General features: G+C 35.1%; 1 long non-coding RNA gene across 1 annotated transcript; it reads left to right on the top strand.

The window, feature by feature from the left end:
• Positions 1-26987: 26987 nt before the first annotated feature.
• On the top strand, positions 26988-50385 carry LOC123393046. The gene is made up of 3 exons (XR_006607747.1): positions 26988-27177; positions 48069-48223; positions 50255-50385. It is a non-coding gene; the product is annotated as an uncharacterized LOC123393046 (long non-coding RNA).
• The last annotated feature ends 16641 nt before the right edge of the window (positions 50386-67026 follow it).

Raw genomic sequence — 67026 nt, 5'->3', positions numbered from 1 at the left:
AAGAAAATCACAGGAAAAAAAGCCATGAGTTCTGTGCTTTGCTTTCTCCCTCCTCTGGGAATTCTGCTATGCTCTCCTTGGGTATTGAAACCGCCACTCCTTGGTAGGTGTTGAACTTGGTCTCCGCTGGGATTTCTTGTTGATCTTGCTGGGGGAGGGGCCTGTTGTAGGTGATTCTCAAGTGTCTTTTGCCCAGGCATAAAGAATATACTGCCCTTAACAGGGGGCGGGTGAGTAGTAATCTGTTCGGGTTTTTGCTTTCAGGAGCTTTTGTTCTTGAGCGTAGTATCCGTTAGAGTTGTAGATGTTTCTGGAGTGAAGGGCGAATCCAAAAATGGCGGCCTCCTTGGGGCTCCGGCCCGGAGGAGGAGCCGAGAAGCCAGCGCCCAACTCCTCAGTGCGCCCTCAGAGAACAGCGCCCAGTTACTCCCGTCTGCCTGACCTCCCGGCCGCGCGTCCGAGCTCACCGAGCCTGCGACCCGGTTCAAGGTAAACACCGAGATGGGAGCTTACTGTCGGCTTCTGTCTCTGTACCGGCTTTTCCCGTTCCAATACCCGCAAGCTCTGCGACACTCAGACACCCCCGAAACTTCTGTGACCCTGCGGGACCTAAGGCCACGCTGACCCCGCGTGGGCTTCGCCCCGGTTTAGCCTCTGGAGCGATGGTGTCCCTCAGCGGAACAGACTTTTAAAAGTCCTGATTTTGTGCGCGGTTTGCTCCGCCGCCTTGCCGGGGAACGCCGGCCCCTCCCCCCGGGGTCTATCTTCCCGTTGCTTTGGATTCGCTTCTCCGCTGGTCCTACCCTTCAGAAAGTGGTTGTTTTTTCTGTTTCCAGAATTGCTGCTGTTCTTCTCTTCGATCTGCAGATGGATTTTCAGGTGTTTGCAATCTTTAGATAAGCTATCTAGCTGATCTCCGGCTAGCTGAAGTAGTCTCAGCCTGCTAAACCTACTCTCCGCCATCTTGACTCTGTCCCCTAATTTGAATAATTCCTTATGTGGAATATTTGCATTTCCTTTTGCCAGTGCCCTTAGGTGAATGAAATAAGCTAGATTCTCAATTTTAGTTTTTTTGTGCCATTACAGTCTTGAATTCAGTCATTACACATATGGTGAGAATTTGCGATTATGAGTTATAATAGGAACATCTTTTTATCCCTATTCAAAGTTTAGTGTTCAAAGTGAAGGAAAGTTTGGGGGCACCTGGATGGCTCAGTCTGTTAAGCATCCAGCTCTTGATTTCAGCTCAGGTCATGGATCATCCGGGTCATGGGCTCATCCCAAGTTGGGCTCTGTGCTGAATGTGGAGTCTGCTTGAGATTACTTTCTCTCCCCATCTACCTCTGCCCCTTCTCCCCCACATCTTTCTCTCCCTCTAATCAATAAATCTTTTAAAAAAAGACAGCCAAGCTTCCTTCTTTTATGAGACATTCATTTCTTAGCTGTCCTAATAGTGAAGAGGAAAAACATTAGAGAAAATCATCAGAGATTAATATATTAGAGAAAATCATTAATACAGTGTGATTTTGGCACACAATACTAAACAAAGAGATACATGAATCACAATGACAGTCTTGTATGTGTGGAATTTGATATAGTGCACAAATAGTATTACACTTAATAGGGAAATGCTTTTCCACTTTATCTACTGAATAACTAGACCCTGGAAAAGACCTTGATCCATTGAAAGAAATAACATGACATGACTATGTTACTCCATATAGAAATACTAATTTCTAACTGATTAAGTTCTGAATGTGAAAAATACCCATTTAATTTTTTAAGAAAAATATATAGAATATGATCTTTAAGACTGATTGAAAAAACTTTATTAAATAAGATAAAAAACACAAACTAAAAAAGTTAAAAATGATACATTTGACTACATTGTCATTTAGATAATCTAACCAAAAATCAAAACAAATAACCAAATAGAAGTCTTTTAATCCAAGCACATCACACTTAATGTGAAAAAGGAAGCCACAGATTAATCAAAAACCTTAATAACCCATATATATGTAATATAATATTACATAATATATATGTGAGTACAGAAAGACACACAATGGATACATGAGGCAGGATATGAGCAAAGTAAGTACTACACAGTAAAGGACACCCAACTGGCCAATGAACATATTAAAAAAGTGTACATATTGGGGCACCAGGTGGCTCAGTGGGGTAAGCCTCTGCCTTCGGCTCAGGTGATGATCTCAGGGTCCTGGGATCGAGCCCACATCGAGCTCTCTGCTCAGCAGGGATCCTGCTTCCCCCTTTCTCTCTGCCTGCCTCTCTGCCTACTTGTGATCTCTGTCTCTCTCTCAAATAAATAAATAAAATCTTTTAAAATGTACATATTGGGGCACCTGGGTGGCTCAGTGGTTTGAGCCTCTGCCTTCGGCTCGGGTCATGATTTCGGGATCCTGGAATTGAGCCCCACATCGGGCTCTCTGCTCGGCGGGGAGCCTGCTTCCCCTTCTCTCTCTGCCTGCCTTCTGCCTACTTGTGATCTCTATCAAATAAATAAATAAAAATCTAAAAAAAATGTACATATTGATGGTAATGAAGGGAATGCAAATTAATTTCATAATATGAAACCATTTAATATCAACCCGATAGCAAAATTTAATTCTTTAAAATGACTACATTTTTTGTAGGATTTAGAACAGTAAGAATCTCATTAATCACTGTTTAAAAAGATAGATGAACATCATTTTTAACTATGAAGAAAACTTTGCCACTGCATAGACAAGTTCACCTACATTAAGTCTTGATGACCCAACTTTTAGAGAAACCCTTAATGTACATGCAAAAAAGACATGTACAAAAACATTTATCGAAATGCTGTTTATTACTGAACAAAAATTAGAATACAATTGTCCACCAATATATAAAATGGATAGGGGGGGCCACCTGGTGGCTCAGTCAGTGAAGCATGCAACTTAGGGTCATGAGTAAAGCTGTACATTGGGCATAGAGCCTACTTCACTAAACAATAATAATAATAAATCATATTTGGTATCTTCATAGCATGGGATACTATATTGTTGTTAAGGTAACTGTATTAGGAAATATATACACAGTAGTCTCCTTACCTGTCGTTTTATTTCCTTGATTACAGTTACCTGCAGTCAAACCATGGTCCCAAAGCAGATAACCCACCTTCTGAAAATATAGCCCAATGTCATGTCGCTTGCCTATGTCATCCACCCCGATTCATCCCATCACATAGGCATTATATAATTTCATATCATCACTGAAAGAAGGGTCAGCACAGTACTGTACTTTGGGAGAGAGACCACATTCTCATATCTTTTATTACACTACTTTGTCACAGTTGTTCTATTTTATTAATTACTATTGTTCATCAGTACTGTCCCCAACTTTAAGGCTTTATGGTAGGTATCATACATAGGGAAAAAAACACAGTTTATACAGAGTCCGGTACTATTGTGACTTCAGGCATCCACTGAAGATCTTAAAAACGCATCTCCCGTGGATAAGGGGGAACTACTGTACCAACGACTATTAATCTCAAAAACAATGTAGAGTGTGAAAAGATGCTGTAGACATATAATATAATTTATGTAGATTTTTAAAATAATGCAAACTAAGCTTATTGTTGAGAAGTACACAAAATGTGATGACAATATCAAGTGCCTCTTAGGTGATCGATTATCGTTAGAAGTGAAAGAAAAAAGTGATGAAAGATTTCTCAGATGCATGTCTAAGGCTTAATTTTTAAAGAAATGATTAGAAGATAAAAAATTAAGATTTGATATAATTAGGTTATAGGTAAGTATAGTTATTATATTATTTCTCCTTCCCTCTTCTTTTTGCATCATTAAAATATTTTCCAAATACTTGAAGTGGGTAAAAAAGGAAACAATGTCTATGAGTCTCTTTATTCTTTGTAAAAATTATGTGCTTTTCAATGGAATGGAACATTTCCTTGGGGGTCATCTGTTGTTGAGCATTATTCTGTTCACTCAAGTGTTTAATTATATTCATCAGTAATATATCCTGATGTTATAACATTCTATGTGTTTACAATATGTATAAAATGTGGTTTGTGTTTCCTTCTCCAAATGAGGAAATAAGACGTGCACTAGTAATTCTTCTGCTATTAATTGTAGTAATGGCAACGCTAGCAGGACTGGGGCTATTAATGAACAAGAAAAGCCAAGAAGATAAAGATTGATATTCCTCTCCCTTTCAGGACATGGTGTAAACCCCCCCGGGGGCCTGTGCTGGGTCTTCATGGAGACTGCAGTGCTTCAGTTATTCCATTGGAATGTAATATTTATGTCTCTATGGCTTTGATATATATTTGACACACATGTGAGTGTGTTTCTGTTTAATGTTGTGTTTTATTTTTTCCCCACCAAATCAAATCTTTTCTGCAAGTAAGCAGGGCATAAATTCTAAATTAACAGCAACTGCTCCCGTGTTAGGCTTCCTGATGCACAGCCATGTGAGGATCAAGGCCATATGCCTTATTAGAAATGAGGCACACCCACAGGGCCACGGAATTCAGAAAACCATGTGTAACTGCATTAGGTTAACTCATTTACAACAGGGAAAAAAATGGATTGAGGTTTAGTGTATGTAAGTTTTATATTTCTCGAATGACTTAAGCTTCCAACTATTTTTCTCATTTAATAATTAGTAGTGTTAAGGGCCGCCGGATTCTTCTCCGCACCTGCTTGACTGTTCAAATGCAGAATTTTTCATCGTACAGCCACTGTGGCTGACTAGATACCTCACAGCAGTGTTCAGAAACCCCTCGAAGAAGACCGCAGTGGTGTTTCTAAGATCTGAGCTTGATTTGCAAGTTAGATATAAATGTATATGCTGGTAGAAGGTTTATGAAGTCAACCTCTGTTTGAGACCAATTTCCCAGGACAAATCTATAACACATTCTCAGATTTTACTTGATATTTTTGAAACAAAAGACATCTTTAATGGAATTTGTTTATCCCCGTGCTTGTTCCCACCACTTACCAATCCAAATTCTACATTTCCTTTGCTTTCCCTGAAAGGTAATTATACTTTAATAACTGCATACCTTTTTTTAAAAAAAAATACCATCTCATTTATCAGTTTTAAGCTTGTTTCTGTATCTTCAAAGGGACAGATTCAACCGCTACAATAATTCTGTGACATGAGCATCAGCATTCCCAGGAGCTGTGCCAATGTACACACAAGCTCAAGAATTCTCCCTGAATATCCTACTTCAAGTAACTCAAGCTGGGAACCCCAGCAGTGTCTCTCGTTCCTCCCTGTCTCTTACAACTGTGTAATCAGGCTTCAACTCCCATCCATGCTGGTTCTTTTATCTCCGCATCTTTCTACATCTGTGCTTTTCTTTCCATTCCCACAGCTTCTACCCCCAGGGTAGATCTTCTTAACTGTTTTCTTCTGACTATTGTAATAACTTGCGGATAGTCTCTCACCTTTAATTTGAACACTCTCCCTGACTCCCACTGCTGATGTTAAGATTAACTTCTCCAGCACTTTCATTCTTTTTCCCTTAAAAAATCAAGCCTCAGCACCTTAGCATAGAATTGATATTTCCACTAAATCATGAATTATCAGTTTGAAGATCCTTTTTATATTATGTTAAATATTAAGGAGCCAACTTAATGGAAATATATGAATCATCTTCTATTCTTTATTTTAATTTTCAACTTAAATCTTTGATTTATGAACTCATATATTTACCAAACACATCTATAGATTTTCTCATTAAGAAAATTGAATATATATATAGCATCTATAGGATCTATAAATAGGATCTATTAATAGCATTTAAAGTACAGTTTATGTGAGAGGAAAACAAGAAATTAAGTGTACTCAATTTAAATAATTTTAAAAATCAAAACTGTAATTCACCAAATTGTACACTGGAAAACCAGAATATGGGGGCACCTGGGTGGCTCAGTGGGTTAAAGCCTCTGCCTTCGCCTCAGGTTATGATCCCAGGATCCTGCTTCCTCCTCTTTCTCTGCCTGCCTCTCTGCCTACTTGTGATCTGTCTATCAAATAAATAAGTAAAATTAAAAAAAAAAAAAAGAAAACCAGAATATAGCTGCAGAACAAATTCTGTACTTCAGGGTTGCCTACCTTTTCTGGACAACATATTGTGCAGATAATATCAGATATGAGAAAATTCTTCTTATGGTAATGAATGGTAAACTTTATTTTCCAACTGCTTTATTAATGGAGGTAACTATGCAGAATCCCAGTAATACTTTCAACATTCTTAGCTTATTCTGTTCCTAATAAGGATAAGAATATTCTAATATATTTTTAAGAATTTCTTTTCTTTCATAAAGATAACTAAACACTACTTTGTCTCTCTTTTGCAGTATCTTTTGGCAAAATAAATATGGTCTCAAAAGAGTGGACATATTTTCATGCCATGGACATATTTTCATGCCACTGACTAATATGATTGGAAGAGATGCAATTTAATTTTTTGTTAGTATTCTACACAATTATTATTATTTTTTAAAAAATAGCTTCTTCTGGGGGAGAGCAACGTGGTGATTGGAAAAATTGTCAACCTAAATTTAGGGATCTCAATGCAATCAGCCTACTTTAGAGAAACTACTGGTTTTACTGGGGGAGCTGTATGGATCATGTGGTTTCCTCCTCTGAACATTTTAGCCAAAATTATAGTCTTTTTCATGCCTCATTCATAAACACTAAAATTTCTCTCCTGTTGCCAGTGTTTACTTATATGCTAGTGTTAATTTTAGTGGTGGTGCTATTTTACTCTAACGACAGAAGCTACTATGAATTATTTCAAATTCAACTTAATGTGACTTGGAATGGAGGAATTTCACTGAAAGAATTTTCTTTCTTTCTTTTCTCTCCCTTTTCCTTCCTTCCTTCCTTCCTCCCTCTCCCACTCCCTGCCTCTTTCCCTCCCTTTTTCTTTCTTTCTTTCTTTCCTTCCCCACCTCGCCCCCCAATATTCCATTAACACAGTGTTCCTTGAAAATTGCAATAGTTTGTCAAGGTAGATTTTTTCTGTAGCATTCATAAACATTATCATTTTTTTCTTTCCACTGAACTAATCATATATTCACAGGTACAAAACAGTGGTGTATATATATATATATATATATATATATATATATATGGATGTCTAAAGGAACTTCACACTTGTATTGAACACAGCTTACTCACAGGCATCAAAGTGACCATGATCGTGGACCACATATTATAATTCTCTTTGACAAGAGAAGCTTATAGAGGAATTTAAAATCTGAATGAACCCTCACTGCTGCATAGATGACTAGCACATTGTGTGGTCTCCTTATCAACAATAAATGAGCAAATGAGAACTAGACGCCCTCATTGCCCTACACCCTCTGTCAGTAGCGAGCAGGCCATTTGGTATTAATACATCAGTCAGCACATCACTGCTTTGGGGAAGTGATTTGTGATGGTTGAGAAAGATTCTAAAGGAAAACAAAAGTATCTCTCACTCTGCTCCTGAAAGAAATTAAATCTACTTCCATCATTTACATTTCGTACACAAGGGTAGTATCGACTTTGTTTGACCTTTTACCTCCAAGGCTTATTGTAATAATTTTGAGACGTTCTAGTTAATAATTATTTTTGAACGAACTAATACATTGAGAACAAATTTGGAAGCAAATAATAGATCTTCAAAGCAAAGCGCTGTCATCTATGTTCAGTGGGTTATATACAATGTATATAAATGGTTTGCAGGGTAATTTACTGCTTTATTTCCATTGGTATTCAATGAAAGACCACACCCCTCCCACCCCCACCAAAATCTTTATATAATTTAAGTAAAAGCAGAGTAAATAAAACATTTTGACAAGTGTTCTAGCTCTCCATTCCAACTGGATATCTACCCAAAGATTCCTCCTATTAGAAAAAGATTGGAACAAAATTACTGTTTTACTTTTACTCTGGGGCAAGAAGAAAAGATTACTGCAAAGTGCTTCATTCCATGTGGGAGAAAATAATTCCATCTTGTTTATGAGTGTGTGAGAAATAGCTTAATTTCCCTTATCTGTGATTTACTAGGATGAAGAGAAAACGTATCACAGATAATAAATGTAGCAAATTATGCAACACAATTTGTCATTGTCTGTTTCTTGTTTCAGTTCTTTAGTTCATCTTTTCCTTGAAATGATCTATAATATTCTTCCAAGCTAGATTTGATTATATAATGCCTACTTCTGTGTTAAAATTTTGGATGGGCTTTAACTAATGTAGGAGGCCTTCTATTACACAACGGTTCAACAATAAAACTCTGCATATCTTTATGCTTATACTTACTTTAGTGTGTTATAAATACAACTGTCTAACTGAGCAGGTTGAATTATTGGGATTATCATCATAAAATTATTTTAATTTTCTTATACTTGTTGCTAACTGTACTCTATCAAACGTTTCTTTCTCTGAGTTGTATTTTATTACAAACTCATGTTTTTCCATTCCGATTTCATAAGATAATATACTCAAGAATTTAAGCCATCCCTCCCCCACACACATATCTTTTTTTTAAAGATTTTATTTATGTATTTGAGAAAGAGAGAGAGAGAATGTGGGAGCAGGGAGGGTAAGGGAGGGATGGGGAGAGAGGAAGAAAAAATCTAAAACAGACTCTGCACTGAGCATGAAGCCGGATGTAGAGCTTGATCCCAGGACATGACCTGAGCCGAAACTAAGAGCTGCCACTTAACCAACTGAGCCACCCAGGCACCTGTGAATGTATTTCTTAACCAGAATATGAGAAATTAACTTTCCTTCTGCATCCTCATTTATACTTTATAGGTGATTCCTTGGGGACCTCCTCCCTTTCTTTAGAAAGGGGAACCAGTTGAGCCCTATGCACCTAATTGATAGGATGGTGAAGAAAGGCAAGAGAATAACCTTTCTTATAGAATGATATATTTACACAAAGGGACCCCAAAGCTCCCTCTCCATTCACATGCCTCTCTAGGTAGAGACCTCCAAACTAGCACACCACTCTTCCTCCACTTAAAGACTCTCATGGCTAGCATGAGGTCTCCTATATAATTCAAGGGAAAACTATCTATACTCATATTCTCTGCACTATTTAAAAACAAAGTCAAAACCAAACCAAACCAAAAACTTCTGGGGGCAGGTAGATTTCAATTAGTATCTAATACCACTGTTCACCTGCTACAGAATCATGCCCTTCATGGTCATGGTAGCCACCCTAGAGTGTAAGCCACTAGAGTTAGGGCCTCTGGCCTTTTCATCTTTCTATCTCCAAGTAAACTGTAATATTATGGATTATAACAAATTATTCTTGATTAAATTACTGAGTGAAGTTGATTCTCTGTTAAATTAACAATTTCTTGAAATATATTACAGTAATAACCTGGAGATGCCAGTGTTTTACTCTGTGAGATAGTATACTAAGTGCTTTACAGTTACTATTTTGAGACCTCAAGATACTCTGCAGAGAAGTTATGATTGTCATTAATTTATTATCAGATTGAGGCTCAGAAAACACAAGTCTCCATAGGTCTCCCATAGAGGCAGAGTAAATATTCACACTTGAACACATTTGATTCCCCAGTTTATGCCATGTCTATTAAAACATAAAGGCCTTCAATGAAGTGCCTAGATAACATTTGTTTTTAGTAAATAACCCATCGACATGGTGTGTATATGCACATATAAGCACACAATTATATTACACATATCATGCTCATTATATACATATGCACATCTATAATATACATGTTGTAAACATGATAAACATTATGTGATTGTGATATGTTATACCTAAGCATGTATAAATTATATATGTCTTCTGTTTTATTTTCTTATATAAGGAAAATAAAATTTTCTGAAAGTGACCCTAGGGTCCCACTCCGGGTTGCCAAGTTGTTGAGCTACCTGAGATGCTCTCCTCTCAATGAGAGCTGACATAGTCAGGCTCAGCTTCTCAAGAAACTGAAATTTTTTTCTTTCTGGCAGGGTTGAAAACAATACTATTCAGGCCCAAATGCTGCAAGAGCTGGGCAACTGACATTCCCAATAGTCTCCTGCAAATAGCTGACAGCAAACATCCAAGTTTACTGTCAGCTTATTTATTCTTCCATTGACAAAGATAATTTCTTATACTTTTTCATATAAGATGGGGAACTCATGGAAAGCATGGTGTCTTCACTGAAACGTCTTGTTTAACAGATGCCCCGATATGATGAGAAACGGGAGATACGCATATTTCTTTCCTGCTTTCCCTGGCTTTGAGAGAATTCCTTTTCCAAGAGAACACTTATAGCTTAATGGATGTTGTCAGCAACATCATGAACCCTGGTGTATGACTTGGTGAAAATAAGGAAATGATTTCAAACAATGGAGAAACAAAACAACTGTGAACTCCGATTTAACCAAGATTTTCATATGATAAACCCTGGAAGCAGTATCTTAACCCCCTTCCCCCTCCTTTTTTTTTTTTTTTTTTTAATTAATCTTGTCTTTCAAAGAAAGGCTAAAATCCTGGCTTACGTTCCTCTAGGTTTCCCATCATCCTTAAAAGGTGGAAATCATAAGAAGGAAGAGAAAAGGGGGGAGGGGAACAAAAGAGAAGGGAAAAATAACTGAAAGAACTTCTGGAGTTCCAATAAATGTGGCTCACTACTGTTGTCAATGAGAGTTCAGTGGCCATTAATGTCAGCATTCCAAAAGAAAAATTGCTCCCACTTTATCTATCAAATCAATATCTACACAGGACAGGGAAAGCATCATAGATTGTAATCAGCAAGCTGCTCAATAAATTGTCTGAGATTCTTAAGCCACATTAATCAGATCCTTGTTTTAACTGATATTAATGCAATATGTTCACAAATTATATTGCATGCCTTTGTTTTCTTCAGGGATATTTTAGAAGATTTCCCTCACCACCAAATTATGGTAATTATATGGAGGAGGGGGACAAGGGTAGGAGATAATATTTACATACTTCCTAAGTCATGTTTTAAGGTTTATATAAAATTTCATAAGGTATCAATTGAGCAAGTATATTAATGCTGAGGGTGAAAAGTGATTTCATATTACTTTCACGAAAATGATGCAATATGGTTGTGTCATACTGGATACACCATTTTTTTTTCCTTATTGATTCTGGTTCTGCTATTGACTCTCAGTAGATGTTTCCTACGTCTCAATTATTGGATGCCTTTAAAATAGTTACAAGAAAAAATGTACTTTTATTCACCTATATTTATTTATAAAAGTTACTGTTTTTCCAGAATACGTTGGTGGAAGCTTCATTGGCTGTGAAACTTGTATTAACTGAACCATCTTGGTATCCTGCTTGTTGAGGTGGATTAATTTGAAGCCATTCCCTTCCATATACCTTGTATAAGTGTGAAGTCTGAATTTCCCCAAAGTGAAATGTCTTTGCTCACATAATGCATTTCCTGAGTGTATTTTCTTTTCTGCAGACACTTCTTTGCTAGGGGCAGTTATATTCCTGCTGAGTATGGCTATAGTAGATATAGGGAGAACAAATAAGAAATGCTCTGCCTTCTGGAAATACTTTGTTAATACTGGACAAGGAGATAAGATACAAACAAAAAAATGTGATATGGGATGTCTCAAGACAATAGGGCGTTGCATGGAGAAACTGGCTTTGCAGACAGGGTTATGATATGGGTATTTTAGAGCTACGTGGATCATCATTTTGAACAGTTTCTTTGACGTCCAAGGACACCAAAAATCATCATCATCATCATCATCATCATCATCATCATCATCTCTCCAAAGATTCTATGCGCTGGACTTTCCTTGATTCTTCTAAGTTGCCCCAGAGCACTAGTGGCTCCGACCACTAATGAAGAAGCAGCAGATGGTAAAAACAAACTGCTGGTGGGCACTTGGCTAGGTGAAAGGGTGAGTAAGATAGATGTCTTCTTCCTCATGAAGTTTAGAGTGTTCTAGGGAAAACAAGCAATTGAACTAACATGAAAATAAAATAATAAATTATAAGTAATGAAGATCTCATCTACCTGTTTCTAAAGAAAGAGAAGTTTTTTGTTTGCTGGGCCAAGTGATTGGGAAAGTGGTAACTGGTATCAGATTTTGGTGCTTACATTTTCTTTTTCTTTTTTTTTTCTTTTTTTTTTTTTTTTTTTTTTTAGGGGGAGGGGCAGAGGGAGAGAAAGAGAAAATCTTTTTTTTTTTTTTTTAATTTTTAATTTTTTATAAACATATATTTTTATCCCCAGGGGTACAGGTCTGTGAATCACCAGGTTTACACACTTCACAGCACTCACCAAAGCACATACCCTCCCCAATGTCCATAATCCCACCCCCTTCTCCCAAACCCCCTCCCCCCGGCAACCCTCAGTTTGTTTTGTGAGATTAAGAGTCACTTATGGTTTGTCTCCCTCCCAATCCCATCTTGTTTCATTTATTCTTCTTCTACCCACTTAAGCCCCCATGTTGCATCACCACTTCCTCATATCAGGAAGATCATATGATAGTTGTCTTTCTCTGCTTGACTTATTTCGCTAAGCATGATACGCTCTAGTTCCATCCACGTTGTTGCAAATGGCAAGATTTCATTTCTTTTGATGGCCGCATAGTATTCCATTGTGTATATATACCACATCTTCTTGATCCATTCATCTGTTGATGGACATCTAGGTTCTTTCCATAGTTTGGCTATTGTGGACATTGCTGCTATAAACATTCGGGTGCATGTGTCCCTTTGGATCACTACATTTGTATCTTTAGGGTAAATACCCAATAGTGCAATTGCTGGGTCATAGGGCAGTTCTATTTTCAACATTTTGAGGAACCTCCATGCTGTTTTCCAGAGTGGCTGCACCAGCTTGCATTCCCACCAACAGTGTAGGAGGGTTCCCCTTTCTCTGCATCCTCGCCAGCATCTGTCATTGCCTGACTTGTTGATTTTAGCCATTCTGACTGGTGTGAGGTGATATCTCATTGTGGTTTTGATTTGTATTTCCCTGATGCAGAGTGATATGGAGCACTTTTTCATGTGTCTGTTGGCCATCTGGATGTCTTCTTTGCAGAAATGTCTGTTCATGTCCTCTGCCCATTTCTTGATTGGATTATTTGTTCTTTGAGTGTTGAGTTTGCTAAGTTCTTTATAGATTCTGGACACTAGTCCTTTATCTGATATGTCGTTTGCAAATATCTTCTCCCATTCTGTCAGTTGTCTTTTGATTTTATTAACTGTTTCCTTTGCTGTGCAAAAGCTTTTGATCTTGATGAAATCCCAGTAGTTCATTTTTTCCCTTGCTTCCCTTGCCTTTGGCGTTGTTCCTAGGAAGATGTTGCTGCGGCAGAGGTCGAAGAGGTTGCTGCCCGTGTTCTCCTCAAGGATTTTGATGGATTCCTTTCTCACATTGAGGTCCTTCATCCATTTTGAGTCTATTTTTGTGTGTGGTGTAAGGAAATGGTCCAATTTCATTTTTCTGCATGTGGCTGTCCAATATTCCCAGCACCATTTATTGAAGAGGCTGTCTTTTTTCCATTGGACATTCTTTCCTGCTTTGTCGAAGATTAGTTGACCATAGATTTGAGGGTCTATTTCTGGGCTCTCTATTCTGTTCCATTGATCTATGTGTCTGTTTTTGTGCCAGTACCATGCTGTCTTGATGATGACAGCTTTGTAATAGAGCTTGAAGTCCGGAATTGTGATGCCACCAACGTTGGCTTTCTTTTTCAATATCCCTTTGGCTATTCGAGGTCTTTTCTGGTTCCATATAAATTTTACAATTATTTGTTCCATTTCTTTGAAAAAGATGGATGGTACTTTGATAGGAATTGCATTAAATGTGTAGATTGCTTTAGGTAGCATAGACATTTTCACAATATTTATTCTTCCAATCCAGGAGCATGGAACATTTTCCCATTTCTTTGTGTCTTCCTCACTTTCTTTCATGAGTACTTTATAGTTTTCTGAGTATAGATTCTGTGTCTCTTTGGTTAGGTTTATTCCTAGGTATCTTATGGTTTTGGATGCAATTGTAAATGGGACTGACTCCTTAATATCTCTTTCTTCTGTCTTGCTGTTGGTGTAGAGAAATGCAACTGATTTCTGTGCATTGATTTTATATCCTGACACTTTACTGAATTCCTGTATAAGTTCTAGCAGTTTTGGAGTGGAGTCTTTTGGGTTTTCCACATATAGTATCATATCATCTGCGAAGAGTGATAATTTGACTTCTTCTTTGCCGATTTGGATGCCTTTAATTTCCTTTTGTTGTCTGATTGCTGAGGCTAGGACCTCTAGTACTATGTTGAATAGCAGTGGTGATAATGGACATCCCTGCCGTGTTCCTGACCTTAGCGGGAAAGCTTTCAGTTTTTCTCCATTGAGAATGATATTTGCGGTGGGTTTTTCATAGATGGCTTTGATGATATTGAGGTATGTGCCCTCTATCCCTACACTTTGAAGAGTTTTGATCAGGAAGGGATGTTGTACTTTGTCAAATGCTTTTTCAGCATCTATTGAGAGTATCATATGGTTCTTGTTCTTTCTTTTATTGATGTGTTGTATCACATTGACTGATTTGCGGATGTTGAACCAACCTTGCAGCCCTGGAATAAATCCCACTTGGTCGTGGTGAATAATCTTTTTAATGTACTGTTGAATCCTATTGGCTAGTATTTTGTTGAGTATTTTCGCATCTGTGTTCATCAAGGATATCGGTCTATAGCTCTCTTTTTTGGTGGGATCCTTGTCTGGTTTTGGGATCAAGGTGATGCTGGCCTCATAAAATGAGTTTGGAAGTTTTCCTTCCATTTCTATTTTTTGGAACAGTTTCAGGAGAATAGGAATTAGTTCTTCTTTAAATGTTTGGTAGAATTCCCCCGGGAAGCCGTCTGGCCCTGGGCATTTGTTTGTTTGGAGATTTTTAATGACTGTTTCAATCTCCTTACTGGTTATGGGTCTGTTCAGGCTTTCTATTTCTTCCTGGTTCAGTTGTGGTAGTTTATATGTTTCTAGGAATGCATCCATTTCTTCCAGATTGTCAAATTTATTGCCGTAGAGTTGCTCATAGTATGTTCTTATAATAGTTTGTATTTCTTTGGTGTTAGTTGTGATCTCTCCTCTTTCATTCATGATTTTATTTATTTGGGTCCTTTCTCTTTTCTTTTTGATAAGTCGGGCCAGGGGTTTATCAATTTTATTAATTCTTTCAAAGAACCAGCTCCTAGTTTCGTTGATTTGTTCTATTGTTTTTTGGTTTCTATTTCATTGATTTCTGCTCTGATCTTTATTATTTCTCTTCTCCTGCTGGGCTTAGGGTTTCTTTCTTGTTCTTTCTCCAGCTCCTTTAGGTGTAGGGTTAGGTTGTGTACCTGAGACCTTTCTTGTTTCTTGAGAAAGGCTTGTACCGCTATATATTTTCCTCTCAGGACTGCCTTTGTTGTGTCCCACAGATTTTGAACCGTTGTATTTTCATTATCATTTGTTTCCGTGATTTTTTTCAATTCTTCTTTAATTTCCCGGTTGACCCATTCATTCTTTAGAAGGATACTGTTTAGTCTCCATGTATTTGGGTTCTTTCCAAACTTCCTTTTGTGGTTGAGTTCTAGCTTTAGAGCATTGTGGTCTGAAAATATGCAGGGAATGATCCCAATCTTTTGATACCGGTTGAGTCCTGATTTAGGACCCAGGATGTGATCTATTCTGGAGAATGTTCCATGTGCACTAGAGAAGAATGTGTATTCTGTTGCTTTGGGATGAAATATTCTGAATATATCCGTGATGTCCATCTAGTCCAGTGTGTCGTTTAAGGCCTTTATTTCCTTGCTGATCTTTTGCTTGGATGACCTGTCCATTTCAGTGAGGGGAGTGTTAAAGTCCCCTACTATTATTGTATTATTGTTGATGTGTTTCTTTGATTTTGTTATTAAGTGGTTTATATAGTTGGCTGCTCCCACGTTGGGGGCATAGATATTTAAAATTGTTAAATCTTCTTGTTGAACAGACCCTTTGAGTATGATATAGTGTCCTTCCTCATCTCTTATTATAGTCTTTGGCTTAAAATCTAATTGATCTGATATAAGGATTGCCACTCCTGCTTTCTTCTGATGTCCATTAGCATGGTAAATTCTTTTCCACCCCCTCACTTTAAATCTGGAGGTGTCTTCGGGCTTAAAATGTGTTTCTTGGAGGCAACATATAGATGGGTTTTGTTTTTTTATCCATTCTGATACCCTGTGTCTTTTGACAGGGGCATTTAGCCCATTCACATTCAGGGTAACTATTGTGAGATATGAATTTAGTGCCATTGTATTGCCTGTAAGGTGACTGTTACTGTATATGGTCTCTGTTCCTTTCTGGTCTACCACTTGTAGGCTCTCTCTTTGCTTAGAGTACCCCTTTCAATATTTCCTGTAGAGCTGGTTTGGTATTTGCAAATTCTTTCAGTTGTTGTTTGTCCTGGAAGCTTTTAATCTCTCCTTCTATTTTCAATGATAGCCTAGCTGGATATAGTATTCTTGGCTGCATGTTTTTCTCGTTTAGTGCTCTGAAAATATCATGCCAGCTCTTTCTGGCCTGCCAGGTCTCTGTGGATAAGTCAAGCTGCCAATCTAATATTTTTACCATTGTATGTTACAGACTTCTTTTCCCGGGCTGCTTTCAGGATTTTCTCTTTGTCATTGAGACTTGTAAATTTTACTATTAGGTGACGGGGTGTGGGGCCTATTCTTATTGATTTTGAGGGGCATTCTCTGAACCTCCTGTATTTTGATGCTCGTTCCCTTTGCCATATTGGGGAAATTCTCCCCAATAATTCTCTCCAGTATACCTTCTGCTCCCCTCTCACTTTCTTCTTCTTCTGGAATCCCAATTATTCTAATGTTGTTTCGTCTTATGGTGTCACTTATCTCTCGAATTCTCCCCTCGTGGTCCAGTAGCTGTTTGTCCCTCTTTTGCTCAGCTTCTTTATTCTCTGTCATTTGGTCTTCTATATCACTAATTCTTTCTTCTGCCTCATTTATCCTAGCAGTGAGAGCCTCCATTTTGATTGCACCCTCATTAATAGCTTTTTTGATTTCAACTTGGTTAGATTTTAGTTCTTTTATTTCTCCAGAAAGGGCTTTTATATCTCTCGAGAGGGTTTCTCTAATATCTTCCATGCCTTTTTCGAGCCCGGCTAGAACCTTGAGAATTGTCATTCTGAACTCTAGATCTGACATATTACCGATGTCTGTATTGATTAGGTCCCTAGCCTTCGGTACTGCCTCTTGTTCTTTTTTTTGTGTTGAATTTTTACGTCTTGTCATTTTGTCCAGATAAGAGTAAATGAAGGGGCAAGTAAAATACTAAAAGGGTGGCAACAACCCCAGGAAAATATGCTTTAACCCAATTAGAAGAGATCCAAAATCGTGAGTGGGGAGAAAGGGGATAAAAAGAGGTTCAAAAAGGAAGAAAGAAAGAAAAAAAAAAAACAAAAAGAAAAGAAAAAAAAAAAGAAAAGAAAAGAATTTTTTAAAAAAGAAAACACCTAAGAAAAATGTAAAAAATAAAAAATATATATATTAGATAAACTAGTAAAAAATCGTTAAAAAAGAAAAAGGTAACAGTTAAAAAAAAATTTTACCCGAAGGCGAGAAAAAAAAAATGAAAAAGAAAAAATTAAATTAACTGCAAGACTAAAAAAAATCACAGGAAAAAAGCCATGAGTTCCGTGCTTGGCTTTCTCCTCCTCTGGAATTCTGCTGCTCTCCTTGGTATTGAAACCGCACTCCTTGGTAGGTGAACTTGGTCTCGGCTGGATTTCTTGTTGATCTTCTGGGGGAGGGGCCTGTTGTAGTGATTCTCAAGTGTCTTTGCCCCAGGCGGAATTACACCGCCCTTACCCGGGGCCGTGGTGAGTAATCCGCTCAGGTTTGCTTTCAGGAGCTTTTGTTCCCTGAGCGCTTTCCGTAGAGTTCCGGAGGACGGGAATACAAATGGCGGCCTCCTGGTCTCCGGCCCGGAGGAGCCAAGAGCCCAGGGCCCCACTCCTCAGTGCGCCCTCAGAGAATAGCGCCCAGTTACTCCCGTCTGCCTGACCTCCGGCCGAGCTCCGAGCTCACCGAGCCTGCGACTGGTTCAAGGTAACACGGAGCTGCGAGCTTACTGTCAGCTCTGTCTCTGTAGCCGGCTTTCCCGTTCCAATACCCGCAAGCTCTGCGACACTCAGACACCCCCGATCCTTCTGTGACCCTGCGGGACCTGAGGCCACGCTGACCCTGCGTGGGCTTCACCCGGTTTAGCCTCTGGAGCGATGTCCCTCAGCGGAACAGACTTTTAAAAGTCCTGATTTTGTGCACGGTTGCTCCGCTGCTTGCCGGGAGCCGGCCCCTCCCCCCGGGGTCTATCTTCCCGTCGCTTTGGATTCACTTCTCCGCCGGTCCTACCTTTCAGAAAGTGGTTGTTTTTCTGTTTCCAGAATTGCTGTTCTTCTTCTCTTCGATCTGCCAATGGATTTTCAGGTGTTTGCAATCTTTAGATAAGCTATCTATCTGATCTCCGGCTAGCTGAAGCAGTCTCAGCTTGCTACTTCTCCGCCATCTTGACTCCTCCCCCCTACATTTTATTTTTCTATTATTGTTTGTGATGTTATTCTATGAAGAGATTGGCCTCTAGGTTGAAATATGAGGGTCCAACAAAATGCCCTAACATTTAATTACATAGAACACTATGGAAGTAAGGAAGACACAACTTTCATTCCATGGTGACCAGAGAAGATGTATTGAGAAAATAAAGCTTAAATGATACTTCTTATGTAAATTAGAATTAGCCATGCAAAATAAGGCAACAGGCATGGATTTTTTTGTTTGTTTGTTTGTTTGTTTGTTTTTACTCAGAATAAGTGTGAAGGTCCTGGAATGAGTTTTAGATCAATGAAAGCTTTAGATGAATGTAGCTTAATATCCAGTATTTGGGCATTTTCCATGTACAATTTTCTTATTAATTTTGAGTTCAATTTATTATGGTTTGAAATATAGTTTGTGTAATTTTATTCTGTTTAAATTTGTTAGGGCTTGTCTTATAGTGTATGATATCCACCTTGGTGAATATTCCATGTACATTCAAAATGAATGTGTATTCTGCTGTTGTTAGGCATAACTGCTACAGGTCAGTCGGATAAATTATGTTGATGATGTTACTTGGCCTTCTAAAATCTTGTGTCTCTTTTGTATCAAACTATTGATCATGAAGAGAGGAATGTGGATGTCTCCATGTGTAATTGTGGATATATTTACTTTCTTTTTCAGCTTCCTCAGTTTGTATTTCATGTCTTTTGAACTTCTGTGTAAGTACTTAGAATTATTATGTCTTGATGCATTTACCACTTTGATCATTATAAAATCTAGTTATCCTAGCTAATGAGTTTTCTTGAAATTTACTTTTTCTGCAACTAACATAGCTATTAATCTTCCTTTGATTAATGTTTACCTACTTTCCTCATGCTGTTACCTTTAATTTACTTATAGTACTATAATTTAGTTTTTAAAGGCTGTACATCACTGGATATTGTAATTTTGCATGGACAATCTTTGTCTTTTAGTGTGTTTAGACTATTTGCTTTTACTGTAGTTATTGAAATGGTTGGATTTGGGCTCACTATTTTACTTTTTGGTTTTTGTTGTCTTCTTTCTTGTTTTTGATCTTCTTTTCCCAACTTCCCATCTTTTGTTGGACAATTTTTAGCCTTTAATTTTAATTTATCTATTTATGTTTTATTTTTTCTTCTTTCTATTGTTTTTAATATTTTCTCTGAGAAACACAATATATATATATATATATACCAGGATTTTATAACTTCTTCAGAGTTAATATTTTACCACTTCAGCTAAAATGTAGAAATCTTACAACTAGAGAGTCCCTTTACAGCATATGTATTAGATCTACATACATAAAAACATCATAAAAAATATATATATACACACATATATATAGTTTGTTTATTTTATATATAGTTTGTTTTGAAATGTTATTTATATTTTTAAAAATTTAAGAAGGGAAAATTGTTTATTCTAACTAAGATATATGCCACTTCTGTGGCTCTGCCTTCATTCCATTCCAAGTTTCCCTCTGTTAAGTTTCCCTTTAGTTTGAAAAACTTTCTTGAGTATTTCTTTTAGATCAGTTTGCTGGTAACACATTCTTAGTTTTCCTTCAGCTGAAAATGTCTATTTTACTTTTTTGTAGAAGCTATTTTCCATGAATACAGACCTCTGTATTGACATTTCTTTTGTTTCAGTCCTTTGAGGATAGAGTTCTTTATAGAGCCTTCTGCTCTCCATTTGTTCTAGGAAATATTACACTTCCCTTACATATAAATGGATCATTTTTTCTGCCTCATTTCAAGATTTATTCTTTACATTTTTTAAAAAGATCTTATTTATTTATTTGACAGAGAGGGAGAGAGAGCACAAGCAGGGAGAGCAGGAGAGTGAGAAGCAGGCTCCTTCTGAACAGGGAGCCAGATGCAGGGCTCAATCCATGGACCCTGGAATCAAGACCTGAGCCAAAGGCAGTAGCTTAATCAATTGAGCCACCCAGACACCCCTATTCTTTACATTTTGGAGCAGTTTTATTTTGATGATTCTGAGTGTGATTTTCCCTATATTTATCCTTTTGAGGACCAGCTGAGATTTTTGAATCTGTTCATGTATGTCTTTTACCAAATTTTCAGCCATTATTTCTCTAAATTCTTTTTCTTCACCTACCCCCTTTCTACCTTCCTCAAATATTAAAACTTTTAATGATGTTCCACAGTTCTCTGAGTATCTGTTCATTTTTTTTTCAATTTTTTATTATGTGTCTCTGCTCTGCAGAGTAGCTGGTTTCTATCAGTCCATCTTCGTATTTGTTGATTATTTTCTCTCCTACCTCTGCTCCACTACTGAACCCAATAAGTGAATTTATATTTAAATGTTATAGTTTTTAGATATTTAATTTCATTCAATTTCCATTTATAGCTTTTCTCTCTGTCTCTCTTGTTGAAAACATGTATTTCCACACATTTCTAGAAACTTCATTTTTACATCATAAAGTATGGGTTATAATAATTGCTTTTATAGTCTGATATTTTCTGCTTTTGACACCTGCTTATATTCTTTTCTCTTCAAATTGATGACATTTCCTTCTTTTGGATTATATCCTAAATAAGAAGCATCTGGAGAATGTTGATTTGTGTATGTGTGCGTGCGTGTGTGTGTGTGTTTGCTGTCAATAAACTCAGATTTAGAATACAAGTCTAGTCCCACCTTCTGTGTGCAGTGGTTCCAATGTCAACTTCAGTTTTCAAATCAATTGCTATGCTCTTTATTTTTGCACTATACATGTATCACTCTGAGGTTAATGTGGTTGGTCAGTGGTTTATAAAACAGTTCAGGTCTCCAAGCCGATGCTGTGTTTCTTTGGGTCAGTTGTATGCATGTGCGCTCAAGATTTGGTGCACCTATGGACCTCTTTAGTTCTCTCCTGTTTTTGATTTCCTGTATATGCTTGGTCTCTCTGGACCCATTTTACTAGGTCATCTAGGTAGAGAATTTGGTTTATTTCAAGGTTTTAGCCCCTGTCCTCTTGTATAGGTGTGTGCAACTGGGGCTGCCCTTGAAGCAACAGCACAAGAAAAAAAGTGTGAAAAACGAGTTTCCTGAAACATACTATTTGGTCCTCAGGGAACCCTTTTCTTGATTCTCCTGGCCAGAGGAATTTATTTTCTTTCTAGATTTTTGTACCCACACTATTGTTTTCATTAGGGTAGTACAGTAGTAGTGCAGGTAGTGTTCAAGAACCAAACTTATGTCAAAGTTAAAAATTAAAGGGGAAAAAGTAACCAAGAAACTCACCACTGATTTTGTTGTTTTTTCAAGTTTTAGCTTCTCTCCCTAGCCTTCCTATTATTGCTGCTTATTTTTCATGTCTTCAGTTAGTTCCTTTTCACATCTGTCCAGAGACTGCAGTTGTAATTAATGGAGGAGATAGGTTGTAATGGGCTTACCCCATCTCGATGGGTACTGGAAGTGAACAAAACAATTTTGAAGAACCTGTGAGAGATCCCGGTGGTTACCTCTGGTTAGCCATATGAATCTGGATCTCAAAGACTCTCATTGGGTTCAATTTGAGATTCATATATAAGTAGATGATAATTTAATCCATAGTACCTGAGAGTACCCAAGTAGTGAGTGCAGAGTGAAGAAATAAGAGAAGAGAATCTTGGCATTAGCAACATGTAAGTGACATTTGAAGAAAGGGAAGCATGCAACACAGACTGAGGGGGTTGAGAGAGACGTGTGTTACAAGGAAATTACAGAGTATGAAGTCTCAGACATATAATGTTGAATGTCACAGAAGCTAAGAAAAATGAAGTTTTGAAAAGAAAAGAAAAACGTGAAATTTTAAAATTCTACTCAGAGATCAAGAAAGGTAACGTCTGAAAAGCATTCATTTGATTTCAGGACAAAGATATCATTGGTGATCTTGGCAAGAACATAGAGCCTTTAAGGCCAACTGGTAGTGATTTGAATGGTAAATGATAGATGAAGTAGATATTTCAACTTTGGACAATGCTAAAATGAATTTGGTTGTGAAAGGAAGGAGGTAGGCCAGTACCTAGAGTAAGAATTTTTGATGGACTGAGAGATTTCTCTTTTTTATTTTATTTATTTTGTTTTATTTTATTTTATTTTATTTTATTTACTTGAGGGAGACCAATACTCAGAGCCAGAGAGAACAGAGGGAGAGGGAGAAACAGACTCCCCACTGAGCAGGGAGCCTGAGACAGGATTCTATTTCAGGACCCTGAGATCATAACCTTAGCCGAAGGCATGGGTTCAACTAACTGAGCCATCTGGGCACCCTGAGAGATTTCTTCTTAAGTTTTATTTTAGTAGATTTTTTTTTTGTTCTTACATTAGAAGTGGCCTCAGTTGGGATGCCTGGGTGGCTCAGTTGGTTAAGCATCTGCCTTCAGCTGAAGTCATGATCCCAGGGTCCTGGGACTGAGCCCACATCAGGCTCCTTCTTCAGTGGGGACCCTGCTTCTCCCTCTGCCTCCTGTTCCCCCTGCTTTTGCTCTCTCTCTCTCTCTCTCTCTGTCAAATAAATAAACAAAATCTTTAAAAAACAAAAATGGCCTTAGTACTTAAAAGAAAATATTAACAGTAAGGAGCCAGTAAATTAAAAAAAAAAAAGGTTAAAAACAGAGAAAGGAATAAAATTGTTAAAATGGTAGTAGGAAAGGGGAATATAAACATAGGTAAAGGCATTACTTAAGAATGAACGAAAGGAAACTTTTCAGAGTAACAGTGAAAGTTTTCCTCTGGAGCTCCCAGTGGAATTCTTGTCCTGATTTCCTTTCCTACCTCCTTACTGGCTTCTCCCAGAAGAAATTGTTTAAAGAATTACTAGCATATAATTTTTTATTCCAAAGTCTGCTTCTGGGGAACCCAAACTAAGACAATTACAAATGCATTTGTCTAGCCCTAGTTTTAAATTATTCACAGAATTCCAAAGGCATCTATCCTAATGCTTATTTTATATCTCTACTTGTTTTGTATAATAAATATCTCAAGCTTAGTATGTTCAAACAGATCTCTTGACTTTTTCATATCGCTATTCTACTTTCACTCTTCTTCTTTTTAGTAATTGAGAATATCCCCTCACTCAAGAAAAATAACCAGCTTTCATTTTTCTCTTCCCTTTAACCCACATTCAAGCCATCAGCAAGTAGAGTTAACTTTGAGAGTTCTAGAATTTGTTAACTCTGTCTGTGTAACTTCACCTGTATTGCTACCACTCTTGCTAAGCCCTTTATAATCTTCTTCTACCACCACAATCATCACCTGATTTCTGTAATTCAAGCACCTAGTTAATCTAATCCATCTAATATTAGCCTTGGAGAAATCTGTTAATGCCCTTCAAATCATGTCTAAGCTTCTTAGGTCATGCCAGTGCTCTTCTCATGTCTATGCTTCTTTATTTTGAACTTAGAGAGAAATTCTTGGTTATTACTGTGTCTGTGTGCAGAGTATATGAAGTAAATACTTAACAAATGGTGAGAAATTTCACCAAATATACTGGCCACAATGTGTAATGCTGAAGCAGTCCCTAATAGGGAATATCAGTTTTACCTACGAGATGCTACAAATCCATTCTTACCTTTATTCATTCTTTACAATCAGGCTGTCCTTCTTCCAAAGATTTCCTTTGTCTAGAATCTTCCCATGGCTGGCTATTTCTTGTCATTTATCTAGTGTCTCAGATAATTGCATTCCCTGTGAGGCACAGTCCTTTACCAAGTTTTAACAAGTCCTTACTGTGCCCTATTCATTCACTGTTATATGTGTTTATTTAATTTCCTTCATGGAACTGAAAACTATATGAAATTATTTTGACATTTACTTACTTCCTCTGTTTCCCTTCACTAGAATTTAAGCTTATCAAGGATAGAGATCTTGTCTTGTGTTTTTATCACTGCATCCCCAGAACCAAGGTCTAGGCCTGGCAAATGGCACACATTTAATGTTCACTCATATTCAATGATTGAATGAATGAATAAATTTAAGAATAGATTCATAAGAAAAGTCATTATAAAAACTATGAAATGAAATAAATTTTCAACTTAAATATCTATGTCTTCTCTTTCTAGCTTACCCGTGAGTTTCAGACCTATATACCCAAATTTCTTTTTTTTTTTTTTTTTATTTCAGCATGACAGTATTCATTATTTTTGCACCACACCGAGTGCTCCATGCCCTCTATAATACCCACCACCTGGTACCCCGACCTCCCATCCCCCGCCCCTTCAAAACCCTCAGATTGTTTTTCAGAGTCCATAGTCTCTCATGGTTCACCTCCCCTTTCAATTTCCCCCAACTCCCTTCTCCTTTCTATCTCCCCATGTCCTCCATGTTATTTGTTATGCTCCACAAATAAGTGAAACCATATGATAATTGACTCTCTCTGCTTGACTGATTTCACTCAGCATAATCTCTTCCAGTCCCATCCATGTTGCTACAAAAGTTGGGTATTCGTCCTTTCTGATGGAGGCATAATACTCCATAGTGTATATGGACCACATCTTCCTTATCCATTAGTCCGTTGAAGGGCATCTTGGTTCTTTCTACAGTTTGGTGACTGTGGCCATTGCTGCTATAAACACGTACACAAAGATAAACTCAAAATGGATAAAAGACCTCAGTGTGAGACAGGAACCCCATCAGAATCCTAGAAGAGATCATAGGCAGTAATCTGTTCAATATCAGCCACAGCAACTTCTTTCAAGATAGGTCTACAAAGGCAAAGGAAACAAAAGCAAAAATGAACTTTTGGGACTTCATCAAAATCAAAAGCTTGCACAGCAAAGGAAACAGTCAAGAAAACAAAGAGGCAAGCCACAGAATGGGAAAAGATATTTGCAAATGACAGTATAGACAAAAGGTTGATATCCAGGATCTATAATGAACTCCTCAAACTCAACACACACAAAACAGACAATCATATCAAAAAATGGGCAGAAGATATGGACAGATACTTCTCCAATAAAGACATACATATGGCTATCAGACACATGAAAAAATGTTCATCATTACTAGCCCTGAGGGCGATTCAAATTAAAACCACATTGAGGGGGGCGCCTGGGTGGCTCAGTGGGTTAAGCCGCTGCCTTCGGCTCAGGTCATGATCTCAGGGTCCTGGGATCGAGTCCCGCATCGGGCTCTGTGCTCAGCAGGGAGCCTGCTTCCTCCTCTCTCTCTCTGCCTGCCTCTCTGCCTACTTGTCTCTCTCTGTCAAATAAATAAATAAAATCTTAAAAAAAAAAAAAAACCCACATTGAGATATCACCTTACACCAGTTAGAATGGCCAAAATTAGCAAGACAGGAAACATGTATTGGAGGGGATGTGGAGAAAGGGGAACCCTCTTCCACTGTTGGTGGGAATGCAAGTTGGTGCAGCCTCTTTGGAGAACAGTGTGGAGATTCCTCAAGAAATTAAAAATAGAACTTCCCTATGACCCTGCAATTGCACTCCTGGGTATTTACCCCAAAGATACAGATGTAGTGAAAAGAAGGGTCATGTGTACACCCAAATTTCTATTGGAACAATCACCACCAGCTAAATCTCAGTAGGAATTCCTCTCTTTACCTCACTTACTCCTCTTATATTCCCTGTCATGATACATAAGACCCATTCGTTCTGTCATGATTTGCAAAACAACTTAAAAATATGGACTTTGAAGTTGAATAGATCCAAAACCCATTTCTGCCACTGATTACCTATGGGAAAGTTGCTTAACTTCTTTGTGGCTCCATATTCTCTTCCATAGAATGATGATAATGAAAATACCTTTTTTATAAATTTCCTGGGATGATTATATGAATTAATTAATTCATGTAATCCACTGAGAATGGCAGAGGTAAGCACTCTTTAAATCATCTGTATCACTATTTACCAAGCAAGAAATAACGGAAATAATCTTAGTTCACTCCAGCTCTCTTACCTTCTTAAGAGGTATCTGGCTGAAACACAAAATCTGCAAATTGTATCATCTGACACGGTTCCATTCTACTTCTCTAATACACTCTAATTGCCATTTATATTTGTTACATATCTTGTCTACTGCTAGAACAGCTCAACTACTCCCCATTTCCTCTGTCTTTGCTTTCCTGTCTGTTCTAGGAGGATCACACTGTTGTAGGTTGATGGGCAATTTTATTTTATTCCTAAAATAAAAACTGATATATGACTTCCCAGCTTATAATCTCTCAATAACTTTGTATTGCCTTCAGGATAAAACCTAAACCTAGTATGACAAGGTTCAATTTTAACTTCTATTTTTAACAGTTTAGGCATATCAGCCTGCAAGCCACAGGCATCACAAGGCTAGTGGAATAAGAACTCCCTGGTGACAAAAGAATGCAGTGCTCTTAGCAACTGTTCATCAATAAACCATAATGAGACCTGTTAAGGACTGCAGTGTGATACACAGCCTGTAAAGTGTCAAATGCTGCTGGGCTGCTAAAGATGAAGAAATTCAGACTTGTAGACCAGAAACGTTTCTTCTTTGTGAAGAGTCCTCCCAAGGTTAATTACATAGAATTTGAAAGAAGAATTCCGTTTCCAATTCATCATGAAGATAGATGAGATCTTGGAGGTATGGCAGCAGAAGTTCTGTTATCTTAATACTCTTGTCCATTACCCAGGAACCACCATACAATCATTAAATATTGGTCAATATTTGAAAACAACATCTTCATATCTCAAAAATAATGTTTTTCTTGACAGGGATCTTTCCAACAAGGCCATGAATAGTTGGTATAAGAATTCACAAACTGTACATCATCCAAAACGGTGGGTTCAAGATTATTTCCTTGGAGCCTGAGGGATTTTACTATAGCAGCTCAAGGGCTGCTCTGGTTGGAGAAGTGCTGGGATGAAGCTGAGTGAACTTCAGCCTGAGCTAATATTTCCAGGCAGAGAGGCTCTTCTCTTACCTGATTATATAAGGGATATCTCCTTAAGCTTTAAACAATGGAATACAGGAAATCCTGAGGATGGAACTAGGGCTGAGGTATTTCAAAAATCTTGTACTTCAACTCCTTACAACTTGTACATTTGTAATTTTATACACTTATTTTTAAAATTAGAAATGGATTCTAAAATTAGAAATAGATTCTGAAGTACTTAAGGGTAAATAGGCTTACCTGAGAGCATCAGGTATTTGCATTTTTTAAACCCACTACTCTCAGGTAAGCCTATTTACCCTTAAGTACTTTAGAATCCCCTTTGAACACTATCAGTTTAAAGGTGTTTATTGATTATAGGCATTTTATATTATATTACAAATAGTGTATTTTCACTGAACATATTGCAATAAAAAATATACAATCTAAAATAATATAAATGTGTTTAGAGTGATTTGAGAGTAGTTGTAACCATCTCCTAAGCCATCTAAATAATAGAAAACTGTACACAGATACAAATGCTCTGTAATTATTTAACAAACATTTCATGATATGATGTATAATCCTTAAAGTAACTTGAGTGGTTTATGATGTGTTATATTTTTTTTTCCTGTAAATACTACATAAATAATTTGAGAGAATTTTATGCAATGCTACATCCTCTCTCCTACATATCTGGCAGCTATTTTAAAAATACATAAGTCTTTTTGCTAACTTGGATGCATCATATCAGGCACTACTATAGAATTTTTGAGAATGATTGTCCTGAGCCTTTGGAAATTATGAGCTGATACCAGAGACTTAAACATATACTTCTGTATCAGGACTAGCATAAGATTTAGGGTAAAGAACATCAAGTTTGAAATTTATGAAAAGATGTCATTATCAATGAAATATTTATGTATATATGATATGCATCTACAAAATACTAAGTGTTATGGAAATTTGAAAATAATGAACAATATGACATGGCTTCAACATTCAAGAAACTTAAATTTTGTTTGAGGTAAAAGTCATTAAGCATGTCATAATGAGATAGTAATGACGTATTCACTCCATTTCTGATCTGTCACTGCTGTGGGTTGATGGGCAATCATTGATGGAGTGTACCAAAATTCACACTACCTGGAACTAATAAACTCTCAATTACCCTTGCCAAATATATTAGAGATTGCATCTCTTTCCTATCATGTTGCCTGAAAATTTTCCCAGGAGTTTCTGATTTTTAATAGCTTTGAGTCTTATCCCCAAATGATTCACCATTTGGAGATCAGATCATGTATAGTGCATGATAAGAAAAAAATCAAGGCCATTCAACAAATACACCAATTTACTCTGTAAAGCTGAAACAAACAAAATACCCATTTTCTTCATGTTTATCTCCTTCTCTCCTGGTGGAAGAATAGGCCAAGTTTTTGTTCAGGTGAATATTTTTACATACAACTGATATATACTACTTCCCGTCTCTAGGATTTGATTTATCATTTTTTCCCTGTCACATCCTTCAGGCTTTTCTTATCAGTTATATGCTGCCTTATTATCAGAAAACATGCTCAGGCTATAGCTATACTAAACATGCACAAACAGCAGTAACCCCAAAGCCATAAATAAACAAATAGTACTTTTCCTTCTAAAACAATGGCCATTTTCCTCTTATAACCGCATTTCTTGAAAAATAATCTACCTGTCAGCCCCACTTTATCACCATTTACTCTTTACTCTGCACTTCAGTTTCTTCTTCAGCCATCATACTGAAAATCTCCTGCAGGTTACTAAGGTCTCACTTAATAATTCTACAGGAATTGTGTTAAAGATCATAGGTGAAAGTTAAAAGCCATGATGGTATTTATTTTTTGTACATCTGCTTTTAACCTATGTAATCTTATAATAAAAATGAACAGAGTATAGCATACTAGCATTTTAATAAATATGTGCTGAATCGAATGAAACAAAAATTATTTATCTATGACATCCAAGAAAACCTCAAAAAAATCAAATCAATGGTCCTAGCTGAATTTTCTGTCATTTCAACTTTAGTATAGCATTTGACACTGTTGAGCCATAACCTTCTCCTTGGAATATTTTTTTCTATTGACTTTCATGAAATTGCTCACATTCTATTGGTCAAAACAGGATTTGGCAGAATGAACTTACTTAAGAATTGATGGGTCAAATTGAAAGTTAAGAATTGATGGGCCAAACTGAGATAGCCAGCAAGGCAAGTGCAGGCTTTGTGGATGGATCAGGAAATCAGAAAGACTTGTGTACAGTAAAGACAAAGTTAAGCAGTGGGTGAGAGTTGTCAGGTGGACATTATTATCGAGGTGGCCCATCAACAGAGGACTATCCCAGTGTGTACCCCCCCTATGACAAATGATACTCAAGAAACAGGCAGATGGTTCAAAGTCAGAGATGAGACCGCCACTTAGCATCAGAGTAAAACATCAGGGAATCTCAACTCCAGGCACATACTTCATTCTAGAGAAAGTGAGATAACATTCTTGGGATCTTGGAATATATTATCAAGAGAAGGACTCAAGTTTGGATTTCAGTTTCAACTGGGAATAGAGCCAAAGAGCACAATTAGCAGACATTTGACTTAAAGTCATGAGCTCTAGGATGAGGCCAACAAGGCACTTGTCTGGGTGAAAAAAGTTAAGAGAAAGTCAAAATACTAATTAAACAACAGCTTAATGCAGGTTTTTAATCAAATTAATGCAAAGCTTTATGATGAACAAATTATTAAAGTTTTAATTGCTAATCTCACTCAATGTATCTAACATAAGAGATATTAGAAAACCTTGACATCTAACTAACAAATAATTGCTATAAACAATAAATATTCTAAGTGCATGAGAAGAAAAGGCAATTCTGGGTTTGGGAAGACTGGAAATAGTTTGAAAATAGGAACTGACCTGAATTTGGAAGGAGAGGCCAGTACTGAAAACAGTAAATACAGCCATGTTTCATAATTATAACAAACAGCCTGTAAAGAAAGATGGAGTCAATTTTATTCACCTGATTTTCTCTTGAAGACGATGTCGCGTGTGTTTGGAGAATTATTATTTTTTAAAGAATTATTTTGATTAGTATTGTAGGATGAGGGTTAGAGTTTAAAGGCATATTTTGAGTAACAAGGTATGATTCATCAAGGGACTTACGTAAGATGTTTATTAGACAGTCTTTTATTTTAATACTGGCAAAAAAAGTAAACCCACATATAAAATTCATCCTCCCAAGTGCACAGTACAATACTGTCAGGCACCTGCACGTTGTGTAACCAATCTCCAGAATATCCCCATCTTGTGTGATTGAAACTTTATCCTCACTGAACAGGTAACAACTCTCCCCTTCTTCTTCCATTGCTCCAGCCCTTATCTGAAAGTCTTGGTTTTGAAGATTAAAGATGGGCTGAGGTAATATTATGACATTTGGAGATAGAAGCTTGATAGATTTTCCCTGCTGTAGAGGAAAGTAGAATCAGAAAGTAAGACAACCAAAAGCAATAAATCTGGAGGCTGTATTGTCTAAGGGCAGAAAGGGGAATCCTGGTTTGGGAATTGCACAGCGAAGGGAAATTGAATAAAAGAAAATTAATTTTTTGCTATTTGATGTGAATTGTAATCTGCCTCTCACATGTCCCTTAAAATGTCATCAGCAACTGCCAGTAATGCAAGGAGGAATTTTAAAAAAAGGTGGCAAGGACAGAGTAAATATCTAAATTGCACGTGAAAAGAAATAAAGTATCTGTCATTGATTGTTTTGTTGGGTGTTTTTTGCAACCGTAAAAACAGTGTAGGAAGTCTTTTTGAGTTAATGGGGTTATAGACTAAATGATTTTCATATGCCTCTTTCCATTTTTCCCATGAAATTGCTGAAAAACTGACATTTGCACTGAGAACTAAAGACAAAGGCATTGGCTAGTATTTGGGACAATTATTTTGCTTCCATTGCGGATGGTGTAAATTGTGAAACACTTCCCTAGACTATGGCCTTGGGCTCCACACTTTGAAGTAGAATAAGACAGGTATTTTTAATGGAAATGGAAAAAGACATTAACATTTTCCCACCCTTTGTCCCTACCTCAGGACAATTAACACATTGAATGGAATATTATATAATTAACTTTTGTTATGCTGAAGCATTTTAAGAACCAGAAAAAAAAAATCCACCTCTTCTTCTAGGACTTGAAAAAGAAAAATAAGAAAAAGGCACACTGACAACATATTTCTTTTAGGGGGAAATTGAAAACAAGAAAAGCATGAAAAGTTATGGGAACAATGCAGTTGAGGGTGTAGACTTTCATGCACTGAAGTTGACTCCAATGTCTGTACCCTCAACTTAGCATATCTGACCATATAAGTCAGAAAAGATTTTTCCTTTATCCAGCAGCCACAGAGTATATTATTGATGCTGAAATATTGCAAGTGGAGTGTACTCATTAACCTGAACTATTTTATAATGCAACAGGTGAAAATATTGAGTAAAAGGTATTGAGAAGGAATAAAAGCATTCTTTCTAATCTGTAACAATCTGATGAGATCTGGAAAATCTCTTTTCACTTTAAGGCTAAAAATAAAATCAGACACATAACAACACAGGAGCCTTGAAAGCTATTAAATAAAGAGAAGAAAGAAAGAAAGAAAGTAAAGAAGGAAGGAAGGAAAAGGGAGGGAGGAAGAAAGGGTAGAAGAAAGGGGAAAAAAAAGAAAGTTTGATGAAAAAAAGAACACATTCTTGAAAATCACTTTAAGAATACAAGCCAAATAAATGTACTTTAAAGAAATGTTTTTGTCCAAACATAGTCCACAGTTTTTTAACTGTAAATATCTCATACAACATTAAGTGCTAGCAGACAATGGAGCTACATCTATTGAGAGAAAAATATTGTGACCCAAGAATTTTGCATTGAATCAAATTGCCAGATGTGTATAAAAGGACAGAAGACATGACTCAGAATATATAAAACTCCTATGCATATTTGTTAAATGTCTACTCAAAGACCAAACATAATTTTAAACTAATCAAAGTCAGGAACTCACAAGTGAAAGCACATTATTCCATTGTATAGGCATGGAATAGGTAATTAAACTCATGTTGCTGGGGCCAAAAAAATTAAATTAAATTCATCCTTTCTGAGAAGCATCTGTTGTACCATGGTTCAGGCCTGGATTCTGACACTAGGATTCCTGGGTTCAAATTGGGTATGAATATTACTAGCTTTAAACTCTGACAAATATGACAAACAGAAATATAATAGTTTTTCAAATCTGACAAACAAAAATATAATAGTACTTGCCTCCATGAGTTGCTGTGAAACTTATGCATATAAAATTATATGTCTGGCACATAGTAAGTCCTTGATAAACAATAGACGCTATTACTGTTAGCTCTTTAAATATTTTATTTTTTTCATTATTATAAATAATGTTTGATTCATTTGGTATGTCTCTTATATGGATGCCATTGTTTCCCCTAGAAAAATTCCTACAAGTAGAATTTCTAGGTCAGAATATGTGAACATTTCAAGGCTTTTTGTTTGTTTTGTTTTTGTGTTCATTTATTTGTTTGTTTTTAACTCTGTCATGGTTTTATTAAAAAAAACTTTATCCAACCTTTTTTAAGGAGTGTTTTAAGGAATTTTACACACTATACACATACTGCCATACAAAGAACATTAAAATAGGACCAATAACTGCAAAATATAAAACCCTTATTATTTGCATGAAAATGCTACCCACAAAGCTAGAAAAGTCTTTTTTTTTTTTTTTTTTTCTTTCAAGGTTTTATTTACATTCAAGTTAGTTAACATATAGTAGAGTATTAGTTTCAGGGGTAGAATTTAGTGATCCATCACTTGCATACAACACCCAGAGTTTATTACAGTAAGTGCCCTTCGTAAGGGTCATCACCCAGTTACCCTATCCCCCCGCAACCCCCTTTCCTCCAGCAATCCTGTTTGTTCTCTATAGTCAAGAGTCTCTTATTAAGAGTCTCTCTGTTCTCATCTTATTTTATTTTTCCTTCCTTTACGTTGTTCATCTGTTTTGTTTCTTATATTCCACATATGAGTAAAATCATATGGTATTTATCTGTCTCAGACTGACTTATTTTGCTGGGCATAATATACTCTAGCTCCATCCATGTTGCTGTAAATAGGAAGAGTTCATTCTTTCTGATAGCTGCACAATATTCCTGTGTATGAGTGTGTGTGAGTGTTTAGTACCCTTACCCACAGAGTATATGAAAACATGTGAAGGATAAATTTTCTCTTCTTCCATTTGAAAATGATTATTCTAATTTAAGTACAAATTTGTGATTAATAGGCAACATTGATATGCTGTTATTTAAATTTTTAGTTGTGAAGCTGATATTTTTGTACAATTAATAACAATTTATTTTTCTTTTGTGAATTATCTACTTCTTCAGGATATGCATTGGTGTTTTTGCTGGCTGATAAAGAAGTCAAAAGTTATTTTCAGAAAAAGAGAACCATATCATTGAAGTAATAATTATGTATAATAGATTGGGTATATAACAGTGGATTAAATAAACAAAGCCCCCAAAATATTAAGATTAACTTCTTATACTTTATGATGGAAAATTATATGTGTCATATTATCTTGACTATAATAAGAAACACAAAATATAGGCAAACAAATTAGAAAACAAAACAAAAAGAGCAAGGAAGTTAAACAAAGGAGAACTAGAAAATTTGCCTAAAATATGACAGAAATTCAAACATCTCAAAGGTGACAGTGAATTTAAATAAATTAATCTCATATTAAATGGCTGAATTGTTTAGAATGGGTTTTAAAAATAAAATGATCCAAGTACACAATGGTGAAAAGAGACCAAATTAACATCACATCATCACATTTTACAGAAAAATTAAAATTATACTTGAATTCTGAAGAACTGAGAAAATTTTATTTAAAGGGGGAAAAAACAAGAGGATAATTTTCATCTAAGCTATTTTTATTTATTTATTTTTTTATAAAGATTTTTATTTATTTATTTGACAGAGAGAGATCACAAGTAGGCAGAGAGGCAGGCAGAGAGAGAGAGGAGGAAGCAGGCTCCCTGCCGAGCAGAGAGAACGATGTGGGACTCGATCCCAGGACCCCGAGATCATGACCTGAGCCGAAGGCAGCGGCTTAACTCACTGAGCCACCCAGGCGCCCTCATCTAAGCTATTTTTAAATGTTCAAGCTTAGATGATTTTCTTTTTAACTTGATACTGAAATAAAAGTAAAAAAAAAAAAATAGATCAAATAGTCTCTCTATGCAAACATACCTATGTAAGTGTATAAAATTAAATAAATCTAAAAATTGAGCAACTGATTATTTAATAAACTGAGTTTGGGGGGGGCAAGTTAGCTGGCTTGCAACTCATACAACACCCAAAATAAATTCTGAGTCATTTAAACATTTTAAAAGCAAAAAAAAAAAAAAAACAACACCAAAACAAAACAAAAAACCCACACAAACTAGAAAAAAAAAAAGTGTTTTTTTCATTGATCTTATCTTACAATGCAAAAAAGTTTTTCTAAGTTTACAAAGAATGATAGAAATTATACATAGGTACATCACTAAACTTTGCACTATAAAAATAGCATTATTTCAATGTAGAAGACTATCGTAACTAAGTTATAAGGCAATTTAAAAACTAGAAACCCATGGGTCACAAATATGATAAACACTGGGTCAGTGCCATATATAAAGGAATCCTAAAGTAGATGGGAAAGCACTAATAAACCAATATAAAGGCCATGAACTGATAATTTCCAGAGTGTTCATCTTCATTAGTAATGAATGAGTTTAAAATTACAGCAGCAGTGGCATTGCTTCAATATGAATTGGATAAAATGTTACAAACTTATAATTGTCAATATGGCTGAAAGAGAAGATGAAATAGTCACTCTTATGTCCTCATTGTGAGAGTGTTTGCTGTAAGAACTTCGAATGGGTTGGGAAACATATTTTAAGAGCTTTAATGATGTCCTCAATTGACCTGGCTATTTTTTCCTGCAATTTTTCCTAATGAAAAAATTTGGGCACAGATGTATATATATGTGACCTAAATGCAAACAAAATTTTTTAGAGTATTATTATAAAAGTAAATATTAGGAACAATCTCAATAGATCCTTAGTAAATAAATTATAGAACATAGCTATAAATGAGAACAAAGTATTATCAAAATTATGTCAGAATAGTATTCCATCACACAGTAAAATGTTAATTATGTAATATTTAGTGGAAAAAAATTGGAGTTTTACCCAAAACCATATATATATATATGTATCTGGAATGCAAAATGTAAGAGATTATTTCAATATAGAGATAATCATTCTTGAAATATGAGATTGTAAGTAATTTGGGCTTTCATCTTTATACTCTCCGTAATTACCCCTAATTACCATGTTATACTTCTGTTATCAGAAAAAAATAACGTAAAATATAAATATCAGGAAATAAAGATAATATCAGATAGAAAGGAGAACCACCTTCTAATGACACAGAATTCAGGAGACTTGTACCAGGATGGGCCTCAGCTGTCCCCAGAACACCTACACAGACCATTGTTTGTGGGTGCCATCATGTTTGTATGGACCTCAGAGCAGCAGTGCTCTGTAGAGCAGAGCTCATAATCATTTTGTTATATTTTCCATCTTTAACATAATATTTCTAACTCTGTCATATACTTTATATATGCGCCGTGTGTATGAGTGTGTGCATGTTTGTGTATATAAAGCATAAATAGTGTTTTGCTATGTGTAGATGTGTGTTGGGGGCTGGGATCATGTGTACATATTTTAAATTACTGAATCCATGAGTCAGAGGTTGTTACAGACACTAAACATCAGAATTACCAAGGATATTAAAAAATATATATACCCTAATCTCATTCAACACTATTCTAATCAGGCTGAGTGGGAATTGGGCATCTTCATGTTAGAAGTCTTTATTGCTGTTTATTCATGCTTAAAGCTAGGGATCATTGAGCAAAGACTCAAAGAAGGATTTTCTTGGACACATACTTTTCTTGGACACATATCTTGTTTAATAAGCCCTGTAGTATATTCAGATTTTTATTAGAAATATGTGTTTCAATTGAGCTCTAAAGATTCTGTCTTGGTCCTTGTATTAGTCAAGATTCTCCAAAGAAACACAACCAATAAATTTGTATATAGAAAGAAAAACAGATTTATTTTAAGGAATTGGATCACCCTATTGTGAGGACTGCCAAGTCCAAAATCTGCAGGGCAGCCTATATGTTGAAGACCCAGAGAAAAGTTGACGTTGTTGTCCTCAGTCTGAGGGCATATGAGAAAGAATTCATTCTTCCTCAGGGACCTGTTTTTTCTCTTAAGGCCTTCTAAAGATTGGATGAGGTCAGCAAGGTGATGAAGGGTAATCTGATTTATCCCAAATCGACTGATTTAGGTGTTAATTATATCTTTAAAAAAAAAAAAAAAAAAAAATTGATAGCAACAGCTAAACTGGTTTTTGACCAAAGTCTGTATATCCCTTCCAAGCCAAGCTGACATATTAAAATTCACTATATAATCTTCTAGTCAATGGTAGAATATTATAAAGTCATTAAAATAAAATATGTTTATTTCATCAAATGGCTGGTTACTTAATGATGCCCAATGAAAAATTTTGGAATTAAGCAACTTGCAAATATGCGTTCATACTTCAGATCAAGGAGTTAGGAGGTACTTTTGATATAACGAGCTATCTCAGATTACTCACTATATTTGATAACTTTGTGTATCTCAAGTTCTCAAAATCTTCTAAAGTGTGGTCAGCCTTTACCTCAAGTAGGTAAGAAGAAAATAATTCAGGAAAGAGGAGCCTAGAAATGGATAACTTTCAGTCAACTGGAGTTCACTGCAGTCTCGATGGTTTTTTATTTGTTTTTAATTTCAGGAGTGGTTATAAGAATGTAAACATGAGATTTTCTATAAATCTCCAGGTAGATGAGGCACAGTCACTACTTCTTCCCACCCCTGTGCTTCCCATCTCATCTGCCTGGTACATGCTCCAATACATGTAACTCTCTTATTATTTTTCATCATTTCCTGTGGGATGTTTTCTCAGGGTCTCAAATGAGATCCACCACCATACTGCATGCTCTGTTTATTGCAGAAATAAATGAAGCATGCCGGGCAGCATCTGAAAACAATTAAGAATAATTGAAATGAGCTGTGGACTCTACTAGTCTCATTAAGCTTTATATTTCTTCCACCACACATTGGGGATTTAGATCTGAACCTCCGATCCCTTAGGCCTCCTGCTGGCAAAAGGGATTCCTTTCCCAGGGCAGATAAAGGGCCATTGGTTTAGGATGTTGGGGCTGCCATCTACAACCAGGCAGGGAAAAGGCCCTGATCACTGCCAAGAGGCTTCTGTGAGAGGAGACGAAGTCTCCCTCCACTAGCTGCCTTTGAGCAGCTGCTTTATGAATTAATAAACACCTCTATGAATATGCACACATCTCTTATTAAGAATTCACAAGCACATTAATCAAGCTGCTCACATGCAACTCAGGATATTGAAGTTAGCTTTTTTCTGTTGCCTTTCTTTGAGTGAGATAGGAAGAGAGAGAGACAGGAAGAGACAGGAAACTAAAATACAAAAATAATAATATTTCAAGTGTTTCTTTATATGAAAAGTAGAGATTAATACGAATTTTGAAATAGTTCCTGAGATGATACCATATTTCCAAAGTCCCACAGAATCGTAACTTGGACACAAATAACCAAAATATCTCAAGTGTTATATTGGGGGAACTGATGAAATAGTTATGTCCAAATAATATATTCACTCTCTTCTGCAGAACATAAAAATGGCTATCCTGGAAGACTCTGTTTTCTGAATGGATAAATCCCTTTCCTTTTTTTTTTTGTACCCAGGAAGGCCAGGGAAGTTTAGCTGCGAGGTAATTATTCTTGGTGAGATATTTAACATGATTCAGTGACAGGTTTGAGGAAATGAGATTAGTTCTTACCATGAAGAATGACTTAGATGTGAGCTTGGAATAATGTGTGTATAAGAAAGATAAAGGTAGGTATTTTTTATTAAACTGATAGTACTTGTGAAGATGATTCTATAGGCAACATTGTGGATTTGCATGTTTGACAAAAAAAAAAAAAAAAAGAGCACTGGGGAGCTTCAAAAGTACAATTGACCTTTTAATTTTCTCTATTTCAAAAAGATCTGATTACCCGGAGGCTCATCTGAGAATGTTCTTCCCCTGTCAACTGTAGAACACTAATATTACAATTTATTCTAGATAATCATGTTGATGAGGTTTGGAGAGTTAGAATCCCTTTAGTTTCTTCTTTAAATTTGTACGAGTAAATTAACCACAAGAGAAACTCCATTTCAGTTACAGGACCCTTTTTACATAATATTGTAAATTTGTGCTTATTCTCATCAGAGCTGCATTAGGCAGTAACACATTTCTTTCTGCCTCGTCCAAAGACAGACAAGAACATGCCAAATCCTTCCCCCTTACATAACATATTCTTTACAATAATAACAGCTGGCATTTATTGAATGATTACTATGTGCCATCCACTGTTCTCTACACTTTGCTTGCACTCTTACAACACAGTAGACCTATGAGGTAGAACCATTATTATCTCCATGTTTGCTCATAAAACGAAGAGTTGAATGGGGAAAGTGACTTGCTTAGGTAACACTTAAAGGCATATCCAGGACTCAGATGCTAACATTCTGGCTCTGGCATCTATCTTCTTAACCATCACACCTTCTGCCTGTATGGATCATGTCCGTTTTCCAGTACTCTGGTTTAGATGCAAAGTCCAAAAGAGAAGAGATAACAGGACATCTTTGAGGAGCTGAAAGGAGTTCCACAAATCTGGAATGGAGAATCTCCTTCTATATGAGGGAGTTAGTGGTCAGTGGTGTGAAATAGGCTGAAGACTAAATCAGGGTCTGTCATGCAAATGGTCACACAGTTGTGTTGAGGAGCATGGGAACTTATCCCACAGAAATAGAGGCTTGTGGAGAGTTTTAATTATGGAAGTTGAATGATGGACTTTGGCTTTTTAAGCAAATACTCACTGACAGTTTATGAGGGAAAATCAGAGATTGGATTACAAGGCTATTTCCATGGTCCACTCAGAGATGTAGCTCTAATTTTTGCCCTCAGTATCCTGAGAGTGTGTCTTATATGAACTCCAACAATGTGTAGATGGGTGTAGTTACCAGAATTAGTCGTTGCAACATATGTGTGAATTACAATAGGCCCTAAATACATTTCAATTTATTTAACTCTTCCAGAGAACAAAATGGATAAATTTCTTTATATCTTTCTCATACTTCTCATACTTAATGTTTTATGTAGACACTAATGTAAGCAAGTGCAGAATTCCAGGAAAAAAAAATGTTGTAGGGGATTGGATTGGATTTTTTTTTAATAGCTCATTTAATAGTTCTCAGTGTAACTTTTTCTAGTTGTGCCATTCTTTTCCCTTCTAGGCCTGTGGCCAACACTAATTTCCATGACTACATGAAATTGCAGCCCCCTATTGAGGGGAATGTGAAAATGATTTTGAGATGATTATGACTCTATCATTATGTTTCTTGCATCACAAATCTCAGATTTAAACCATTAAGACAGTTTAAAGGAACAACAGCAATCAAGACAAGACCAAAATAATACAAAAATTAAATTATATCCCTAGAGTTTTTTTGTCCTTTATTGCTTTTCTACTTGTTCATGAATACAGAAATCTCACCTGAAGGTTACAATCCTTTTTTGAAATTCTAGCATGTGGAAGTGATTCTTGTTGTCATAAGCAGGAAAGTGAACACTAAAGTTTGAGAACAAAAACATGCAGTAAAGAAATAGATTATTTTTATGCAATGGCTTTGGTGGGAGTAAAAAAGTTTTTAAGCCCTGAAAACAGAGAGTGAAAAATAACTATGAAGGAAATAACTGGCAGCTTACACTTTGGAAGAAAATGATCATGGGAAAAATTAAGCTGTAAAAAGCAAATGTATTTAAGGAATGCAAACATATATCGAGAGACTGATAAAGATATATGAAAAATTATATTTAAATATATATGTATAAATATGTATGTATATATATAATCAACTTGTATCTGTATCTTTATCAGTTTCCATGTACACATTTATGTCTATATACATCTTTATAATACCTATCTATAAAAAACAATTAAGTAAAAGCTTCCTAAACTTAAGATATCCAAGTTTTCTTCAATTTAGGATCTATGGAGATAGTCTAGAGAAATAAGAATCAATGATCCTGAATTACAACATCAGGAGCATCTGGATAAAGGAGTAGACACAGAGGAAATGTTATTTGGGATTCATTTTATCTATAATCTGATTTGTTTTGATTGAATCATTCTGGAACTAACAAGGAGTGGATGTATGGGTGATGGATGTTGTACTACCAAGTCTCTCACAGGAAGAGAAAATGAACTGAAAATAATTGCACATTTTTACTAACTTACAATATTGAAATATTGATATTCTGTTTATTTGAAATGTTAACTTTTTTTAATTTTTTATTTTTTATAAACATATATTTTTAAATATTAACTTTTAAATTAATTATAAAAATACTTGTAAGGGCTGATTCATGACCTCATTCACACACATCTTTTTTCTTTTCTCCTACTAAGTTTTGGTTACTTAGTGGAAGAATTGTTTTTTCTATAATGATATGTGTGTGTGAATTCTTTCTCTTTAAATAGTATTTGAAAAGGCTCAGTAGTCCAACACCCACCTTCTAGTTTTATTTGTATGCTATTTTATGAAATTATGAGTTTGAAAACATGTCTAATTTGTTTTATATATCATGTAGTACATCTTTACTCTATATAGGAATTAAGTACTTTCTGATAAGTGATTGGATTTGAGCTGTACTAGCTTTGGCTGCATTATCTTTTGTTTGTCTGATGTTATGCAGCAACACATTCAACCCAAACACTCATGTGCTCCCAATTTAATAGATGAATTATAACAAAAATTCATGAATTAATTAAAATTTACAAAATATATTGTTACTGACAAAGATGGCCTTAATGTTCTCCTCAGTTTGACTGAACTTTAGAGAAGTCTCTTCCCTCAGAGAATTCACTCTAGAAAACAGAATTATAACTATTTGTCAGCCTCTTTATGATAAAAATCTTTACAGCTTAAGATAGTCATTCTCAAAGACCTGAAAGCTAACATTTTAAATTGCAATCAAGAAAAACAAGGCCCCTATATTCTAGTCTTCCATGTGAAGGTAGGTATATAATTTTGATAAGTATCAGTTAGTAAACACAGAGGGACTAATTATGTTAGTTAAGCCCCTTCTAACATCCTTCAGTACTTTCCCACTCACTCACCCAGATTTAAAAATTATTTATAATAGTCAACATATGGAAGCAACACGAGTGCCCATTAAAACATGAATAAAGAAAATATTATATATAATATATAAATGTATTATATAATAGATATGTGTGTGTATATATACATATATATATATATATATATATAAAACTGAACCATAAAAGGAATAAAATCTTGTCATTTGCAACAATTTGGTTGGACACAGAGGGCATTATGTTAAGTGAAATAAGTCAGCCCAAGAAAGACAAATGTCCTATGACTTCACTTACATGTGGAATCTATAAAACAAACAAATGAACAAAAAAACAAACAACAAAACAATACAGACTCTTAAATACAGAGAACAAATGTGTGGTTGCCAGAGGGGAGGCAGTAAAACAGGTGAAGGAGATTAAGAGGTACAAAATTCCAGGGACAAAATAAATAAGATATACAGTTAAAAAGTACAGCATAAGGGATATAGTCAGTAATATAATCATGTGGCATGGTGACAGATGATAACTACACATACTGTGATGAACATTGAGTAATATATAGAATAGGCAAATCTCTGTGCTGTGCACCTGAAACTATTACAACAGTGTATGCCAACTACTATTATTTCAATAATAAATTGAAAAAAAAAATTCCCTTGACTTTTGTTTCACTGAAGTTCTGTTGAAGATCTCTCCTCTACCATCACAGTCTTCACCCCTCTAGTGAAGCAGTTGTGTTGAATAAAGTGTATCTTGCCTGTATAACTTATTTGGTGCAGTTTTCTTTGAAATATTTTGTATGATTTCTTTTGAAATATTTTATAGATGAGGGCAGGGATTTTTTTCTAAAGTGTAGTTATATATGACACTAAAACTAAATAGGAAAAAAATAAAATTAAGCACTTTATGCATATATTAAAATGTTTTTATAGATCTAAGGACTGAAAAGTCATTAATAAAAAACATAATTTTATTGATTTTTATATGGATCCAGTTTTATGAGAAAAGAGTGTCAATAATATATGTATTATATGCATACAGAAATACAGAAAAATATATAGTAGCCATCATTAGAAAGAGAGATTATTGTATCATTAAAAATTTGTCTTTGTTTTCCCGATTTATTTTTCAAAATTTTTCTACCTAGGGGCCAACTGGGGCTCCTGGGTGGCTCAGTCCCTGGAGCATCTGACTCTTCATTTTGACTCAGATCATGATCTCCTGGGTAGTGAGTTCAAGCCCTGCCTGGAGCTCTGTGCTCAGTGGGGAGTCTCCTTGAAGAGTCTGCTGACCTCCTCCCCTCACTTGGGTGCTCTCTCTAAATAAATAAATAAATTTTTTAAAGGGTAAAATAAAAAAAAAAATAAACTGAGGTTCCAATGTTTAAAATTATTAAATGTTAATAATTAAGTCTTTAACTAGCCAAGAGTATGTCTGTCGTTGGCACCTGGCTTAGGGTGTATTCATTAGTTATGCTTGATGGATCTCTTTCCTGTAAAAACCTATGGAGAGAGCTCAGTGGTCTCTGCAGAAAAATTAAAATGATAGTTAAGTTTTTTTTTTCAGTTTTCTAAAGCCAATATGGAAACTTTTCTACAGAAAATTCAAACTTTCCTTGAAAATTTCTAGTAAGTTAATATTGAAGGAATAGAGGGAATTCCTGAGCTGTAAGATGTTGAAAATAAGTATGCCTACAACCACAGGCATCAGTCTCTGTCGATTAAACATAAAAAAAGAATCCTTACAAAAAATATTCTACATCTCTGTTCTCAAATCTCATTTGTATACTGGTCAAACTGAAGTTTTCCTTCCAGAAAGAGTAATTTACCACTTGAATGATTTTCATTCTTGTCTTATATATGGACTTGGGAAAAAGCAGCCAGGAAGACAAAACTGTGGAGTGCAGTGTCTGAATTGTCAAGGTGCCAAAGTGACTCTGTCTATCATTTTTGCACATGGATAAATGTCTTTGTTGTCAGGGAGATTTTCTCCCATTTTCTTCAAACTTCTTATCCTTTGTTTGTTGGAGTGAAATGTTCCATCACAATATGGCTGTGCTAAAGCCATATACCCTGCAGATGATTATCAGAGGCTCACAAGGCTACCAAAATAGAACGCCCCCAGTCTTGTAAAGAGCACTCAAGTCTTTAGGAAAGAAAAGCAGTGATACACTAAGGGGGAGGGGAAGCAGTTGACATTATTTTATTCTTGTACTGACCATTTTTTTTTTAATGGAAAAGAGTTAAAGATTGACTGAAGAAATGTATGAGTTAATGTGTTTTTAAAAAATCATTTACTAAATTATAAACATGTTACTTTAAGAGAAGCTGAAAGGGGAGTGGGGAGGCACCTGCCTGGCTTAGTGGGTTAAACAGTTGCCTTTGGCTTGGGTCACAATCCCGTGGTCCTGGGATCAAGACCTGCATCAGGTTCCCTGCTTACCTGGGAGTCTATTTCTCCCTTTCCTTCTCCACTCTCTCATGCTCTCTCTTTCTCAGATACATAAAATCTTTTAAAAAGGAGAGAGAGAGAGAGAGGGAAGCTGAAAGGGGTAAGAAGATAAATGAAAGATTATTTGCATAATGAAACAGATTTTCTCACATCACAGAAGAATTTCAAGGGATATTTTAAAAATAGGTTTCTCTTATCTCAGATTTTAACTACATTTTGGTTTCCAAAAATTTAAAAAGATTCATGTATTTACAAATTTGGAAATTCAAAAATAACTTTTTCTAGGCATAGGGACAAATTTCATAAATATTGTTAAATGATGACAAATATAAGAATCATTATTACTTCCTATTGATCAATAGACAACACTGATCACAGACAATTGTTAAATCTACTATTTAAGTGAAAATAATTGATGAGATAACTTATGTTTTCTTAAGCTACAATACTTTGCAAACATCAGTCCTGTGTGATCCAGTGTTTCCTTTAGCAGTGAAGGATTATAATGTGATTCCATTACAGGATATGACTTGTGAAATAGCTCGAAACTCATTCTTCTCCCTTAAGCAGCCCTACATGGTTTGGCAGCTATCTTCTGCTAAAATCATTGATATGAATGATCATTTTTTGACTTTTAACCTCTGCATATTAGAGATTAAGTGCTAGATGAATGGAGTCAATGTTGTTTAGTGTTGTAATTCTAATAACTACATTAGGATCCGAGGGACAAGTAGAGAAAAGCAGAGGAGGAGAGTTCAATAAAGGGAGCGGGGAATTAACCAGATTTCAAGTCTCTGATTTCCTTACTAAAGTCTAGATTAAGTAGTTTATAACTGAGGTCTCCTTATTGCTTGTCTAACTAGCTAGTGGGTGCTATCACATTTATTGGGTTATATTTGTTGACCTGCTCTAGCTTGCTAAATCCTTTGAGATTTTGAGCAGAAGGTGAACCTCTAAGATCACAGTAATGAAATTGTCTTTCTCTGTAGATAAAGAAACTGACCAAATACATAGGTTCACTTGCATTTAAACTGGATGAAGAACTACTTTCCTTTGTATGTTACCGTAATTTACAAAGTGTATGTCTCTAACAGATATATTTGGAACTTCATTGTTCCTGTTGTTAGAGATTATTACAAAAGTTAATTTTATGCTATGAAAAAACAAAATGCTAGTGGAAATTATTCTTGAATTTGATAGGTAGGGTAATGGCCTGCAAAAAGGCAGTTGGAGGGGGAGAGGGAGAACACTTTAACTTTCCCTTATATTCATAGGTTTCTTTGAAAATTTTACATTTTTTAACATAAAATTATTCTATTACAAAGAAAATGGAAGATGGCCTATTTATAAGTATTTTATTATATAAAAAAACGTGTTTAACTTTCACTTGATGCATAGAGAATTCTAAGAATATGAGCGAGACTTCTTTGAAAGAGCCATTGATTCTGCTTTTTCTCTGTGCCAATGGTAACATCTATGGATTGATTTTTCTGCATACTATCTTTGAGAAGCCAAAGTCTTTGTCTAATTGGACAATAACACTACCACATAATAGTTACTTATGGAGAGGACATTCCTTTCACAAACAGAATAAATTGGCAAAGAGAAGGCAACTCGAATCATGATTAGAAACATGGAAAAGATTGGGAAAATTACACAGAGAACACCATAAAACTGAATATTTAATATTGATGGTCAAGAAGAGCTACAGAAAGTCATATTTGAAAAAATAAAAATTTTAAATGCTTGCTCATAGAGTTTGCAGATAGAGCAAAGGGAGTGAGTTAAATGACTACAGGGATTTCTGTCCTGGAGGTCAGAGAGCTTGGTAAATTCATCTTCCTGAAGAAATCTACTTGTCAAGAAGACCAAAGGCTTATATTTGTTCATCAGGCATATTTATTCAATATGTCTTAAAGACATAATGTCATTTTTTTTCACAAGATAGGTTTTTTAGATCTCCAAGTAATGCTAAAATAAGGTGATAAAATGTGGTAAAGGTGTGAATACACATTTTCTGCTGCACAGATATTTATATCTAGAATCCAACAGTGAAGACAAAGTTTAATGATTTGACATTTTAAAGAAAGAGAAAATGATTAGAGCTAGATAACCTTCCAAGTCTGTTGAAAATTCCCACATAATTGGCTTTGTTAACCCAGCAGTTATTGCCCTCCAGACCCCCTTACCCAGAAGCACAATTTTTATGTCTATAGGCAGACAATTCAAGAAAGAAATGACCATTTCAATTATCCTTAGAGTTGCTAGACATTCATTTTCTCTTTCTGCATAAACACTGGGGATACTCCATGTACTTTGAACCTCTGCCCCCACTATGTAGCAAGAAGGGGCTACAGAAGGGGCTTTCCCTTGAAGAAAGGAACCCTCAGGAAGGGAGAGAGAAGCCGCTTGCCCTGCCTGTATGCTTGATGCTGAGGAATCAAGTGACCTTTCTCTGGAGTTGGCATCAGAGTAAAGTGTGGGGTGGTCACCTTCAACAAAGTAAGACTAATTCCCTGTAATTTCATTCTTGTACATAGACATGGTCACTAGTGCTTGCTACTTTCTGCATAATTCTGACAGTAGGTTGTTTGTTAAAGAAGCCCACATTATGATGAGAAGTAGGGATTACAGGGTTCTAAGCCTTGAACAACAACACCATAGCTCCTCAAGTTTTTAATGGTTCTTGGAAATCTGGAGAGCATAGTAATGGTTTCTGTGGCTCTATCTGAGGAAACATAAAAGTAAAGGAACATAAAATGTTGCCTAGGTGGCTGCCAAGGAAAAAAAATGAGAAAACTTATAGTCAGGGCTGAGAGCATGGTCTACTTACCGCCAGGGACTGAGAATGACTAAGCTGAACCTGCCTTAGGGAGCCCTCTATGATGTTGGATGCCATGGTAAACACTAAGAAACTCCATCTATGTGGAGATCACCACCAACAGAAACTAGCTACTAGGAGAAAGCAAACGCAGATCTGGCTGGAGTGAGATCAGCAACGTCTTTCCACCACCAACGGATAGCAGGTAAGAACAGAACTATGGTGGTCACTCCCAGTTCCTTCTCTGCATCTCAATATAAGGATGGGTATAATCAGTCATACATACCTTTCTAGTGTGGGCCCCAGAGCCAGAGTGAAGCATAGTGTGGAGAGAAGGTGAGGTCTCAGAGAAATATAGGAGATGAGATCATACAAATGGATAGAACTGAATGATTTCATGTTATAATCTGAAAGGGATCAGGGAGTTAAGGATCTCCCTGAGATGTGTGCAAGAGCTGGGAAAGGGAGATTTTCCAGAGCATGATTAAGAACAATCTTAGAGAAAATAAAGCTATTTATATTTGTTTTCCCACACATACACCCACATTTTATTCACTTGGTGCAACAAATTGTAGAGAATCCCAAGTTAAATGTGGTAAATGATTTAAAAAAAAAAGAATTCTCAATTTTTGACTATTCATATCCTTATCTATTTATTTCAGTCAGTTAAAACAATTTAACACTTATTTTATCTTAACAGAAAGAAGATAGTACCTGACATACCACCACTGGTCCTGGAAGAGTACCGAATTCATCTTTAAATTAAGTTTTAGCTCAGAGAGCCAGTTACGTAGTTCTGTTAAAAATAAAACAATACAAACAAACAAAAAGCATTGTAATTGTATTTCATTTTTCCTTAAAGAAGCCCACTTACATATAATTATATATATATATAATTAATTTGAATATAAATCTTTTCAATAGGAACCTACAATTCCAAGATTGGAGCATCAGGAAGCAATTTGTCATAACTGAAGAAACAAGGGCTATGGAAACAAATCTGGGCTCTAGTCACTCTTCCACAATTGATTTTCATGAGACTTGGAACAAGACTATTCTAAGACTTAGCTTATCGAAGGGTAAGGAGTACTGTTACATGGTGAAGGATGAAATTAATTGAAAAACCAGGGGCAACTGGTTGGCTCAGTGGGATAAAGCCTTTGACTTTGGCTCAGGTGATGGTCGAGGGTTCTGGGATTGAGCCCCACATTGGACTCTACGCTCAGGGAAAGCCTGATTTCCCCTCTCTCTCTCTTCCTCCCTCTCTGCCTACTTGTGATCTCTGTCTGTCAAATAAACAAGTAAAATCTTAAAAAAAAAAAAAAAAAAGCAAAAGCAACTAGCACAAAATTTATATTGGACCCCATAGTAATCAAGCTAATATTTTTGAGTTTTCACTTTGGTTCCCATCCTTTGCAAGGACATGAGGTCTGGGATAGGAGAAGAATAAACAAAAAGAAACATCTTTTAATAAAAATTGTGCTATAAAAATAAACCATAACATTAATTTGGCACTTATAAATAAAACTGTAAAACTACGTAGGTGTTCTTAAGTAAGAAAAGAGAAAGAAAATATATAAATTTGATGAAGACCATGGCAGGTTTTGGGTGTGAATATAGGACATAAAATTCCTAGGACATCCAAACATTACCAGTACATTATAGAGGGCTATATGTGCCACAATAAAAGTGGATGCAAGAGTCAGTGAAAAATAAGTTGTATTTTACCTAGAATTAAAAACTTGTTCCAATCTCCATGAGAAATTTGAATAGTTTAAGCTTCAATGAGATATTTTTCATTTTTTGATGCCTATCTTTTTGTCTTGTGCAATTCTAGCTCATTGCTTTTATAATATAAATTCTGGGCAGGAATTTTGAATGATTCTGAATTTTATACAGTCTCTCATATTACTAATATTTAGTTCATGTTAAGTATCTTGCATCTTTTTAATGAAAGTTCTTTCTTTTCACTGAAAATATTTCCATGAAACATTGCTGAAATTAGACATTTTGATAGGCTTAAGTAAAGATGCTGGAACCATGCTAAAAAGCACAATATTTTAGATATATTCTGTTCAAAACACATTTTTATGTCACAGTAGTATGTAAGATTCCTGTGTACATATACATTTTCTTTTACTAAAATGATTTAAATAATGATTAACATTTCTCAGATAAAGCACTAATTCCATAAGATGAAGACAATGAACCTAAATTTTAAAGCTTTCCTGTATGGCTATATTGATTCAGTCATTAGAGAATAGGTAGATTTCATGGAAATTTACTAATCTGTTTTATGATAATATATTTTTTTTGTTTTATGATAATATATTTTTAACTGAAACCCTTGATTTTCATTTGTTTCCTCTTAGCTAATACCATTGATGTTAAATTTTGATAATGCTCAAATTTCTTATCTCATCTGTATCTTTTCTTCAATGAGTTTTTAAGTAATGTATACCATGTATAATTATATAAGATATAAAATATGGCATAATATTTATTTTATCTTATGACTTTCTTTTTATTTATTTATTTTCTTATTCATCGTACAATAAGACATTGAATGGTCTTTCAAGCCTTTTCTGAGCATTGGAAACTGCTTTCGTCTTTGCCATGTCCTTCTCCTCCTTTCTCCTCTGGAAAGTTTCCGTTTATCCACCAAGACTCAAGCAAGCTGTGCTATTTTTAGTGCAGCATTCGCAGATTCTTTCGAGTCAGGTTAATTGTTAACTTATCAGTAGTACCCTCTATTTCTTACCTAGAAACCTGAGGGCAGGAGGCTGAACCTGAAAATGTATTCCCCCATCCTCTGGTTTTACCAAAAGGATTGTGTTCCTACTTCCTTCATGGTTTTTGTTCCACATCTTCTACCTCTCCAGGGAGATAGAGTGACTTATTTGGTTCCCTTGACAAGTCAAGAATATATTCCAGCTTCACAAAAGTTGGACGTTATGAAGTCTTTCACACTTAATGTAATGAGTATGAATGATCTGTTGCAATGCAAATATTTTGGTAGTCATTAATTAACAGATTCCTCCAAAATTATTACATGAGGTTGAGTAGAAGATGAAAAAAAAATCCATTGACTATGGCCTTTTCTTTTCCAGACCCATTAAAGAAAAGTTCTGTAAAACTGAACTTTTTCTGAAAAGAGGTGGTTTCAGATATTGGGAAATGATGTTCAGTTGCTACATTAAAGAAAAATAGTTACCTGTGAAAATTTCTTCGTCCCCATCAATCCGCTACTGAGAAGTTTCTCAGGGGAATACACGTCTGTATTAGCAAGAAAAACGGAAATGACTTCTTTAACCAAAGATAACCAAAATTTAACCAAATTACATCATTCATCAATCTTAAAAACTTTTGAGGACGTGATGAAAAGATAAGTATTACTAACCAAAATCAGTATTACTAAGCAAAACAAAAATTAATTATAAAATTGCAGCTTTTCACCAGTTGCAGCTCAAAGGAAAGTCAAATCTCAACTTAGGAAATTAAAAACCAAACAAACTTTCTAGTGTCCATGTCCTGGTCCATAGAGAATAGTTACAGTAGAAATGGAAGGGATATGCTCTATTCCCCAAGATGACATGTTTAGTTTAATGTGTATTTTGGTAAGGACAGTAACTGCTGACTAGGGTACAGAGAACAGAATGAACTTGAGTTGATGAATCTCACCTCAGAAAAGTACCTAAGTTATTAAGGGCCCCAACAGTACAATTCTAATATAGGTGAATTATTTCCAACATAAAATATTCCTGTAATTTTCTATCGCTATCCTGACATACCATCTGTATAATAGTTAGAAACTGTGAGAGAATATACAATACCAGTGAAGACTTTGGTTAGATAAAATGGTACAGGAAAATGGAATACAAGTGGCCAAATCTCACTATTTTATTCTTCCTTCACCATTTTACAAAATAGGAACAATCATCAAATGTCAGACATAATATTCAGATTCAAGTTATCTTTGAGTTCTAAAGAAATACAAGGGTTGAAAAGGTATAGTTCAATTTTTCCATGGTCTGCAGGGAACTTCTATTTATGGTGATGTCTTGGACTTGATACTGCATCATTTTCTGAACCTGACATAAATCAGAGGAAATGGAGATCTAAGGAAAATAATATTGTTTATTATTTTATATTTGACATAGAATGTAGTCATAACATCATTTCTACTGTTTATTTCTGAAAGTATAAATGACTGGACTTTCAGTATTTGGAGCATGTTTATGATGATGGAAATGTTTGTTTATAAATCTCTTTTATTTTTTCCCCCGAAGATTTGTTTTATCTTATAATTTAAAAATAGTATAACAAGAGGGAAAATGCAATATGATCAATATACTCTGCAATGTTCTGAAAATATTTCAGAACAAGCAAGGAAACATTTTGTTTCTTATAATCTCTTTTTAGTTCCTCGTGTAAGTCTTTAATTTTGTTGATTCTTTTTTATTGCTAATGAATTCCTCAAGTTTGATAAACTTAAGTGGTTGAATTTTGGGGTTTCTATTTTTCTCTGGAATGTACTTTTTACTTTCCTCTTTTTCTTCTTGCAATAAGACATTCTTTCTGCCCTGCAAGTGATTACTTATGTGAAAGAAAAGCTCTGAAAGGTAATATATCATGGAAAAAGTAGATCAAGTGCTGTGTCCTCCCTGAGGGATAGCAGACTTGCTTTGCATTATGCTGCAAATGGCCTTGCCTTTGCTCAAGCAGAGAATGACTCATTTCAACGTGTGCCAATTATTATTTAACTCAATGTTGCCTTTGTACTTTGTTAGCATTTGGATTTTTTCAAACTATTTTGGATTATTTTTTATCCATTACTTTTATTTAGATATTTTATCATCTAGAGACAAAATATATATCCAGCATTCAATGAAATTTTTCTTGTTAACACAGCAGTCATTTGGCAAATACTTATTCAACTGAATGTGTTGAACCCAGTATATGCCAGATACTATAAAAATATAAATAGTATGGTGTGGAACCTGCAATTACAGCTTTTGGTATTAACATGAAGAATATTCTAACCCTTAGATCTACAGTTGTTTTGGTTCAGGAGATGCCAAATTATCCCTCTCTGAGGAGCTTAACGGAACATGGCTAACCACTAAACAGGAATATGGAAGAGGCATTTGATGCCTTTTGGCATTGGTCAACCTTTATATCCTTCTTACAATTCTACAAAGTACAGGTTTGCAGGTTAGAAAATCCACCTATCCATTCCAAATATATTGTGTTAATTAGATTCTCAGTGCTATGAAGAACCCATAGAGGAGCCAGAGAAACATGCCTAATGACTGTATAGTGACTGGAAACAAAAATCTGCAAAATGGCAAAGACATGGATTTAGGAGGTCATATAAGGAAAGAAAAAAAAATAGGATCACTAAAGTAGACAACATGGAGAGATTTTTCTGAGAAAGCCATACAAATGTAGGCCCTTTGGAGGTCCAGGACTACACAAAGACAATGAAGAAATGAGCAGCAGTAAATGATGTCTTATGACTGGGCTAAACTTCTCTTTCCTTACATCTTCTTTGAAGGCAGTCCATGTTCCTCCTTCTCACCCAGAAACACAAAGCACTTCAGTATTCTCTCTCTCTCTCTCTTGCTCTCTCTCTCTCTCTCTTTCTCTCTCACACACACACACAAACACACACCTGTGTGCCAGTATTCAGATAAAGATTAAAAACATTTTCAACATCTCAGAAAGCTCTCATGTATTTCTTCTGGGTGACAACATCACCAACCAGAGCACTGGCTACTACTTACTGTCTTTTATTACCACATATTGTCTTTTTTCAAGTTTTCCTTCTCTACTCAACAGTGTTTTTCTATATTGTTCTAGCTCAATATCAACTACATAAAAGATAGTTAACATTATGTATAAAACTATAAAAACAATGAAATGGACAATTATGTATTCATCAACTATCCTAAGAAATAGAACATTGGGTTTTGAGATTTATCATTTTGAGAACTTCTATTCTGATTTATTCCAGACAGATAAAAGGGGGATTTTAGTACAAATTTACATAAATATAGTATGATTTATTTATTTACCACCAAGCTCCAAGAAAACTTGGTTTATGTGCACGTTTTCATTGTTACCAAACTCTGGACAGAATAATAGGACCTCTAGAAGTGTCCTAGTCTTTACGAGAGATTTTTCTGGTGCTGAAACCTAGAAAATGGGTCACAACATAGATTCTTGAGCTCTACTACTTTTAAATGATTCTCTAATGACTTCACATTGCTATCAACAATGTTTCTCTATTTCTTCTTTGTTTACAGTATTAGTGACATTGGATATAATATTTCAAACTAATGAATGTGACATGACATTTAATTTTTATTTTAATTCATATCCCCTTAGTACTTTTAAAGTTGAACTTTTCTTATGCTGATTGTGTATACAGATTTCTATACACCACCTGTTCATTCTCTTTGCTCATTTCTCATTTCATTTTTTTCCTTTAATTAATGATTTGTAGAATTAATCATATATTCTGGAAATTAGTCTTCAACTGATGATATAATTTTCAAATATCTTCTCTGAGTGTATATTTTTTATTTTAACAAAATATATTGTGGTGTCTTTGTTGATTATACAATTAAATGAAATTGAATTTATCAATTTTTCTTCCTTGGGTTGTGCACTTTGTCTCTTGTTTATAAAATATTTCCTACCCTCACTACATAGAGATACTCTTCTACATTTTATTTTTTTAAAATCTGTTTGTTTAAGCCTTTAATTCATTTAAAATTTATAAATGTATATAGTGTAATACAGAAACAATTTCATTTTTTTTTTCTTGTCTATCTAATTGTCTGGAACCATTTGTTTATTTTACCATTTTTGCTTCCTAAATTATCAGATATGTCATACTTTCTTTTTTAAAAAAATTATTTATTTTAGAGGGAAAGAGAGCACAAGCAGGGAGAGAAGCAGTAGGAGAGGGAGAGAGAATCCTAACAGACTCCCTGCCAAGCACAGAGGTTTACCAGGGGCTCAGTTCCACAACCCTAAGATCTTAACCTGAGCTGAAATCAAGAGTTAGTTGTTTAACTGACTGAGTCACCAGGGCACCCTCCTTTCCTTTGTAATATGGTGGTTCATATGTTATATAATACTTTTGTTTTATGAAAATTTCCTTCTAGTCTTAATATCCTGTTACATTGGTTTATTGACTGTCTCTGTGCCAGTTACATTATTTTAATTAGTATAAGCTTTATAGAAAGTCTTGAGAACTGACAGATTAAGCCTATAATCCTCCTTTTATTAATTCACTTGGTTATTCTTGACCATTTAATAATTATATATATGTATATATAATTGTACTGTAAATTTCTATTAAAAAACTATATAAATTTTGAGTGGAATGGCATTGAATTTATATGACTAGTTGAGAACAGAGTGTTACCTTTAACATACTGACCCTGTATGTGTTTTATCTCTACAGTTATATAGATTTATTTTTGTATTTTTATTTACTTATTTACTTATTTATTTAATTTTTACTATTTTTTCCTGTAAAAGTTTTAATATATCTCACACAATTTGAAATGTTTTGATTATTTTCCATTCAAAATTCTATTTATTGGTTAACTTATGTATATACTCTTTATATTTGGTATCTATTATACATAAGGTAATCTTTTTCTTAATTACATATTCATAAATTTATTGTGCAATTTTTATGTAAGAAAATCCTGATTTTGACCATGATCTGATTTCCAGCAAATTATAATTTTGGTTTGTATTGACTTCTTGATTTTGGTAGATAATTGTATTGTCTGTAATTTATAGCTATGTTATTTTTTCTATTTTGTTTTTCATCACTTTTTTTGTTTCTTTTCTCAATGCATTTGGTAGAGCCTCAAGTAAAATTGAAAACTAAAATAAATAGAGATAGTAGCTATTCTTGCTTTTTTTCTGATTATTAGAGAATGTCTTGACATTTTATTACTAAGTCAAATTTTTGCTCTAATTTTCTGATAAATACCTCTTTGTGTTAAGTACTTTGTTGATTTAAAAACTTAGTGAGTACTGAATTTTATCAAGACATATTTTTATCAATATATATTTTTTCTCCATAAATCTTTTAGTGTAATTTGCGAACACATTTTCTAATATAAAAATATTCTCGGGGCGCCTGGGTGGCTCAGTGGGTTAAAGCCTCTGCCTTCGGCTCAGGTCATGATCTCAAGGTCTTGGGATCAAGCCCGGCATTGGGCTCTCTGCTCAGCATGGAGCCTGCTTCCTCCTCTCTCTCTGCCTGCCTCTCTGCCTACTTGTGATCTCTCTGTCAAATAAATAAAATATTAAAAAAAAAAAATCTCAGGGGAGCCTGGGTGGCTCAGTCAATTGAGTATCAGACTCCTGATTTCAGCTTGGGTCATGGCCTCTAGGGGGTCTTCGGTTTGAGTCTGTGTGGGGCTCTGCATCTGGTAAGGAGTCTGTCTCTCTCCCACTACCCCTACCTACCCCCCACTCTCTCACTCTGTCTCTCTCTAAAATAAATAAATCTTTAAAGAAAAACATTCTCAAATATCTGTGATAGATTTTACTTGGTTACTATATATATGCATTTGGATTCAGTGAGCTATTATTTTCTTTAGCATGTTTAGATCTATTTGTTTTAATCTGAGGGGTTTGAAGTGGCGGGGGTGTGGGAGGTTGGGGTACTGGTGGTGGGTATTATGGAGAGCACGGATTGCATGGAGCACTGGGTATGGTGAAAAAATAATGAATACTGTTTTTCTGAAAATAAATAAATTAATTTATTAAAAAAATGAAATTGGCCTATAATTTTACTGGTATATCTTTTATCCAGTTCTAATACCAAAGCAATGTTCAAACTACATTAGGAAGATTTATCTCTTCCCTTTTACCTTTAAAACAATGTATGTAGGTTTAGACTACCTATCCTGTGAAAATTTGAAAGAGCCCATAAGTAAGAACTTGTGGTAAGAATAAGAGAGTATAGTATGATGGGAGACATGTGAAGTATTTTTTAGGGGTAGAAACATGTTTGGCCAGATAAGAGAACTAAGAATTAACCACCTGATTTAGCAAAACCGAGATCATTGTTGACTCTGCCAAGAGGTTCAGTGAATTAATATTAGTAAAAACCTATATGAAGCAGATTGAAGAAAAAGCGTGAGGAGATGATTTGGAAACTATGGGAATAGACAACACTTTCAGAAAATTTTGTTGAAATGGGAAGCAGATAAATTGGGTGGCGGGTGTTGTTATTGTATTGCAATTTTCTTATTGTTTCTCTTTCCTCAGTTAAATAAAAGGCATGTTTATAAGCTAAAATAGAAAATGGGGAGGAGGTACTGGAAGCTATCTAACACAAAATTGAATATACTAAGGAGATATGTTAATTTAAAGTGAGACTAGTCAGCAAGATTATATGATTTATCCTGCTATACTCAACTCCATCGATATAAGTTTATAATAGGTACAAGTTCAAATTATCTGGAATTCATTTCTCTTTCTTTCTTTCTGCCAACTAAATAAAACAAAGTGAGAAATTAAAAGATGTTGAGATTTGCAGAGTGATTATAATGATAACACATGGAATTTAAGCTGAATATGAAGGAAAATCAAGAAATATCACGTGAAGAGGAAGAGATTGTAAAAAGTAGCAGGAAAAATAAATTGTAAGTTTATCCAGGGGAAAAGGATTGTTTGTGTCAGGATAGTAAAGGGGAAAACTAGAGAGTAAATAAAAGTCAGAGACAGAAATTCTTAAAATTAAGATTATAAAAGATTGAGTTATTGATAATCTCAAGATTTAATAAGTGAATGGCTAAGTTACAGTGATACCTAAAGTCTCAGGAGTAGAAAAGATCAAGGATTTGAACAATCTGGGCCAGTTATATAGACATTAAAGTCATAAGATACAAATAGAGTATCAAAGAGACTAGAAATAAACCTAAGAATAAAATATTCAAAAGTTCATCTAGGTTTAATACACATAAGATTTCTATAGTTGTACAGTCTGAAGACAGGACACTTGAAACTAGGAATGTGAGGAAAGACACAGAAAGTTCTGGAAGAGGAAATGTAAATTCAGGAACATACCTCATGATAACCAGAACAAAAGATTTCAAGGATATGGGAAAGAAGCCCCGACTTGGCAGAGATGCCAGGGAAGCAGTATCCTCCGGGATTCTGGGGTGGATGGGAAAGCTAGAAGATGACGCTAAACTTTAGAGAAGTTGAGGATACTGGGAAAGTGAGATGGGGAAGTGCCCCAGCCTGAAAGTGGATAGTTAATAAGTGGTATTTCCACAGATGTTTTTCTATATGTTCCCTAATACACTTTTTATCTCCTATCTCTTAAAAAAAATTCTCCAGTTAACATTTGTAATCAGGTCTCTATACGAATCTCACCAGCTTAAATAGGACCAGTTCTTACCAACCATGAACACACTCTCCATCCATTTTACTCTTTTGTTGTGAAATCTTTCAGTTTCTAGCAAACTACATAGTTGGCTTATGTTATGTCTAATTATCAGCCTCCCTCTTGTTTCTCCTGCTAGACTGAAAGCTCCATGAAGATATACATCCTTATATCCTTCACCCATACACCCAGAATGGTGCCATGTTTCTAGTCATGTTCAATAAATACATAGTTTATTATAGCTTGTCCAGCTAAGTATTTTCTTTCAACTTCTTAAATATAGAGATAATCTCTTACCTTAATATTTTTCCTTCTCCTCACACTCAACAGACCCTATCCTCTAACATGTGCTCTTTAAATCTGTTTATGAAAGTCTTAGTGTTGTCTGATAGTAGCCAAGTGGGACATGATGATGAGGATCTGATGTGAAAACAGTTTCATTTCAGGGCACTGGAAGAGGATGGATGTTGGCAAACATCCCCACACCAATTACTTATTTTTCCTTTCCCATAATCTCCATGGTTTTTGTTTTACTTTATTTTCTGCTATTATGTTAATTCTTTTCCTTAACTACAAAGAAAAGGTATTAGAAGGAATTTCCTGACAACCAAGAATTTTACGTAGCAGGATGAGAAGTAGAACAAATTGTAGGACAAATCATTGAACTATCTGCCAAATTTTTCAGTGACTCTCTACTGTCATACTAAGTCTTATACACCCAAACTATACTGTATATTGATTTTTTCAACTAACATTTAACAAATTTTTTATCTTTATAGTCTACTCTCATCTTAAATATTATAGACACACAGCAATTTAAAGTACAGGGACCTAGTCCTTTATATTTTCTGTATTAATGCATTTAACACACTTGCCTCAAGATTTGATACAATAAACCTTCAGGAAGACTAGGTTGGAAGATAGCAATGCTGAGTTTCTAGAGGCATACATGTGACTGAGGTAAGTCATGAGATTTTGTCTGCAAATCTTCACACAAATGCTTGCTTGCAGAAAGTTGAAGGCTAAAAGATATTTAAGTTAATCTAAATACAAATAGTTATGTAATGGGCTATTTAAAAATACTAGGGATTATATATAAAGTTCATATGTTGTAGAAAAAAAAAAGATTTAGGTTAAAATTTTAAAGAGTCATTCTTTTCATTGATGTTTTAACATTGGTCATTATAAAAATCTATAAATAATACATGTGGTATGAGATCTCAATAGCCAAAAAGTTAGTACTGTAGTACAATTTTTTGCTTTCTATATTCCCTTTTGAATAAAGTCACCAAAATTTGTGATAGTGACCATGTAGAATAATTTACATTTTTCATCTTTTGGAGTATTTGGACTCGCAACTCTGACAAAACATAGGAAATAAAAATTTAATTTAGAGTATGAAGAAAATCAAGAATTGCTGAGGCCCACAAATGATCAAGCTGCACCTACCAAGAATTTACTAAAAATATGGAAATGTTATATGCTAGGAGAGTTTCCTCCTGAGCTGGGTTAATGGGTTCAGTCAGATAAGCCGGTGGCCTAAGTAGGTTCTTCACTACTTAGCTTTTTCCTTCAAGGACCCCTCCAGGTGTGTCTGCTGTGACAGCAGATTTAGGACTTTAACAACACAGTGGCTTTTGATCTCATTTCAGCTGCTGTGATTAAACAGACACACATCACTTGCTGTGCCACGGTGAAAGAAGCTTGTGGTTCACCTTTGCTGAATTAGTACCCACTGAGCACTGCAAATATTTAAAATGTCAATCCATTTGATAATGTCAGGGAGGCCTGCAAATACCACAAAATGGCACCAAGGAAGCATTCAACACAGACAAAAGAGCATTAACGTCTCTCTCCTTCAAGGTAAAAGGAGAGTTAAATGGAAACAGTAAACCTCTGATGAAGTTACTAAGGTCATCAAATTTAACAACCCTGAGTGGGACATGGGCTAATAACTCACTGTTTCAGTATGTTCTCTCACAAAAAGGGTTCTATTACTGATCCTGAAACCAGCGCAGTTGTAGAAGAATTAATTTATATGGACACAAGATTAGGGAGTTCTTACCACAAAATCCATCTGATGTCATTCATAGGCACTCTGCAAGTACTTGCCCCAAGAGCCCAGCTCCATTTGGAGACTTTGCATTTCAAGTGACATCTTTATTTCATTTTCAGCTGCTTAATTCCAAAAGGACACCATACTAGTGTGAAGTTCGGAAATGTCAGCAAAACCACAGACTACCCAGAAATCTCATGATCTTCCCATAACCTGCTGGTACTTGACGCAAACCCACAATGCAACTATGCTTTTGGGGTATTTTTGTTTTGTTTCGATTACAACAATTTATGCACAATACATAGATTTTTAAAAAAGGTTTTCTTGCTTATCTATGTATTGATTCGAATAGAAGGTTGAACTATTCTACAAAAAAACCAGGTAGTTCCATAATCAGAGAATGTTAGGAAGTGTTTAATGTCACAGGCCAGCTCTGATCCACAGGGTCATTTAGGGCTCAGGAAAGCAGCTCTGCCATGGTCACAGAGGACTTCCAAGGCCATTTGAGTGATTAATCATTCTCACTTGTGATAAAAAGGAAAGAGGTCTGATTGCCTCTTAATATGTAAGATGAAAAGTTGCACATATCCTCCTCTCTCACATTCTCTTGGTGGGAGCTTATTTATATGACCACACTTAGCTAGAACTCCAGGAAATACTGTCTAGCATCCATGAAGAATGAAAGGAAATGAATTTTTCCCCGTGGAATATTTGTTCATCTGTTTTTCAGAGTTATTCTATTTTTGTCATCATACAAGGAAAAGGATAGGTCTTTGAATTGAGCCTGACAGAGATACAAAGAACATGTGAACAAAAAAATCAAGAATAATCAAATATTGAAATATAAAATTCCCATATAAAATGTTAAAACAATATTGAGATTTTTGTCAACATCTAAGATCACAAGTCTCTTCTAATAAATACAGGGTTTTGTATTTGCTGTTTTTTTTTCTTTTTTGCTCTAAGAGGTAAATTTTGTTTTTGTCATTAGATACTTCTAATTGAACTAATTGTTCTACCTAACAGCTTCTATTTTCAAATATAAAAATGTTTAAAAGATGAAATCAAATTTAATTTAAAATACAGTAAATATTTATAATTACCCAAAGTTTAAAAATTATAGGAACACTCATACTTGAAAGTAAAAGATTGTGAACACCACTCTGTGTCCAGTAGTTGCTTTACTTTTATTGTTTGAGTTTTAGCCCCACCCATCCTCAATACCCTCTCAGTCTGCTATTTCTTTAAATTGTTGCAAAATAGATATTATAAACATTCACTCATAATAGAAAAAAACAATATTTAGGAAGGAATTTTATGCTTGATTGAAATTTCCTCAAGCCTAATTTCATTATATTAATTCTAGAACTAATTGTTCTATCTAACAGCTTCTATTTTCAATTGGTGTTCATGTGCTTCCAGTAATGATAGATGGTTATCATGTTTCTTTTAAACCATCTTTGAGTCTTACTTTTAAAAATATAATTACTGTACTTGGAAAAGAACAATCTGATTTGATGAAATGTATCATGATTAAAATACAGTGAAGACTTACAACACAGAAAACAAGCTCTGTCATATGTAGTCTATATAGAATGTGATTTCAAATTCAGTGCTGAGCTGATTGTTATGACTCTACCTATATGAATCAATCCCTCTAACTCATTAGTCCTTTTCACTGTCTTTCTTAGAAGTCCCCCCACTTTGTCATCATGTATAACTTTTTTAGCATGTTATACCTAAATGATACTATTGTTTTAGATTCACAATTGGACAAAATCCAATTGTGATACACTTATTACACTTCCAGAATTGGTTATTGTTCTTAATTTTAACTTGAATTTCTGCCAGGTTAAGAGTTATAATAGATTCTTTCTCAGTATCAGAATTTCTATTCTCTGACATTTAATATCCAACATTCATTCATCTATTTTATCATCCAAGAAAATTTTTGAGTGCCTACTAAGTGTTAGGTACTATACCAAATACTGGGGCTTTTATGATGAGTACAAAGAGACACAGAACCTGCTCTCATGGAGTATATTGTCTAGTAGAATAGACATGAATGTAAAAATCAAATAGTTATTTTTGAAACATTAGATGTAACAAACAAGTTACTAAGTATTTTACAAAACTCGCAATGAAGAAAAATTGACCTAATCAATAAAGATAGGGAAGCCTTCCTCGAAGATGATCTGGCTGAACTTTGATCCAGGGAAGTATTGGAAATAACCAGGTAAAAACCAGAGGTTAAAGAAGTACCAGATGTCACAGTTTACATCATAGTGGAGTATAGGCACATCTTGAAAATTAGATATAAGTCCGTCTCGTGAAAAGCAAGTTGCAAAGTAAGACTAAAGATAGAGGAAGTGGCTTACGAAGTTAAACTGTATCAAGGATTTGATTCCTTATTTATTTCTTAGATTTCTTTTAGGCATATGAGTGATATGCCTAGCCTTGTGTTTTGGAAACACAACTCTAGAGATGCCAGTGAGGGTGACATGAGACAATCCAGTGAGTGATATTAGGGGATATTGTTGTCCTTTATAAGAGAAATTATTGTAGTTTGGACCACAGTTATGGAAAGGGAGAAGCAGAGAGGTAGGTTCACTAAAGAGCTACTTAGAAAGTTAAAAAAATAGGATTTTGTAAAATATACATAGATGAAAAAGGAGAGAGAAGTATTGAGAAAGGCCCTGGATGGGGGATGGTTCCTAGAACCCAAGGGGAAATGTCATGAAATTCAATTTGAAAAGTTTTGATTTAGATTATTCTGGAGATATCTAGCAGAACTGTTATATAGGCAATTGCATACATGGGTCTGACACTCATAAAAGAATTTGTATAAAAAAAAATTGTTAAGTCTTTCTTCATGAAGGTGAAAATTTAAGCCATTGGTAAAAAGAGAGGAGGAAATAGGGGGGGAAAAAAAAAGACTTGAAGAACTTCCGTTTTAACAACTTGGTAAAAGATGAGACTATAGAAGAGAAGAAGAAGGTATACAAGGGTAAACTTAAGAAATAGAAGAAATGTTAAGATAATATTTATATCATGTAAACTAAAAAGTAATAGAGTGTTTACAGATAAAGGCCAAGGCCAACAATATCGAATGGTTGGAAAGTAAGCATACACCTTGATAATGAAAAATGTTCATTAGACCAAATAATATTGTAGTTACAGGTTACTATAAGCGGAAATGAGAAACGTAAATCAAACTAGAAGGGTTGAGGGTTCAGCAATAGGTGACAAAATGGAGATAGTAAATATAGATCTTTTACAAAGAGTCGACATTGAAGACGTAGGGTGAGATGAAGCAGCAAGTGGAAGGACTATTACATTAATTATTTTTACTAATCCTTTGATATCTTTACAATGCTTGAATGAGAATACTTGATTATATTAAAAAATTATTAAAAGAAACAAGGTAAGGGGCGCCTGGGTGGCTCAGTGGGTTAAGCCTCTGCCTTCAGCTCAGGTCATAATCTCAGGGTCCTGGGATCGAGCCCCGCATGGGGCTCTCTGCTCAGCAGGGAGCCTGCTTCCTCCTCTCTCTCTCTGCCTGCCTCTCTGCCTACTTGTGATCTCTGCCTGTCAAATAAATAAATAAAATCTTAAAAAAAAAAATGAAACAAGTTAAAAACAGGAGCAATAGAGAAGGGACAAACAGTAGTGGAGAGAGGTATGAGGTCTTGGTTGCAAAAACTCCAGTGAAAAAAAGATGACTCTCTTATCAGCAGAGAGGAAAAATGGTGGGTAAAATTAATATAGCAAGAATTGCATGTTTAATAGAGGGTAATATTAAGCATTTGGTGTTTTTGATGGCTTTCAGCTTATCTGTAAAATAGGGGCTTCTCTGTCAGAAATTTAAGGGGGAGTGGAAGATTTGAAAAAGTTCTTGCAAAAAACAAAGAGTGCACATTAAGGGGAGGCAATTGTTCATATATCTCTTCCTAGGAGACATCTCCCTTGGTAAATTCTAACTTATTAGAGTTACTACATTAATAGAAAGAAAATTAATAAATATATGAGTATCTCTCTTCAATATTCATTTATATATGGATGATACTAAAGTTTATAGAAAAATAAGTTTGTCAAGGACTCTTAAGTTCCTAATAAAATCTGAAATTTGAAATAAAAACTTTGTCTTTTGTCAAACATTTTTTTTCATTTACTAACATATTATTTCAACTATCTTTGATGTGTTTGGTGCAATAAAATACTTTTCCAAGACCTTCTTAAGTTAATTGCTAAAAACATGTTTTTTTAAAAAAAGATACTGTAGTTTGTAAGTGGTAAAACTGTATATACTACATCAGTGTTCTAAATCATTTACTTGGATGACATATCTTCAAAAATATTTTGAAGTGATTTTCACATTCTAAAAAGAAGAAAGATAAAAAGCTTTTAAAAAACCTTTGACAAAAGTATACTTTTCTATTGCAAAACTGATTTCAAATCTTCAAGAAAATTGGACGTAAAAATAAAACTCAAAATCTGTTAGGTTTAATTGACATTGTTCATGTTAGTGTTATCATACAAAGGTGAAGTACACCAGGTATAATTAACAGGAGGATCAGATAGTGTGTCTAACTTTTACACTCAGAATTTTAATGAAATTCCCACTTTTTTCCGCAAAAATATGAGTTACCATGGGTTCACAATATTTCTCTCTCTCTCTTTATGTTATTATCATTCAACTTCTATAGAACAAGTAAATTATCAATGATGATAACAGTGGCACAGTTTCATACTGGATTCTTCACAGATGATCTACTAGAGATGTATTATAACCTATGTATCCCCTATATGAAATATGCCAGAATATATAAACTCATAGATATAAATCCATAAAACCCTCATGATTTGGATTAGTACCCTCATATATAAAAGAGACACCAGAGAAGAACCTAGCTCACCCCTTCCACCATGTGAGGATTCAGTGAAGAAGGACTTGTTTTGCCAATTCTATGAAATATTAGGAAGGTCAAACACACACACAAAATGGACACAAACATATCTCAGCTTATTCAAACTGAAATGCCTTTTGATAACACCACTAGTATTCCTGAGTAGATATAATCTCTACATTCATTTCTGTCAAAGTAAAGATTCCGACACTTTTAAAGATGGTCTTATTAAGAGTTAAAGGTTTGATGGTGATTTCTCAAAGATTTCTCGTAATGTTCTGGCACAATTGAGACTCACAATTTTAATCAGCAATCATTGCTATTCTAGTGCAGTAGTTCTTGAAAAGGAAGGAATATAGGCTAGTGAAAGGAAATAGAATTTGGGTTAAGAATAATAGAAAAGGGTATAGATGGGTCAGATCCAAAGACAAGATCGGAATTTTTTTTTTAAAATTGCTTAAGTAACTTATCCAGAAGTCAGTAAGTTCGCAAACGGGAAGAGCCCTGTAAACCACCATTGAAAATCATTTAGTTGGTTCAATTACTATGCTTGGCTCTGGGAAATAGTTCTGGACCTACGTTACCGGGCACATGTATTCTACTATTGAATTCAGGAAAGAAAGAGACAGGACAACAGACACTCAGGAATCAGTCTCCTCAGTTAGACTTGAACTGTTTAGTGGACAACACTGTTTTTTCCATATTTTAAAATGTAGCAAAAGTCCAAAATGCCCATCCCCAGATGAACACAATATAATAACCTCCTTTGGTGTATAAATAGATAACTTACCTATGCTTATTATAAATTTATATATATCTATACACATTTATATAAAATGAAAATATTTTGTAGTTTATATTATAATTACATAAATTCATATATATAAGGTTATATAATGTATATTGAATTATTTTTTCACCCATAGAGAAGCAATAAAAGTACTGATATGTGGCTATAATGTAGGCGAAAATAGAAACATTTATGCTATGTAAAAGTCAGGCAAAGTATTGCATGACTACATTTATGAATGTGGTGTAAAATCTTGGTGTGTGAAATATGCAGAATAGTAAAACTCATTAATATAAAGCATCACTAAAAACCCTCATGAGTTTGGTTAGTACCCCCTCATATATTAAAAGAAATAACACCAGCGAATAGCTCACTCGTTCTACCCCCCCCCCCCCTTCACACCATGTGGAGGATTCAGTGAGAATACTGCCATCTCTAATTATGTGAATTTTGTGATTAGACGTTGTAAGGCAAACATGCCAGCACCTTGATCTTTTGGAATCAGCTTTCAGGAAATGGGGAAAAAAGTATAATTTCTTGTTTGTTTTTAAAGCTTACCTAGGCTCTGTTATTTGTGTTATAACAGTGCCAAATAGACTAAGTGGTGAATTTCAACCTCACCATATTTTAATTTAAAAATTTTAATGGTGCTCATACTTTGTAATGTGTGTTTGTAGGTGTCATAAAAAAATTTTTGAATGTGTCATACATGAGATTTCATTAACCATTAATATACATAATATAAATATTAGAAGATGTCCATATTGTTCGACAAATAAAATATTAAATCCGCATGTATGGAGCAAGAATCTGTGTTTTTTTTCATGATGAAATTCCACTGAAGGATCTTGTGAAGTATGTATTATTTCTTGGCTTTCTCAAAATTGCAGAAAGCAAAAAGGGCACAAAGTTTTGAATTATTTGCTTTGAAAAAGTCGTACAGTGAATGACAAAGGTTAGCTTTCTGTCTTGAAACTACCAAAATTTGTGCTCTTTTCATTTTATACTTCTCTCTGTCCCTATCAATGAAGCTTGAATTCCGTTATGCTCCTTTCAGCTGGATTCTATTAATGTTAGGATCTATATGAGTACTAGATGGTCTCTACTTCCAAGAAGAAAGTCCCACCATCAGAAAGTCACGAAATATATTTGGGGGATAATGGGAGAACAAGTAAGGAATAAAAACAAATCATAAGTATACCTGGGGAAAATATTTGCAATTCCAATTCTTATTCCAGCCTTGGAAATGTAAAAATATTAAAAATGTGTGAAAAGCTGAGAGGAGAAAAGAACCTATGTGTCATTTAAAAGAATGGGTTGTGGAAATAGCTAATATAATAAGAATTACATGGAAATGACTAAACCATTTTTTTTCCTTTAGACTCATGAACATGAGAAAATATAGATTGTAGGGCCTCTCCTTCAATGTAGAGGATTCATTGGTGTAAGAAGGAGAATATAAGGATTACGTTGGATGGGATTAGACACATGAAAAAGGTATAAGCGGAACATGGTGGAGTATCACTGTGTTGAGGAATTACAAAATAGAAGGCAGAAATAAAACAACAATGCTTTTTACAAAATTGTGATTTTTAAGAGGAATAAGAGCAAAAATTAACAATAGTGAATTTACACATACATAATTATACACACACAATCACAAATGTATACACACCTATATACATATATACATACAT

Source organism: Mustela putorius, unplaced genomic scaffold (genome assembly GCF_011764305.1).
Source record: "Mustela putorius furo isolate JIRA1106 unplaced genomic scaffold, ASM1176430v1.1 tig00000725_pilon_pilon_pilon, whole genome shotgun sequence".
In the NCBI taxonomy this organism is placed as follows: Eukaryota; Metazoa; Chordata; class Mammalia; order Carnivora; family Mustelidae; genus Mustela; species Mustela putorius.
The sequence above is the reverse complement of the archived record's forward strand: the minus strand, read 5'-3'. Positions and strand labels throughout refer to the sequence as shown.